This window comes from Manihot esculenta, chromosome 4 (genome assembly GCF_001659605.2).
Source record: "Manihot esculenta cultivar AM560-2 chromosome 4, M.esculenta_v8, whole genome shotgun sequence".
NCBI lineage: Eukaryota > Viridiplantae > Streptophyta > Magnoliopsida > Malpighiales > Euphorbiaceae > Manihot > Manihot esculenta.
The window spans coordinates 27,170,821-27,242,909 of NC_035164.2; the positions used below are offsets into that span (position 1 = coordinate 27,170,821).

General features: G+C 38.0%; 3 protein-coding genes across 6 annotated transcripts; 2 read left to right on the plus strand and 1 right to left on the minus strand.

Annotated features, from left to right (window-relative positions):
• Nucleotides 1–10,088: 10,088 nt before the first annotated feature.
• On the plus strand, nucleotides 10,089–23,276 carry LOC110613037 (probable ubiquitin-conjugating enzyme E2 23). Of its 2 annotated transcripts, XM_021753944.2 has the most exons (10): nucleotides 10,089–10,359; nucleotides 10,529–10,583; nucleotides 11,174–13,234; nucleotides 13,678–13,818; nucleotides 14,287–14,784; nucleotides 15,136–15,205; nucleotides 15,297–15,436; nucleotides 15,622–15,933; nucleotides 22,521–22,817; nucleotides 22,920–23,276. In XM_021753944.2, the coding sequence occupies exons 3-9, from the start codon at nucleotides 11,174–11,176 to the stop codon at nucleotides 22,767–22,769; spliced, it is 3,471 nt and encodes a 1,156-aa protein (XP_021609636.1). In that variant the 5' UTR covers nucleotides 10,089–10,359; nucleotides 10,529–10,583; the 3' UTR covers nucleotides 22,770–22,817; nucleotides 22,920–23,276. The 2 variants fall into 2 exon arrangements, with proteins under 2 accessions (XP_021609636.1, XP_021609635.1); XM_021753943.2 differs by lacking the exon at nucleotides 10,529–10,583 and having other exon boundaries at nucleotides 10,090–10,359.
• A 2,175-nt stretch (nucleotides 23,277–25,451) lies between these two features.
• LOC110614090 (transcription factor ABORTED MICROSPORES) lies at nucleotides 25,452–32,038 on the minus strand. The gene is made up of 9 exons (XM_021755565.2): nucleotides 31,577–32,038; nucleotides 28,169–28,278; nucleotides 27,910–28,095; nucleotides 27,735–27,813; nucleotides 27,583–27,651; nucleotides 26,811–27,476; nucleotides 26,342–26,608; nucleotides 26,077–26,253; nucleotides 25,452–25,896 (listed from the first exon to the last, which is right to left on the minus strand). Exons 1-9 carry the CDS (start codon nucleotides 31,682–31,684, stop codon nucleotides 25,678–25,680), a joined length of 1,881 nt encoding a protein of 626 aa, XP_021611257.1. The 5' UTR covers nucleotides 31,685–32,038; the 3' UTR covers nucleotides 25,452–25,677.
• Nucleotides 32,039–38,723: 6,685 nt separating this feature from the next.
• On the plus strand, nucleotides 38,724–43,262 carry LOC110613608. 3 transcript variants are annotated; one of them, XM_021754831.2, is made up of 5 exons: nucleotides 38,724–38,963; nucleotides 39,678–39,821; nucleotides 41,047–41,211; nucleotides 41,906–42,192; nucleotides 42,271–43,262. In XM_021754831.2, the coding sequence occupies exons 2-5, from the start codon at nucleotides 39,698–39,700 to the stop codon at nucleotides 43,069–43,071; spliced, it is 1,377 nt and encodes a 458-aa protein (XP_021610523.1). In that variant the 5' UTR covers nucleotides 38,724–38,963; nucleotides 39,678–39,697; the 3' UTR covers nucleotides 43,072–43,262. The 3 variants fall into 3 exon arrangements, with proteins under 3 accessions (XP_021610523.1, XP_021610525.1, XP_043812090.1); XM_043956155.1 differs by lacking the exon at nucleotides 38,724–38,963 and adding an exon at nucleotides 38,971–39,150; XM_021754833.2 differs by lacking the exon at nucleotides 41,047–41,211 and having other exon boundaries at nucleotides 38,790–38,963.
• Nucleotides 43,263–72,089: the final 28,827 nt, after the last annotated feature.

Sequence of the window (72,089 nt, forward strand, 5' to 3'; positions counted from 1 at the left end):
GCAGATGCATCTAACACCGTGGTGGCAGGTAACTTAATCATTGGTTGTTCAGATGTATATGCCTTGATGGACCCTGGTGCATCTCATTCTTTTATTGCTCCGAGAGCCGTGGGGAGGTTAGGTCTGATGACTTCTGAGTTAGAGTGTCCTCTCTGGGTCAGTGGACCCAAGTGTGATCCATCAGTGGCAGAGTCAGTCTGCCAGTGTAGTCCTGTGTTTGTTGAGGGAAGATGCTTGTCCGCCGACCTAGTGGTTCTAGATTTGACAGATTTTGACGTCATTCTAGGGATGGACTGGTTATCTACCCATGGTGCTACCTTGGACTGCAGGGACAAGGTAGTCAGGTTCAGAGGTCAGGATGGGTCTGAGGTTGTCTTCAGAGGAGACAGGAGGGGTACACCTAGAGGTCTGATATCAGCTCTTCAGGCTCGTAGGTTGCTTAGGAAGGGATGTCAGGGGTATTTGGCTCATGTGAGAGAGCTTAACAGTCAGGTTAGAGAACCCGCCTCGGTGCCAGTGGTTAGAGAGTTTCTAGACGTCTTCCCAGACGAGCTGCCAAGTTTACCGCCTGCTAGGGAGATAGAGTTCGAGATAGAATTGATGCCTGGAACCCGACCGATCTCTATCCCTCCCTACAGGATGGCGCCAGCAGAATTGAAAGAGTTGAAGGAACAGTTGCAAGAGTTGGTAGAAAAGGGCTTCATCCGACCGAGTACCTCACCTTGGGGTGCTCCAGTTTTGTTTGTGAGAAAGAAGGATGGATCCCTTAGACTTTGTATCGACTACAGGCAGTTGAACAAAGTCACTACCAAGAACAAGTACCCTTTGCCAAGGATCGACGATCTATTCGACCAGCTAGCAGGAGCGGGTTGTTTCTCCAAAATAGATCTGAGATCTGGGTACCATCAGCTGAGGATCAGAGATGAGGATGTGCCAAAGACGGCTTTCAGGACCAGATATGGGCATTTTGAGTTCCTTGTAATGCCGTTCGGGTTAACCAACGCCCCTGCAGCATTCATGGATCTCATGAACAGAGTGTTTAGCCAGTACCTGGATCACTTCGTTATTGTCTTCATAGACGATATCTTAGTGTATTCCAGGAATGCAGAGGAGCATGCCCATCATCTGAGGATGGTTCTACAGACCTTGAGGGAGCATGGCTTGTATGCCAAGTTCTCAAAGTGTGAGTTCTGGCTGAGGAGTATTTCGTTCTTGGGGCATGTAGTGTCAGAGAATGGGATAGAGGTGGACCCCAAGAAGACAGAAACTGTGGCTAACTGGCCTAGACCCACTTCAGTGACAGAGATCAGGAGTTTCTTGGGTTTGGCAGGTTACTACAGGAGGTTCGTTCAGGACTTCTCGAAAATAGCAACTCCTCTGACCAGACTAACCAGGAAGAATCAGAAGTTTCTGTGGATTGACCAATGCGAAGAGAGTTTTGAAGAGCTTAAGAAGAGGTTGACTTCAGCGCCAGTTTTAGCTCTGCCATCTAGTGATGAGGACTTTACAGTCTTTTGTGATGCGTCCCGTGTGGGACTGGGTTGTGTATTGATGCAAAATGAGAGGGTGATTGCTTATGCTTCAAGGCAGCTAAAGAAGCATGAGTTGAATTACCCCACACATGACCTTGAGATGGCAGCAGTAATCTTTGCACTCAAGATGTGGAGGCACTACCTCTATGGGGTAAAATGTGAGATCTTTACAGATCATAAGAGCCTGCAGTACATCCTGAGTCAAAGAGATTTGAACTTGAGACAGAGGAGATGGGTAGAGTTGCTGAGTGACTATGATTGCAAGATTCAGTATCATCCGGGTAAGGCGAATGTCGTGGCAGACGCCCTAAGCCGGAAGTCACTAGGCAGTCTATCCCACATCACGGCAGAGAGGAGACCAGTGGTGAAGGAGTTTTACAAGCTCATTGAGGAAGGTCTACAGTTGGAGTTATCTGGTACAGGTGCCTTGGTTGCTCAGATGAAAGTGACACCCGTGTTTCTGGAGCAGGTGGCTCAGAAACAGCATGAGGACCCAGAGTTAGTGAAGATTGCCAGGACTGTTCAGTCAGGCAAAGACAGCGAGTTCAGATTCGACAACAAGGGGATCCTCCGCTATGGGAGTCGTTTATGTGTACCAGATGACATAGGGCTAAAAGGAGACATTATGAGAGAGGCTCATAATGCAAGATACAGCATTCACCCCGGAGCCACCAAAATGTATCAGGATCTGAAGAAAGTTTATTGGTGGCCAGCTATGAAGAGAGAAGTGGCACAGTTTGTGTCAGCCTGCGAAGTTTGTCAGAGGGTGAAGCTGGAACATCAGAAGCCGGCTGGAATGCTTAACCCGCTACCTATTCCAGAGTGGAAATGGGAGAATATAGCTATGGACTTCGTAGTGGGGTTACCGGCGACGTCCAACAGATTGGACTCCATATGGGTGATTGTGGACAGACTCACCAAATCTGCTCACTTCATCCCTGTCAGGAGTGGCTATTCTGTGGACAAGTTGGCGCAGGTGTACGTTGATGAGATAATCAGACTGCATGGGGTTCCTGTTTCTATAGTGTCAGATAGAGGGCCCCAGTTCACCTCTAGGTTTTGGCGGAGTCTGCAGGATGCCATGGGTACTAGGTTGGATTTCAGTACTGCCTTCCATCCACAGACAGACGGACAGTCAGAAAGGACCATCCAGACCATAGAAGATATGCTAAGAATGTGTGTGCTGGACTTTGGCGGTTCTTGGAGGCAGCATCTACCTTTGGTGGAGTTTGCCTACAATAACAGCCATCATGCTAGCCTTGGGATGGCTCCATATGAAGCTTTATATGGAAGGAAGTGCAGGTCACCTGTTTGCTGGGAAGAAGTTGGAGAAAAGGCCTTGGCAGGGCCTGAGCTAGTAGAGATCACCAGCAGGGTGGTACCCTTAATCAGAGAAAGAATCAAGACTGCTGCAAGTAGACAGAAGAGTTATGCAGACATCCGCAGAAGACTAGTAGAGTTTCAGGAGGGGGATCTGGTATTGCTCAAGGTGTCTCCAATGAAAGGAGTGGTTCGGTTCGGGAAGAAAGGTAAGCTAGCTCCACGATACATCGGACCCTTCGAAATATTACAAAAGGTCTGGAATGTGTCGTACAAGCTGGATTTACCTGCTTCAATGCAAAGAATCCATCCGGTTTTCCATGTTTCCATGTTGAGGAAGTTTGTGTCAGATCCGGGCAAGGTTCTTAGCGAGCCTAATGTAGAGATCCAAGAGGATCTCACCTATGTAGAACAGCCAGTACGGATTCTTGACACTCAGATCAGAAAGCTAAGAAACAAGGAAATCCCGATGGTGAAAGTCCTTTGGAACCACCACAATATAGAAGAATGCACCTGGGAGACACGGGAGTCCATGCTCCAGCAATATCCCCATCTCTTTTAGAGGTTAGTATCCTTGTGTGCTATGTGTTATGTATGTATGTTATGTTGTTTTGCTATGCATGTACTAGTTGAGCAACATTCGGGGACGAATGTTCTTAAGGGGGGGAGAATGTAATACCCGGCTAGACTCCGGTATCGGAATTCCTACCGTCCGGTGGAATCCCGGATGTCGGAAACCTCTAGAAGGGTAAAAGTATGTTTTTATGATATGTTTTCATGTTTTTAATAATTTTAAGTATGTTTTTACATGAGTTTTGTATGAAAAGTCCTTGGAGGAAAACCCAGGTTCGGCCGCCGAAAGTCAAGTTCGGCCGCCGAACATGCATGCGTTTTGGAGGCACGTTAGGCCCCCGAAAGCATGAGTGAGGGAAGTCCAGGTTCGGCCGCCGAAACTCAAGTTCGGCCGCCGAACATGGCATGCATGCGGAGGCACATTCGGCCCCCGAACGTGGCCTGGCCAGCCACCTATAAAAGGGGCACTTAGCCGAAATGGGGGAACTTTCTCCCATTTTCGGCCACAGCTAGCTTCCGACCTCCCTCTCCCCAAATCTTGTGTTCTTTCTTCAAATCTCCTCCATTTTTCTTGAGTTTTAACCTCATATTGCAAGTTTTGAGCATTTTAAACAAGTTTGGAGCTTGGGAAACTCAGGAGCTCATTTGCTTGGACCTCCGAGTTTTGGTCGTCTCTTTCTCGATCTTCAAGAGGTAAGAGCCGATCTTAAGCTCAATGTATGTTTTAAACAAGTTTTATGAAGTTTTATGGGGTAGAAATGCATGTTTAAGTTAGTTGAGCTATGTTAGGTTTTATGTGATTTTTGAACAATGTATGTTGATATGGTGTGTTTGAAGTGTTGTAGTTGGGGTATATGTTTATTTGAGGCCCCTAGGAGCTTGTATGCATGTTTTGGATGAGTTATATGCATGTTGAAGGATTTGGGAGGCAAATGTGCATAAAGGAGCCAAGTTTCTGCCCTTTGGCAGAAACCAGGTTCGGCAGCCGAAGGAACTTTCGGCCGCCGAACATGGCTGGGGAGGCAGGCCTTTCGGCTGCCGAAGTTGCCCCCGAAATGAGACTTTCGTCTCTGTCTGGCACTTTCGGCCGCCGAAAGGTGCCGCCGAACCTGCCTGACTTTCGGCTCTGGAGGGACTTTCGGCCGCCGAACCTGCCGCCGAAAGTGCCCTGTCCAGGCCTTCTTTGCATGTTTTTGTATGGTTGTTTCATGATGTTTTAAGGGGTTTTTGGGGAGTAGTTTATAGTTATGTTCAGGAATGTTTGGTCCCTCATTTGAGTCCACCTGTGTAGGTTCGGACCCGAGGAACCGAGGACCCCAGCAGTGAGTTCAACTGCTTCGGTGTTGTCAGAGTCAGCCAGAGTTGAGTGGAACTAAACTTAATCTTTTAAATTAAATGTTTTATCATGTTTCATGCATCATGGTTGTGCAATAGGATGATTGCATTAGTTTCCACGAATATGCCGCATTGCATCGATTGTTGTTGATGTGGGTGAATATTGGATGACCCAATTAGTCCATGACAGGAAGACCAGGACCCCATGCTACGGCCTGGCACTATGACAGGAAGACCAGGACCCCATGCTAATGCCTGGCACTATGTAAGGAAAGACCAGGACCCCATTCTATGGCCTGGCACGGTTATGAGACTCGAAGACCAGGAGCCCAGAGGAGGCCCTGGGGAAATGGTAAGTAATGTATGTTATGATAGGAAGACCAGGACCCCATGCTACGGCCTGGCACTATGTTAACTTGGACTAATTGGTGACAAATTCACCCAACCCTTATGTGAATTGTCTGTGTTATGATGCATTTCATTGGAGCATAGTGTTAATATGTTTTATAGTTCTACTCATTGGGCTTTTAGCTCACCCCTCTCCCTTTACCCCCAGGCTTGCAGGTACGGTATAGTGCGGGAGTCCGGATAGAGTAAAGAAGTCATGCTTATGTAATAGCTAGTTATGGACATGATCAAATTGTAATGTAAAAGTACAGTATAGTTATGTAAGGATGTTTATGGATGTTAGAAGTGTGCTTGACCATAGATGGTTTTTATCCCTTTTATTACATGATCTTAGAGATTTTATGATGTTCATGTAAACCAACTCAACATATGTTATGTCATCCCATTTGGGGGCATTGATGAGATCCCACTGAGGGATCAATGTTATGTTTATGTATATGCACAGGTTGAGTTTGGTTGATGTGTATGGAAAGAAAAGTTTTAATTTTTATGTATGTTGTTGATCATGTATGGGATTAAACAGGTTCACAGGATGCATGTTAGGCTTGCTACGGGTCCCGGCGGCCTTAAGTCAACCCGGATCCTAGCGCCGGTAGCAATCCGATTTTCGGGTCGTTACATTCGCCTTGTGGCCTTATTTAATGGAACTGATACCCGAATGGTATGGCAGAACCTGCCTTGTGGCATTATTTAGTGGGACTAAAGCCTGGATAGTCTGGTGGAAATCGCCTTGTGACCTGGCCTAGTGGAACCTACCTTGTGGCTTTATTTAGTGGGACCAATGCTCAGATGGTCTGGCAAAAATTACCTTGTGACTTGGCGGAATCCACCTTGTGGCCTTGTTTAGTGAGACTAATGCCCGAATGGTCTGGCGAAAACCGCCTTGTGACCTAACCTAGCGGAACCCGCATTGTGGCTTTCTTCTTGTCTCCTTAAACTCTTTAAGAAAGGCAATCCTCTCGTTTCTTATCACTGAAGAACACAACATGTGAAAGAATACCTTGTTAACTTGTTATTAATAAAACTTTCTCAGATTATAGATATTCCATGAATGGGAAATGACTCGACCATTTAGCTTGGCCAGTTTATATGATCACGGGCGAATAACGTTCGAGACCCTAAATGGTCATTTCCAATTTTGCCCAACTTACTAGACCCGGCGCTGCCACTTGTTACATCTGTTCTTTTAAGGACTAGATCCCCTACATTAAAAGTATGCGGTCTGACCTTGCTGTTGAACATTTTGGACATTTTGTTTCTGTAAGCCGCCATTCTGATTGTGGCCTTTTCTCATAGGAATTCGACTTGGTCCAAATTGAATTGCATTTTTTTGGGATTTCCTAAAATATGAGGATGTTGTGTCCTGAAGCTGCTTACTTGGATTTCCACAAGGATGATTGCCTCGGCTCCAATATAAGAGGAAAGGGTGTTTCTGCTGTAGCTGTCCTGGGGGTGGTCCTGTATGCTTATAGTATGTGAGCTAATTCCTTAGGCCAATTGCCTTTGGTTGGTCGAGTCTTTTTTTAGCCTTTGTAGGATGGTCCTGTTTGTCACCTCGGTCATACCATTGGATTGGGGGTGATAGGTTGAGCTGAACCTCAAGTCAATTTTCCATTTATGACAGAAGTCTTTAAATCTAGAGCTTATAAACTGAGTTTCATTATCGGTGATCACTATCTTGGTATTCCAAATTGAGTGAATATGTTTTTGTTGACGAAGGAAATCGTTTGTTGGGTGGTGATGGACTGCACTGCCTCAGCCTCGGCCCATTTGCTGAAATGATCTACTGGCACGATTACAAACTTTCTTGACTCAGATGCCTTAGGGAATGGGCCAAGGATGTCTGTCCCCCACTGAAAGAAAGGTCAGGAGCTTCCAATGGATGCCTGCATTTCTCCTAGGGTTCTTGGAATGTTTGCATGTACTTGGCATCTTCGACACTTCTGGATAAGTTGCTTCACATCCTACATTATCATCGGCCAGTAGTACTCTTGTTTGAATGCTTTTCAAATGATTGTCCAAGCTCCTTTATGGCTCCCACAATCACTTTCATGGATATCCTTTAAGATTTCTTAGCCTTCCTCCTCTGTAACATACCGCAGCCATGGCTGTGTCGAGGACCTCCTGTACAACCAACCATCAAACTTTCTTTTCTTTTGTGGGACTGGTTTGCCGGTCTTGCCAATAGATAGCTTATGAGTGATGAGAGTAGGGTCCACATCTGTTATATCTTTTAGAGACCAAGCGAAATTGGTTACTCGGCTCTTTAGCAATTCTACTAGATGATTCTTTATTTTACCCGTTAACGTAGTTTCGAATCGTAACTTTTATTCCTTACCTATCTAGACTTCCTCTACCGGGTCTGTTGGCTTTGGCTTTACGTAAAATTTCGGTTTCTCTAGCAAATCGATGGGCATCGTTGCTTTCTCGAGGTTTTTTACTGGGTGTTCGTAACCTTCTTTGGCCAACATCGGATTGCCTCAGACCACTGCTAATCCTCCTAGAGTTAAAAACTTAAGACACATAATACTCATATTAATAACGATGCCGTGGCAATTTAGGACTGGAGGCCGAGTATCACATTGTATACAAATGGGATATCTACCACTGCAAACTTTGCATACAACTTTTGCCTATATTTTTCATCCCCCAGTACTAAGGGGAGGTTGATGGTACCCAGTATTGCCACGGTCTTATCTCTTAATCTTACTAAAGCATAGAAAACTCTAACAAAGCTATTTTTATCCAAGCTTAATTTGTTAAAAATGTTTAGGATGAGAAGGTTAACAGAACTACCTATATCCACCAATATTCGCCTTACCTCGTACAGATTTAGGAGGATCTTAATAACCATCAAGTCATTTTGAAAGAATCCAATCACTTTGTCAGCAGGACCGAACCTTACATTTTGCTTGGCCCATACTTCTTGATCAACTGACAGGACGTCTTCTGTTACACGCTTATTTTTTCTTTTACCCTTATCAAGTCCTCCTGTAATGACATGTACAATTTCGGCTATTGTAAGAGATAGAGAAGAGAGATTCCTTTTTTAGAGAAAAAAGGAAACAAGATACTAGTTTTAATCCAAATGAACAGAGATGATTCAATGGATTTTTCGGCAATAGAATCAAATGATTTTGCAGAGATTAGATTGATGATATAGCCAGAACAGAGCTATGCTGTGATTGACTATACCTGCAAGGAAGAGAATGTGAGATAGTGGTGGGTGTCCACGGCAGCCGCTCCGACGCTCAAGTTAGTATACTGAAGAATAGAGAGAATGCAATGAATTGCTTAGGACTTGAGTAGTGTAAGAGAATAGCGTACCTTTGCCTCTGTGATTTCCTCCTTTTATACTGTAAGAAGGTGGAGATAAATATAATATTTGCTGGTAATCTGATAATGATGTGACTAGCTGCTTGATAAGGGGATATCGCCTGTTAATAGGTTGGTGATCTCGCGATTATAGTCGTAATGGAGTTACGCTACGTTGTGCCTAATAACGGTAACTTCGTGCTGAACTTCACTCTATCCAAAATAGGGCGAGTCTTGATGATAAATCAGATGTTTTGAGGTATCTGTGTCTTCTTTCCAAGGTGGTAACGTATCTTCTACTTATCGAATTTTTGCTATATAATCATATTTTGTGATGACGACTCATGATCTATTTTGTGATGACGACTCATGATCTATTTTGGCGATTGTTATGTGGCATCACTATTTTTATTAACTTTTCAATTATACTCCTCATAAAGGTATTAAATTTTATTAAATATTAAGAGATGTTTTTATAATTAATGAGAAATTATTTTTAAATTAAAATAAAATTAATAGAGTTATAATAGTTGATTTATATATTAAATATATAAAATAATAATAATAATTTTTAAATAATTAAAAAAATAAATAAAATTTATGTAACGGAGAAGGTAAATAAATGAGCTAATAACCAAAACAAATAATTTTATGGATACTTAAATAACCTAGCCAGACCAATGGCCACCCTTTCCCCACATCAGAAGAAAACTTTACCGTATATCTCAACTCTATACAGCATATACCCACCGTTATTCTTTGTTTAGGGCAGTTTATCATCCTTGAGGGAAATACAAAATGAATATTTACCTTTCTTTTCTTTTAAACCACGTTTCTCATATTTTATTCCTCTATTTATCCTATTATAAAATATTATCATAAATATATATATTTCTTAAATTTCTATCAAAACTTTTTTTATTTTATTTACTTATTTTTTAATTAATATTAATGAAAATCAAATTCGAGAATTCATAATCTAAAATCCACATTAGTATATACACAACTCGTTGATTATTTGTTTAATAGTTAATAAACTACAAAACGTTTAATTATATTTGTTAATTCACAAAAGTATTTTTTTTTAATTTAAGGTCACCAATAATTTAATATCATTATAAAAAAATTATTTATTTTTTAAAAAATGATAGATTGCAAAGTTAAGATGATGAGGAAAAAATAAAGAATTAAAAATAAGAGATTAAAATATTAATATACTTTCTAAAATATGAAAATATAAATATAAATTAAATTACCAGTGAATAGCTATTCTTTGGAATTTGTTATAAACAGTTATTGGTAATTGGTGAAATTTTATTTTTCAAATAAGTAAATATATTAAATAATTTCAAAAATCCAATGAAACGTTATATACTTTAATTCTTAGATATTTATTCTGAATAATGTTAATTAAATTTTTTAAATATCTAAATATTAAAAAATATGAAAAATATTTATGGAGTCTAAATATTTATATATCATTACAATAAAAAAATAATAATTTTTTATATAAAATAAAACAACTAAATAATTTTTAAAAAAATAAATAAAATAAACTAAAGTTAAAAAACAACTAGACCTTAACAACTAGACCTTAACAAGAAGCAAGCAAATAAGCAGCTCAACAAAATCCACAGGGCAGCAAATTACAAATCTGCCCCTGAAACACTCCTTCCAGATTCCGTCTCCCTTGTCTCTCCTAACCTCGTTTGATTTTGCAATTATATAATCTTCTTCCTCTTTTCACTATTTTCTCGATTGGAAATTAGTGCAGCAACAACACACCCTTTCTATTCTTTCGTTCTTTTCTTCAAATTTCAAATAACCCATAGATTATTTCAACGAATAGCTTGGAATTCGATTTCCATAATCAAAGGTAATCTTCTCACGGATCTTATTATTCTTTCGTTATTTATATCATATTTAATTCATTTCTCTTCTTCTTTTTCTTCATAATTTTTCAATTGCTTCATGTTCAAGCTGAATGTTTCTTCTGTTTTTTCTGTTCATTTTTTGTTTTTAACTTGGAGGTTTAATGCGTTAAGGTGAACTTTCGTGGATTTGAGCTGATTTCTATTGTAATTTAGAGCTGCTTTCAGGGTAATTTTGTTTCTAATCTTTAATATATTTGATAAAGTTACGATATTCTTTTTTTTGTGTGTAATTTTTCCCCCTGATTGTCATCTTGTTAATCTTCTTCTTGGTTGACACTTTTAGTGGTTTCAAGTGATTTTGTGATATTTTATTGCTGGGTGAATTTGGGCATGGTTTAGATTATGAGTTTCTGTTCTGGGTTGATGATAATGTACACACATTATATGTCGATTGTGCTTCACTTGACATTTAGGCTAATAATGGAAAAATTTTTTATCTGGTTTTATAGAAATTGAGCTGGAGCTGAAGGAGTATTTTTCTTTCTTTTTTTTTTTTTTGTTTTTTCTAAAGTTAAGTTTGGGAAATTCATCTTCTATAGAACCAATTAACATGATTTAGACAACTCTCTTACTTTCTCCCTTTTATTATTTTTGTGACAGCATGTAGTCTGGTATTTTCTTTTTCTGGCCCAGCTTAAAGTATTGCTGTCTGATAAAACATTATTGGCAATTGTAGCATATATTTTAAGGAATTTGTGCTGTTGATAAACAATGTGAATAATTGTTTCCATATTTTTGCACCTTTTTTTTTTTCAGATGGGAAGTGAACAAAATGAGAAAATCCCCAATGCCAATGAGCCTACTGCTAGAATTGATGATTTAAATACCTTGAACCAAAGTGGTGCTCTGACACAAGGTTCTGGTCATGTCTTGATTGTAAATAGTCAAAACAATGGCAAACTGGATGCTTTTGTCACGAACCTGCACAATGTACCATACGTTTATAGACAAGATACTGTGATACATAAAAAGACCGGGACGATTGGAGTAGTGGATGAAGTAGCTGGTGATTCGGATTCTGATAGCAGCATTACTGATGATGAGGATGATGAAGATGAGGGAGACGAGGTTGACGATGAGGATGAAGAGGGTGATGCTGATGGCAATGCCAATGCTAACAGGAGTAGTGACAAGAACAAAGGTAGTAGTAATTATAAGAATGAAATCCTTCAGGCTGACCAGGTCCGAGTACTTTGGATGGATGACACTGAACCTATCCAACATGTTAATGATATACAAGTTGTTGATAGGGGATTCTTGCATGGGGATTATGTTGCTTCAGCTTCAGATCCAACTGGGCAAGTGGGTGTTGTGCTAGATGTCAATATATCTGTTGATTTGCAAGTTCCTGATGGATCTATTATCAAAGATGTATCGTCCAGAGAGTTGAAGCGAGTGAGAGAGTTTGCTATCGGTGATTATGTGGTCCTTGGTCCATGGTTGGGTAGAGTTGATGATGTTTTAGATAATGTGACTGTGTTAATTGATGATGGTTCCATGTGTAAAGTAGTGGGGGCTGAGCCACTACGTCTCAAACCAGTATCCAAGAGCATGTTTGATGTAGATGAACATATTCCTTACTACCCAGGGCAGCGTGTAAGGGCAAGCTCATCATCAGTTTTTAGGAATTCTTGGTTCCAATCAGGTTCATGGAAAGCTAATCGGTTGGAAGGTACTGTTACCAAAGTTAGAGCAGGATCAGTATTTATCTATTGGATAGCATCTGCCGGCCATGGGCCTGATTCTTCAACAGCTCCTGCTGAAGAGCAGAGTCCAAAGAACTTAAAACTGCTGTCTTGTTTTGCACATGCAAGTTGGCAAGTAGGTGATTGGTGTCATCTTCCACCTGCTATCAGGCAATCATCCTCAATCACCTTGGACCAAGGTCTGTCAAAGTTAGGGCTTTATGATTCAGTCAAAAGTGAATTAAGTTCTGATCAACTGGAAAATGGATGTGATTCAGATCAAGTTGCACCAGAAGAATCTGATGGGAATAATGAAACCATGGATACTGATCCAATGGTTGCTCCTGATGGAATTAATGGAAAGACTGTAAGTAATGGTTCATCTGAATCTAGCTCATGTGGTAGTTCAGCATCGGTTTCAAAGGATCCTGTCCATGAAACTTGGCCTCTTCATCGCAAGAAGATACGAAAAGTGGTAATTAGAAGAGAAAAGAAGGCTCGAAAGAAAGAGGAAAACTTTGAAAAAGCCCTTCTAGTTGTCAATACCAGAACAAGGGTTGATGTGGCATGGCAGGATGGATCTATAGAACGTGGACTGGAATCAACATTGTTGATCCCAATTGATAGTCCTGGTGATCATGAATTTGTTGCTGAACAGTATGTTGTGGAGAAGTCCTCTGATGATATCGATAATGCTTCTGAAGCTAGACGTGTTGGGGTTGTAAAAAGTGTTAATGCAAAAGAGCGAACAGCATGTGTAAGGTGGTTAAAGCCAGTTACCAGGGCAGAAGATCCTCGTGAGTTTGACAAAGAGGAAATTGTAAGTGTGTATGAGCTAGAGGGACATCCAGACTATGATTACTCCTATGGGGATGTAGTTGTTCGATTATCCCCAGTTTCAGTATCCGCACAAGCGACCTCTGATGGGGAATCTGTCAGAGAACTAAAGTGGAAAGCTACGCTGAATAATAGTACTGTAAATGTGAAAAAACGCTCAGGCAGTAAGAAAGAAGATGATGAATTCATTGGTGAAGCTTGTCTGGACTTCTCAGATCTCTCTTGGGTTGGAAATATAACTGGTCTAAGAAATGGTGATATTGAAGTCACGTGGGCTGATGGGATGGTTTCAACGGTATGCTTGGCACCATTCTCTTTCTCTCTCTCTCTCTCTCCTTTTTTCCTCTTTTTTCTTTCCTCTCTCACTTGACTTTCTTATGTCTAATATTTGCAATTAGTTTACTTTTTTCCACCTGATTCTCCATTAATTGTTTGGGATTAAAGATTGGCATAGAACCTTATTGGACGCCTAATTGGTTAGCTAGCAGTTATATATATATATATATATATATATATTGTGAGTTGGCGGGAAATGGAAAGAAACTTGGTGTCTACTACATTTCTCAGACAGAAATAATGATTATGACATTTTGAATGCATCATTTTTTCTTTGAGTTGCTTTCCTTGCATTGCTGCATAAAAAAGAATGATATTGCAATCTTAAGCCTGCGTGATTGATTTTGTGATATATATGCATAGTTGTTATTATGATTAGTGGAATTTTTGTTTTGTAATAAGGTTGGACCTCAAGCAATCTTTGTTGTTGGTCGAGATGATGATGATGACTCAATTGCAGCTGGGAGTGAAGTAAGTGATGATGCAGCTAGTTGGGAAACAGTTGATGATGATGAGATGGATGCCGTTGAGAATGGTCAAGAGGTTTGTTTCTATTTTACAAACTCTAGCATGGGTGTTCCTAAATTCAGTAAAATATCTGTTGCTAGAGGGGTAACTGTAGTATGCACTTGGCAGGACAAGATTTAATGGAAGTAGGCTTAAAATGAGACTATGTGGACATTCAATAAACTGATGTGCGTCCTTTTTGAATTTTAGTAATGCTGATGGGATCTCATGCATATAATAAAAATTAGTACTTGAAAGCATATTGGTTGGATAAATTCATTATGTGGTAATTAGAATTGATTTTCCCCTGCCTTGAGGATACAACCATCAAATGGTTCTTCCTTCTGTAGATGAATGCATAATATTATAGTTTGCCAAAGGTAAACAATTTCAAATGATTTAATAGAATTTACAGTTGACATTGTCTTCATAGATAACTTTGTGATTTGTGATACTGCTGCATTTTTTTTTCTTGGTAAATTGAAGCAAGTTTATGTTGTTCAGGAAGTTCGGCTGCAAAATGCTGCCCATGGGAACTCTGAGGCAGAAGTAACTCTGGAGAGTAATAATTCTGGAAGGAATCCAGCATTGTCTCTTCCTTTAGCTGCACTTGACTTTGTTACAAGACTGGCCACTGGGTTCTTCTCAAGGGGACGAAAAAATGTTGATCCAGATTTTTCTGGGTCCAGGGGTGAAAATGGACTTCAGACGCAGGGAGTAATGGATATTTCTGAGGAAAGGGATTCTGCTGATGATACAAGTTCTCTGAAATCTAATGTCATAGATAATGGGGGTGGGCAAATTATTCATGATAATGTAGAAGAACATTCTACTATAGACATGGAGGTGCCAATATCATCAGATGCACCAGACACTTTATGCAATTTGAGCACAGATAAATCAGATACTCCAACATGTTTTGAGGATGATACTCTCAGTTTCAAACGTTTTGATATAGCAAAAGATCCTGTGGACCATTATTTTCTTGGTTCAAATGCACAGGTATAAATTGTGTGTTATATTTGTAATAAAATGTATTAGTTCTACAACTTAATACTATTCATTTGTGTAAGCATATGAGACCCAGTTAGACAGACTTTTATTGACATCATAAATTCCTGACCTGAGTTTATTTTGCACCCACATGTATTCTTCAAGTGTACTGATAAATCTCATAGTGATATACCTAATGCATTTCTCTCTCTCTCTCTGCCTCTCTTGCACACAGTTATTTGTTTCATTTCTAACTATTCATTTTTCAACATTCTTAATCACCTTATAGCAAACAGGAAAGGTAAATGTGCAAAATATGCTAAATTTTATGAACCTTTCTTTATTACTTACACATGGCAGATTAACAACGGAAGGAAGTGGCTCAAGAAGGTTCAGCAAGATTGGAACATTCTTCAGAACAACTTGCCTGGTAAGATGCGATTTCAGCATATTATTTTTTGGTCAGTATATTGACAAAGAATATGAGCTCCCTTTTGCATTAACACTTGAAAGTTTAACAGATGGAATCTATGTACGGGTTTATGAAGATCGAATGGATCTCTTAAGGGCAGTAATTGTTGGGGCATATGGAACACCCTATCAAGATGGACTATTCTTTTTTGATTTTCACCTTCCACCAGAGTATCCTGATGTGCCACCGGTGAGATATAGTGATCCCGATAATTGTTGTCTAGTTTGGAAGCCATAACTTTGATCTAAATGTAACTGTTTTTGAATTTCAGGCAGATAGAGTTGTTATAACTTTGTTTGATATGAAACCCATTTGACATGAAAAGAGTGTTTAACGATTCTGTTTCTCTCTTGACTTCATCTACTATAATGCAGTCAGCATATTACCATTCTGGTGGTTGGAGAATAAATCCAAATTTGTATGAGGAGGGCAAGGTGTGCCTCAGCCTTTTAAATACGTGGACTGGCAGAGGCAATGAAGTTTGGGATCCAACGTCTTCTAGCATCCTTCAAGTTCTAGTTTCACTTCAGGGTTTAGTGCTAAATTCTAAGCCATATTTTAATGAAGCTGGGTATGATAAGCAGATTGGGACAGCTGAAGGAGAGAAGAATTCACTATCATATAATGAAAATACCTTTTTACTGAGTTGCAAAACGATGATGTATCTTATGCGAAAGCCCCCCAAGGTAATACATTAAATTTAGTGTATTTATTTCATTGTCGTCTTTATTTATATTCTTTATGCATAGCTTTTAACTGGAATTTATTTTTTTGGTGTTACCTTACTCCAATCTGTTAGGATCATGACATTGGTGCATGGTGTAATTAATTAGTGCTATAACCTAGTAGCTTTTGTCTGCTAAAACATTATTTCTGAACTATATCTATTTCTTCCGGTTGCATCAAATAGAAAGCTTATTAATTCTGCTTGAATGGCAGTGTTCACTGTTACGAAGGCTGCCAAAGAAGGAGGCCCAAAACCGTTTAGAGTATATTCTAGAAGGATAAAAGGAAGTAATAGAAATTGATGACTCAACAGGAATCTTTAGAATAGGCCAGCTGTAGGTTACAGAGAGAATGTTTATAAATAAGACAAAAGAGAATGTAAAAAGCATGTTTTGTGAGTATAGAGAAAAACCTCGGATTGAGAGGCTGGTATAATTCCAGAATACAGATCTTGTTTGCTGAGTATTTGCGGCAACCATCTTTGTCCTTTATTTTTTTCCTTCTTTTGTTGAATTTGTTTCTTACTCTACCAAATTGGTCCTGACCTGTCGGCATTAGTCGATACCCAAAATCAGAATGGAGTCTCGTGTTGATCAGGTGGAGAGGAACACCACTGTCTTAGAGGATGCCTTCGAAACTTTTCGCCTGCTTGGCGATCTGAATAAGATCAGTGATTCACTAAGCTCAAAGCGCTGCTCACATCTTTCATTCGCGGTAAGGTCATTGCAGTAGAGGATTCTACTGCTTCTCCATTATCCTCTGTTGCCATTTCTACCTCTCCCTTTAACCCACAACAAGCCACTTCTTCCTCCACTTCTTCCACTATTTTAACAAACAAAGTAGAGATGCCTCTATTTGACGGAACAGACCCAATCGATTGGATTGCTCGTACTGAGCAATATTTTGAAATTAAGCCATGACAGTCCTTGTTTCATTGATCACCACAGATGATAACCCCTTTCATTGGTTTAGGTGGTTGAGACAACGTAAGTCTGATCTTAAATGGCAGCAACTCCCTATTGAGTTACTTTTACAATATCAAACTAAAGCGTTGGATAATCTCTATATTGATAAATTTGTGAGGTGTTCTTCCTAGTTACCTTTGTTATCTGATGGTCATTTTTTGGGATTTTTTTGAACGGCTTACATGCGAAAATCCGAGTTCACTTGCGTTCTCATGAAACACAAGATTTGTATTTTGCTATGAGAATCTCCAGAGAGGTGGAATGTGAGATAGAATTTCACCTAGGCTTGCCACTTTCTCGGTAGGCCTCCTACTCATTTCAGTATTCAGCTGGCTATCAACCTAAGACCTTAGCCCAGTTTCTGAACCTTTAACCATTGTGGAGCCCAAACTAGGCCCACGGCAAAGTCCTCAACATTACAAGGATTCTCAACCCTCATGGCCACCCGACAAGAACTAGATCCACACACTTCTTGTCCATCCTCTTCCCCCACTATCAGCCAAATCTCCATCATCATCCCTCCGCCCTTTGCCATTATTCTCATCATGAGTACCAAGAGCTCCGAACTAAAGGTTTTTGTTTCAGGTGTAAACAACCATACTCACCCTTGCATGAATGCCCCAATAAATCCCTGTGAGCCCCTTATTGCTGTTGAAAGTGAGGGTTCGGTATCCGGAGGTGAAATTAATACTTTTGAGACTGATGTTCCTACGCTCTATCCTCTGATTATTGATAAAGGCCATTTTTTTCGTTGTTTTGAATTGCGGGAATTACTCACTCCAAAACCATGCAGCTTTGGGGATTGACGATTTCCCTTCCTATCATTGTTATGGTGGGTAGCGGCGCTTCTTATAATTTTATCTCGAACAAATTTGTGGCTTCTTCTCATCTATTGGTACATTTAACTTTTCCTTTTCGTCAAATTGGGGAATGATCAATGAATTATTTCCATCGGAATTTGTTGCAATCTCAAATTACAAGCTCATTCTTTGACTATGAAGAGCAGATTGTTATGTCTTTTCCTTGAGCGGCATCGATTCGATTTTATGGGTATCATGGTTGGAACAATTAAGGGATATTCAGGTCAATTGGAAGCATATGACAATGTCCTTTTTCTTTGGGGCACTTGCATTACCCTTCGAGGCGACTCCTCTCTTAGCCGCACTCCCCTTTCAATGCGAGCTATTCACAAGACCCAAGATGTCTCCTGTGCTGCCCTTCTTTGGCAGGTAGCGCCATCCACAGAAAGCCTAACATTAGGGTCTTCGATTGGGGGCAATCTTCATTCGGATATTTCGACCCTCTTCTTTGAGTTCGTCCAAGTCTTCTTTGAGGTAACTTCTCTTCCTCCTTGCAAATATGTTGACCACCGCATTCCTTTGAAACCGGGTACAAAATCCATCAGTATTAAATTTTACCGGTATGCTCACACTCAAAAGATGAGATGGAGAAACTAAAACTCAAAAAGGTAAGATGGAGAAATTGGTTTCTGACTGTAGTCCCTTTTCAAGCCCTGTTCTATTAGTTAAAAAAAAGACGGCAGTTGGCGATTTTGTGTGGATTATAGTCAACTCAATAAAGCCACCTTACCTGACAAATATCCCATCCCAATTACTTAGGAGATGCTGGATGAATTACATGGAGCTCGGTATTTCTCAAAATTGGATTTGAAATTTGGTTATCATTAGATTCGTTTAGCGGCCGATGATGTCCATAAGACGACTTTCTGCACTCATTCAGGTCATTACGAATTTTTTGTTATGCCATTCGACCTCACTAATGCACGGCAACATTTCAATCTGTTATGAACGATGTGTTCAGGCCCTATCTACGTCAATTTGTACTGGTGTTTTTCGATGATATTTTGGTTTACAACCTCACCTGGGAATCTCATGTGCAACACCTACGTATTACTTTAGTCCAATCAACTCTATGCAAATCCGAGGAAGTGTTCTGTGCGCAAAACTTCAGTGGCATATCTAGGTCACATTATCTCCGCCGGAGGTGTGGCTATGAATCCCTCAAAAGTTTCCGGTGTTTTGCATTGACCTCAGCCCAAAACGACTGCCGCCATAAGAGGATTTCTCAGATTAATAGGCTAGATTGCTAAACCTCTTATCGCTAGGGGTCAATTTTAATTGGGGAACAGAGGCACAACTTGCTTTCGATCAACTCAAACGGGCAATCAGTTCTTCTCCTGTCCTGCAATTGTTGGATTTCACTAAAGAATTCATTCTTGATTGTGATGCTTTAGGATTAGGGGTGGGCGCCTTCCTAATGCAAGAAGGACGATGTATTGCATTTTTTAAGTAAAGCTCTAGCCACCAAAATGCTGGCCACTTCAGCGTATGAGCGAGAACTAATGGCTTTGGTCTTGGCTATGAATCATTGGCGCCCCTATTTAATTGGCAAGTCTTTGTGGTCCGCACTAATCCATGCAGCCTTCGTCACTTATTTGAGCAACCAATTACTATTCCAGCACAGCAGTAATGGCTTCCAAAATTATTGGACTATCGTTTTACAGTGGAATACAAGTGGTATCTGTAATAAGGCCGCAGATGCTCTATCCCGTAAGGAAGATGATCACTTCACTTTGTCTGTTCTTTCTTTTCCAATTTGGTTGGATTGGGACTCCCAACAGATAATTTCAGTTCTAAAACAGAATCCTTAGAGTCATCCTCACTATGCTGTTATTAATCAGTGGCTCTATTTTAAAGGCCGCTTGGTGGTTCCTGCCGCTTTTCCGTGGACTCGCAAGCTTATTTCAGAATATCACTCGACCTTGATAGGGGACCATTTTGGGGCATATCGAACATACTGTAGGATCGCAACGTCTTTTTATTGAGCTGGAATGATGAAAATGGTAAATCAATTTGTGGCTTCCTGTTTGATTTGTCAACGTACCAAGTACGTACTAAGTGTGATACTCAGTCACCGGGTGGTCTTCTACAGCCCTTACCTATTCCATAAAATATCTGGGAAGACGTTGCTCTTAACTTTTTCACCGGTTTACCTCGTTCTAAAGGGGTTGATTGCATTCTGGTTATTGTGGATAGGTTGTCCAAGTATGGCCACTTTCTTCTCTTGAGACACCCATTCACAGCTAAGACTGTTGCAGAGCCCTTTACAAGGGAGATTATTCACTTGCATGGTATTCCTAAAACCATGGTAAGTGACCGGGATCCTATTTTCTTGAGTTTCTTTTGGACTGAAATCTTTAGGTTACAAGACACTCAGTTGCATTTAGTTCCGCCTATCATCCACAGACGGATGGACAATTCGAGGTCCTCAACAGGACCATTGAATTGTATCTGTGTTGTCTTTTTTGTGAACAACCAAAGACTTGGGCCAACTGACTGAGTTGGGCAGAATTTTGATATAATACATCCTTTCTGAGTGTTGCTGGTAAAACACCTTTTGAAATAGTTTATGGTCGTTATCCACCCTCAATTACTTAAATTTTACTAGGAGAGACTTGGTCAGATTCTGTTGCGACTTTACTGGCTGATCGCGATGGAATAATACGACAGTTAAAGTACAACTTGCATAAGGGCCAATAAAGAATGAAAAATACTGCTGATAAGAAAAGAAGAGAATTGGAGTTTCAAATTAGTGATCTTGTTTTTCTCAAACTTTGACCTCATTGACAATAATATGTGGCTTCTAGAATAAATCAGAAGTTGGCTGCCCTCGATGGTCCTTTTAAAATCCTTGCCAAAATAGGAGCTGATGCTTACAAGTTGGAATTGCCTGCATCTTCGAATTTACCCTGTTTTTCATATCTCTCAATTTAAGAAAGCCATTGGAGATCATATTCCTAATTCAACCTTACCAACAGAACTGGCTATTGAAGACCTGCCTATGGTGGTGCCCGAATCTGATCTAAATACTTGCACCATTCAAAAACATGGGGTTCCAATCCAAAAACTCTTGGTTTGATGGGAAGGACAATCTATTGAAAATGCCACTTGGGTTGATGAATCTGATTTCAAGGGTCAATTTCCCGAATCTGATCTAAATACTTGCACCATTCAAAAACATGGGGTTCCAATCCAAAAACTCTTGGTTTGATGGGAAGGACAATCTATTGAAAATGACACTTGGGTTGATGAATCTGATTTCAAGGGTCAATTGCCTACCTTCAGCCTTGAGGACAATGCTACTTCTCGTGGGGAATGTATTGTTACGAAGGCTGCCAAAGAAGGAGGCCCAAAACCATTTAGAGTATGTTCTAGAAGAATAAAAGGAAGTAACAGAAATTGATGACTCAGCAGGAATCTTTAGAATAGGCCAGCTGCAGGTTACAGAGAATGTTTATAAATAAGACAAAAGAGAATGTAAAAGGCATGTTTTGTGAGTATAGAGAAAAACCTCAGACTGAGAGGCTGGTATAATTCCAGAATACAGATCTTGTTTGCCGAGTATTTGCTACAACCATCTTCTTCCTTTATTTCTTTCCTCCTGTTGAATTTGTTCCTTACTCTACCACTCACAAGCCTTGATCAATCCCTCCCTACACATAATGAGTGATCCTCACCTAAGCTTATCCACTCCAGTGCCCTGCCTCTCTTTTTAATGGCCATATTTCATTGCTATGCACTCTCAATATCAACTGTGTTGTTTGATGGATGGTCAACTGATATGGGAATGCTAATCAGCAGCATAGTTGATAGTTCTGCTTGTGAAGCTCCTTCCAACAAAATCCCAGCTACACTAAGTTAATTCTGTATCATTTTCACAAGGGAGGTTAACAATAATGTGTATGAAAAAATAAATGTTGTTTATTTGTTTGATTTTTAAATGCTGTTTTCCAGACCAAGTTGTTGCTGTAATTTGATGCATATTTTCTCGAAGACATTGTTTAGTGCTCCCGGTGTTTATGCATCTTCCCTCGTGACCATGTGGATCCACTCTCCACATTTTCAGATGGATCTTACCTGTTGAGGGTATTCATGTGCAATGGGAGAATCCAGAGATTTCTCATTCTTTCTTCACCTTTTCTTCCATCCTTGTAGTGCGTACTCAGCTTTCTTGCTTCATATCCCTCCTTAATTGAGCTTCCTAGAAATTCCAATTTGCCTCTTTCTCTATGGAACAAATTGGGGAGATGCAATGGCCCTTGAATTACAAGATTTTTAATGCATACTTTAAATGAAAATGATGCTTTTTTGATAATTTAGATATTATATCAGGTTTGGATTTTATGCAAAATGGCACTTTGTTTAGTCAAATATGGTGGATGCCTTTTGTACTTCTCTTTGCCAAAAGATAAGGGCATCATATTGGTTGAAGAACTAGATTTGTCATTAACAATTACATGTAAAGAACTATTTTGTTGGATCATGTTTTGCTCATTACTGTTAATTTTGTAATATAAGATGTGAGTTGTTTGCTTTTATTGAGGAAGTAGTTCCTTATTATGGTTGTGAACATCTTACATGCTAACAAGATATTTATTCAACTTTATTTGGAATATTAGTCACCACAAACTTTCACAAATTTAATCTGCTGTTCTCCTTTTTCCTCTTACACGTACACTGTCTACTAATTAGTGGAATGTTTCCCATGCTGATGCATTTCAGGATTTTGAGGGCCTTGCCCAAGAACATTTCAGGAAACGCGGTTACTACATTCTTAAGGCCTGTGATGCATATATGAAAGGCAGTTTAATTGGGTCCCTTACTAAAGATGCCTCTATAAGCAATAATGAGAATTCCAATTTGACTTCAGTTGGTTTCAAGCTAATGTTAGCTAAGATTGTGCCAAAGCTATACTCGGCATTGAATGAAGTTGGAGCTGATTGTCATGATTTTAAGCATCTGCTACAATAATGAAAGTGTCCTGTTAAGCCAGTCTTCCAACATATAAATCAATCCAAGGTCAGTAGTTATGTATTGGATACGTTTACTTCCATCCCTAGATACTTGTAAATGTGAAGGTTTTTGTTTCTGATACTTTGATTGTCTCCTTTTTGTGAGTAGGGGCGAGGCATTCTTTCGTCCTGATTAAAGCCTCATTAATTTTAGAATCTGGGGTTTCTTGGCTAATTATTCCATTCTCCTCCTTTCACATAAAGATCATTTTGTCATCTAACACAACAGATTGGGATTCCTTTCTTCTTTCCCCCAGGAATTTGATAGTTTTTTGATACTTCCTCTGGGATTTGGAAGACAGATGGGAATCTGGATTGATTGTTCTGGTTGTCTTATTTGTTGGAAAAATTATACATGAAGAGTGTGATTCAAATTATTTTCATTTTGTTGTATTTTCACAAGGATTCAAATTAGAAGAGTGAAAACGAGTTTATATATTTATTAATTCAGCTTTATTGGCTTGCATATTTGTTTCAACTGGCAGTGACAGTTATTTATTGCTGGTGCAAACCCATGAAACAAAAAATTGTAAGAAAACCTATTAAATAATTTTCTCAGAAATCCTGAATTTCAAAGATGGAGTTCTCTTGGAGGGAGTGAGAGTCATAGGATTTGATTGCTTCTGAAATATGAAGCATGGAGACATGTTTTCTAGAGTTTAACCGCTTCTATATAGGCAAATAGTCTTGTCTGAAAGTATTGATTTCTTTTTTGGAGCATAAGAGGAGCATTATAAAATTTGAATCACTTATCACTTGCACTACAAAATCAAACGCTGGACTGTGGGAGTGTTTGGAGGTGAGATGATAGTTTCTAAAATAATTGGTGCATTTGAGTTAAGAGGGGAAGGTTTTGGAGGTTTTAAAATTGTCCTACATCCAAGTAACAGCAAGTCAATTACCGACTCCCATTATAAGCTTATTATTATTATTAACAAATCCCGTGATGAGCACGTTAAGTTCCTTTTTGGAAAAGTATTAAACTTTAGCTCCACTAATTACAACTACAGATACATGGAGTTTGGTGTTCTGGATTCAACAAACGCTGCAAAAACCCATCTCTATTTTTATATGCTTGATATCAAGTAAGAGCAAAGATCCAACAACTTCTCTTCCGATCATGCCCTGCTTGCTGGAGCAGGAACAACCTCAGTAATCAAGTTCTGCTACTATAACAACACAAATTGAGACCAGGCAAGGAAGAGGGAAAAATCCGAGTCAATGGGCTAAGTATTGATTTCTGCGATGTTGAGACATTCATTGGCAATTTTCTCTAATCACATTAGGAAATGTTTTATCTGCGCCAAGTATGCGTACATTCATCCAATAGAAATTTTATTAATTTAGATTTTGTTTATTTTATAATTTTTTTTAATACATTTAAAAGAATTAATTAATAATGAAAAGTAAATTGACTTCCTCTTGAAAGTAATTTTTTACACTAAAATTTTATTAATACTTATAAATATAAATTTATTAAAATATTTTATTTTTTAAATTATAATTAAATAATAAAAAATAAATTATTCAATTGAAAAATATCTTTTAAATATAAATTATTTTTTAAAACAAACAGAATGTTAAATAAAAAATCTACTATGATTTTACCTAATATATTATTTATTGATTGATGGGTGTATTGTATTTAATTATAGGTTACAAACTGTTTACTGTTATTGGGAAATCAATAAAATAATTCTCTTAATTAGATTATGCAAATTATTGTTTAACCCTTAATTTACAAAATATTTATAGTTTTTTTAAGGCTTTAACATATGCATGTCACCTGCGATTGGTTGAATTTTAATTTAAATAAAAAGAATTAAAATATTCTAAATTAATGATTTTACTCGATCAATGTTGTATAATATTCAGCTCAAATTAAAAAATTTATTTAATTTAAAATTTAATTTTAATTTTTCAATAATTCAATTTCATTTTCTTTTACTTATAATGCTTTGTTTATTCTATTCTATGTTTTTAGAAAAAAAAAATTATTTTTTAATTAATTATTATTAGATGTTAATAAATAAAAAAACTTAACTAAATTTAAAATCAGCGCAAAGTTTAAAAAATTGTCGGGATGAAACTCAAATCAAAAGGAATTAAATTAAATTAAACTAATTCGATTTAATTTATTAAAAGCTTTAATTATCTTCTTAATTCACTTCGATTTAATTTGTTTAATTTCGTAACCGAATCAATCAATGGATGAGCAGTTTTTGGTTACACCAAATCCAAAATGAAGTTAGATTTGATTCATTTGTTATGTTTTTAATTCAATATTCCAAGTGTAAATTCAATCCCAACCCCTAAAGCAAAAATAAATTCCAAATAAATTAATTTTAACAACCTAATTGATTTTATTTTTCCTCAATTTTTATACCGTATTAAATAATTTTTCTATCATATTAATAATTGATTGAACATTCTCAATCTCCTTATTAGGAATCATAACTTCGATTGAAACTGCTTGAGCATTTAATTGAACATTCATTGGAGTTGTTTTCAACAACATTATTAATTTCATTAAATACAATTTTTTTTTAAAAAAAAATCAATTTATTTAAATTTTCCCACAATTAGTTATTCTAAATAGGGATAATTGTATTCTAGAATCAGTTATTGGGATGGCTGGATATACTTTTGCCTTAAAGGATCTATATAACTTGATATTAATTGGGAACAATGGTAGCCAAATCAGAAGGGCTATGGCTACCTTATGGACTCTCAATAGCAACCCAACAATGGACTTGGGGTCCATAATGCCTTTTGGCTGGGCTTGGACAAAGACATTAGAGTTTATGACGAGAAAATAGAACTAAGATTTATCATATATAAAAAGTCAGATTCAGCAGAATCAATGCTCAACTATGAAGGTGGTGGTGATTTGAATTGACATGGCCATTGTGCAGCTGATGGTGGTGGTTGTGGTGGTGGTGGTGTTGGTGGTGGTGATAGTCCATGCCGCTGCCATTTTCTGAAGCTTTTGCCATTTCTGACCATATTCCGGTTGGTGGGTCTCTTGTTAGCTCTAATAAAGAGTCCCTCACGTAATCTGCTTGAACCATTTCGCTGTCCTTCTTCTGCCATGCAAATTCACGTATAAGAACAAATTTTTACCAATTGAGATCGACTCGACTGCTACATTTCTATGTAATTTCAGAACATTTGTCTATAACTTTATTTGTTTCAAAAAAATTATTTTTTAAAAATATTTTTTAATGTTTGAAATACTAAAAAAAAAATTACCCTTTTAATATTACCTCTACTTTGAGAACATTTGAGACAAGGCCTCTGAAGCTGGTTACATTAGCATTGGTAACTTCTAAGCCAAGAGAATCCAAAGCCTCCATCAACCTCACAAAACCTCCAGGCTTGTGCTCACAGAATACCTTTACAAAGAACTCATTTCCATCTATTTGAGCCACTTCAACTTGCACCTAATTTTCATAATTATCTTAATTACCAACCAAAATCCCAAAAAGAAATTAAATGGAAGAACATGAAATTCATACAAATGTAATGTACCTCCATCTGCTGTCCCTTGTCATGAGAAATTTCTGATGCCTTGTGATTTAGTTTGGAGCAGCTAACTTCTGATGCCCCCACATCAAATCCATTCACAAAACCTCCATTTTGATTCAGAATTTCTTGTGGGATGTTGTTGTTGTGGTTACCATTTTTAGCTCTTTCATCATCTGAATGTTCTTCAAGCTCATCTTGTAGTTCTTTGGCTTGCTTCTGCAACTCCTTCACAAATTCAATTGCATCTCCAAGTATGGCTGCCTTATTCAGCTGAATCATCACATATAAAATTAATCAAATATAAATCAACATATTTTTTTTCTTATATACCATCCAGCATTGGAAATCTACTGGCCGAACTAATTCGGATTCATGCTGAACAAACCCATTAAGGGACCTCTCATAGGGAGAGAAACTGTGCCATTCCATCTCAGGTAATATGAAAGAAGGGGAAAAAGAAGATGGACCTTACATTTGAAATTTTGGGAACCAAAGCCCTGAGATCATAGAGCCTCCCATTAAGCCTTTTCCTCCTCCTCCTCTCAGCAAAAAGATTTTTAGCTTGAGGCCCTCTTCCTGGCCTTCTCCTATACTTAGCATCATTCTCATCATCATTCTGATCACTGCAATCCGAGATTGAATCTGATCTCCCATTCTCCTGCTTCACTGAGTCCTTATCATTACCTTGCTGCTCCTTATTTGCAGAGGATTCCGTAAACTTCATGTGCATGTTTTCTGTATTGTTCATCACCATGGATTTCTGCAAAGCATCCATATCTTGCACACCTTCAAAGAACATATCATTTTTATTCTTGTTTTCCTGATCATTGTAATTGAATTGCTGCAGGAATTTCATGTCACATAGATGGATCCTATCAGCTGATATGTCATATGGCAGATTCAAATTCTCTAATGCTGTTGCTGGGGAAACTGGAGCCTGGAATTGATTCATTTGATGATCCTTGTGTTCAGTATCATGACCATCGGCTATAAATGGTCTTGATTGTTGTTCACTTATCATGTTCACATTAGCTGAGAAACCTGTTTCCATGTTGGTTGAGTTTATTATGGCTTCTTGTTCCATTAATATGCTGCATTGAGATGTTATAAAATTTATGACATTTTGATCTTCAGACACCTGTGACAAGATAGACAACTTTCTTCAATTTTCTATTTATCTTAATTTCCTTGAGGAAAGAAAATTCCAGGCTAATTTATTCATGCAACAAGAAGAAAAATCATACTTGCTTAGTAACAAACAGCTCAATTATTCCTCCAGCCACTGGTATCAAAGCTCTAGTTCCAACTGTTCCCTGACAAAGTATAATCATATGAGATCAAACAAATTCATTTTTTCTTAATTATATAAAAAGAATAGAAATAATTAATTACTTACTTCAAGAACACTTGAATCACAGCTATTAGAGAAATTTAGCCATCTGGGTTGGTTTGATAACAAGGTCTGTGCATGAACCCTGCATATAAATTCGTGTCATTAATAAGAATATACATTCTACGTGATGAAAGAAGAAAGAGTAATTAATTGGGCAGACGAATAAATGAAGAATTACCCAGAATCTAAGGGCATTGAAGAAGGCAGTTGGGCCAGAAGTTCACAAGATTTTGTTCTTGGGTGCTGGAAGATGACATCCCTGCAAGCCATGGCTGATGAAGAAGATACAGGAAATTGAAGTTCTTCTGCACCATTTTGCATGTTCTCATTTCCACCACAGCAACAATCAATCCATTCAAGAAACCTTCAGAAGAAAGAAACACATGAGGGAGACAAGAAGAAAGAGAGAAATAATGATATATGTTGTTTCCACTAACCTTTGATCATCACTCAATTTCCAAAGAACGCAATAATCCCAGCCTTTCAAACCCACAAGAGGCCTGAGTCTCTCCATGGAATCTTGAAACACGATCATGATGTAATTTACCTACAATGATTGATTAAAGACACAGCAGAAACTTGGAAGGAATTTCACATGCTAAAATACTCCACTGTTGTTCTCAGTGAAAAAGAACAAACAAACCAAAAATAAACAGACAAAACATACGCACTAAAATCCATCATAAAGCACAAAACTGTTAGCCAAAACATACTAAAGAGATCACATTCACATGCACACTTTATCTACGATACTCTCACAAGTACCTAAACAACAAAAAGAGAGACCCGCAAGAGTCTGATAAGGGTATATATATCTTCTCCCACCACCAAAATCTCCGTGGCTGGCTACCTCTTGTGAGCTAGTGAACAAATTAGGCAAGAAAAAACAAAAGCAACAGTGATTCATACGAACTTCAAATGACAGCAATGGTTAACTGCACTGTAATCTCCCAACAGAAGAAACCAAAGAAATCTCAAAACACCCATCATCTCATCTCATCAGCACACCTCGAAAATAAAAGCAAAGATTTATATCTTGTTTTGGGTTTTCTTTAACAAAGAATTTATTCATAGAAGGTTTATGTTTATATATCACTAAGTGTTTATATCTGGTAGGTGAGCTGCAGTGCTTGCGTGAGGAAGATTATACTTTTCTTTTTCTTTTAATTTTCTCTCATTGAGAAATGCTAATTGTACTTAAAGTGCATGCATGATCTTTGTATTACGAGCTAGAATTTTATCTTAGAACCACTAGATCATGTAATTGAGCAAACCCATCAATGGCTGAGACGTGACATTTAAGAATGATAACGTAAGTGGGTATGTGTAATTAGAATCTTTTGAGTATATTATTTTGGCTGATATGATGGAAGGAGCATATTGCATGAGCTAAGATGGCGTACAAAACCCTAACTACCTCATATAAGGTCTTTTATTCATTTTGGTTAAGTATTCTTTCATGTCTCAACTACTCTTACAACATTGAACCGAAAATGAACACGTACGCATGAGTAAAGTCTTATGTTATTGTAGTATGGGAATCTCATTACAACGAGGAATTAGGGCAAATATTGATTTGGTTGTCTCCCATCTTGATGATAGTATACCTTGTTGGAACAGATTCATTCTTGCTTTTTGTTTTTAACACCTACGTAATATGGATTCTATAACTCATCGTTTTGGATATATAATCAAAATAATTGAAGCATTCCACACTCAAGGCCATACTACATGCTTAATTTGAACACCTACTTAGCCTTTCTGAATATATATATAAGTTATCCATGATTTAATTACGAAGAAAATATGCGATAATTTTTAGTTAATTAATTTGGTTTTATTCAAAATAGAATTCATTATTTTAAAATTATTTACTTTAAATTTAATAATTAAAATTAAATTATTAATTAAATCAATTAATTGAATAAGTTCAAGTAAAATCAAATTACTCTAATACTTAATAAAAAAATTAATTAAAACATATGTGTTGAATATTTATAAGCTAGATTCGATTATATAAATAATTAATTAAATATATTTTTATATATTTTTAATAATATATTTATTTTTTATAAATAGCGTATATTAAATAACTAGAATTAGAGTAATTTACTATATATATTTGAGATAAATTCAAATAATTTAAATTAAATTTTAGTGAAATTTAAAATAAATTTTTATATTAAATATATTAATTAGATTATAATTCGAGTAGGCGATTTTCGCTCTCCTCTTCCGGTAACTACATTTGCTATTATTTTTTTAGAACTTTAGTCCTTATTGTATTTAGGACTAATATTATTGGGCCCTCTCTCTCTATCTGTTAAAGAGAGAAATTTCTCTCCCTCCCCTGTTCTTTGTTCATCTGAGGCGCTAGGCTTGTCACTTGCCGACCAACAGTCTTCCTTCTTGTAAGGGCTTTCTTGTTGAAAATAGATATAAATAATAAATAATTTATTTAAAAAATATTACTGTTATGCAGATATAATTTATTCTAATTAATTAAAATAATTTTATAATTTATTTTAATTAATTAAAAATTAATAAATATTAATAAATATTTTTTAATTAATAAAATAAAAATATTTTAATATTTTAATATAATTTTAAAATTAAAGAATATTTTAATTAGTTAGAATAGATTACAGCAATACAATATCAATTTTTTTTTTTGAAATGGACAATATCAAAACTTTTAATAGGTGAACAAAATTGAGCACACAGACAAAAAGGTGGTCTCGTGTATGGCGTACGTGTGGAAATTAACTAAATGAAAATGTTTGGCAGGATCTAGCTAGTTTTCGCTAAATGTTATATTAATTCCTAATTAAGTTGGGCCTTTATACATATACAGCCCATTTTGATTCTATCTGCAATTACTTAGAAGGGAATTCTATCAAAATGCTTGGTGGAAAATTGCCTGCTTCTCTTCTTTTCGGCATAACTAAACCATAATCATGATTTGATTGATTTCAAAATACTACATAATAAATAATTACACAAATAAAATAACAAATATAAAATCTCTGTATATAATAAATAGAAATATTAACTGATTTAAACCTTAATTTATATTTTAATTATCGAAATCTCAACTTTAATTATTTCTAATTTTAAAAAAGTTATTTTTTCTAAATAAATAAAAATTATAAATTTTTATAAAATAAACAAATAAATTGTTGTCTTATATTTATTGGTAGAAATATATATATTAATTATTAAACTATAACTTATAATTACATATAACATATATAAACAATATTTTATAATCGCACTTAAATTTAATTTAAAAATTCAGTTTATTTTTTATTTATTTTAATTTAATTTGATTTTTAATTTTAAAAATTTTAATTATTTCAGTTCAATTCGATTTTGATCAGAAAAAATAAAAAAAATAAACCGAATCGATTAATGATAATAATATGTTATTTTCAATAATATGGAGGTATTAGATCATATTAAAATTAAAATATTTTAATTAAATTTTAAAATATTAAAAATAAAGTATAAAGAATAATAAAAAAATTATTAAAAATTAAAATCGATCAAATCAAATTGAATTGAACCAAATCAAATTGATTCAGTTTGATTTAATTTCTGATCAAAATTAATTCAATTCAATATTCATAAATATTAAAATTTTAATTTTTAATTTATTCAATTTAATTTTTATAAACACTAAAATTTTAATCCTTGTCACTCCCCGTAAAAGCATTAAAATAATCAGGATTCCAAACTATGGATCAAATCTCGTGTGCAGAAAGCTCATTTCTAAGTGGTCAATCGATAGTAAAATCTTAGCCATTTTGCATTCCGAATACAACCTAGACTAGATGATATGGTACCTTGTTTGAGTATCTCCACTCCGGTGAGCGGAGAAGGAGCACTATTTGAGACAGTGGCGAAGCTAAGAGCTTCCCTTTGGTAGGGCACCGGCTGCACCGCTGCGACATTACCGACTGCGCCGCTGCGACACCTTCATTCCTCTTTAAAGCATTTTTCGGTCACCGGTATGATACGTACCTTTTGCCGTTCCTTTCCTCCGTCCCTGACTTGAGGTAAGTAGCCTGAATAGTGGTCAAAGGCGGTGAGCTCACGGCAGTCATAATGTGATAACCCTCTGCATGCCTCTAACAGGAACCTAACTTGCAAGGAAACTCAATGGTGATGCATTTAATGCACCTCTTGCACAAATCAACACTAGCCTGAGACCTGTCTACAACTCTAGATAACCACATATCATAATTCTCTGCTTTCAAAATGTAATAATAATACATGTCCTATTTAATCCGATATGTCATAAAGTCAATGATCAGTCAGATAAATAAGAAGATAAATATGTTCAGCAAACATTTTGCATGTAGGTAGACAGCCTTGTAATCAATCCGGACCTCCATTTAGGACACATGGCTGCATCTTGTTGCTTTTGGAATCCACAATTATCCATTATAATAAATGTTAAGAATGAAGATTTTATTAAAATAATTAGCTAAAAGTCCTCATTGTTAAAGTGAATTTCAATTGTAGAAAATTCTTTTAAGGAAAAATCTTAAATAATAGATCATCAGTTGAATAAGTATTTTCATAATAGAAAATTATGTTTTAAGGACCAAAATCGATTTATTACCGTAGGTCAATAATAAATTTTTAATAATTTTAATATTTTTACTATGACAATTGAATTCATGTCTTTTTAAAAAGTTTTAAATTAATTTAATAATAGTATAATTCATGTACTTACTCAAATTAATCATAATATTTAAGATTTGATTGAGATTTTTTTTTAATTTTCTGATTATATTTTCAAATTAATTATTTTTAAATTTTAATGAAATTTATATTTTTATTAAAAAAATAAAAATTATTATTTTTCAAAAAATTGTCACATAATAACATATCAGGCTAGTTAAAAAAAAATATAAAATCATCTAAATTTTATACCTCTTATTTAGAATAAAAATTTTTTATACAAATTTAATTCAATTCTATAAAATTTTTTTATATAGAATAAAAAAGCTTTATTTTTTTAATATATAAAATTTTTGTTTTATAAATAACTTATAAAATTTTTTTATTTAGAATAAAAGAATTATTTTTTTTTACTTTTTATTTTTTAAAAATAACGCAAATAATTTTGCTTCAAGTATTTGGTCAGCACTATAGTGTGCGTAGGGTGGCGTTTTCTTCAGCCTTAGACTCTGCTCTGGTCCATAATATTTATTTTTTTTAAATAGAAAACTAAAAATTAGAAATGCAGAATTTGAGTGGTTAAACCTATGAATGTCTGGTCCATAATATTATTCTACTAAATATAATTATTTTAGCATTCGACAATTGTTTCGAAATAAATTAATTAAATTTTAAAAAAATTAACTTTCTATAATTCACTGCCTATTAGTGTTTGACTAAATAAAATATTAAATATTACCTTGTTGAATGTAATACTATTAAAACGGGTTTGAGCTTGCAAATGGTTTAAGATTACTTTTATTTTTTTTATATTTAAATAAAAAATTAAGATCTGTTTTTTAAAATAAACTTTTTTTACTCAATTTATTTTGTGAGTAAGCGGATCCAACCGAATGAATACGTGAATTACATATTTTAAAACTATTGAAACGATATTATTTTATTTATTAATTTTATTTTTTATAAACTAAGTTTAAATAAAGAAAATGTATTATTTTTAAATAAAATTTAAATATTGTTGATTTAAACGTAAATGGTATTATTGATATTTTTTATTAAAAAGGAGTGTGTATAAAAATCAAGTCCACCAAATTGATTAATTAATTTATTAACCGATTATAATAGTTTTTTTTTTTTAAATATAGAGAAATATCATTGATTCAAAACGATAAAAAAATTATATGAATAGGAGGGATATAAATTCAAATTTTTTGACTTGATTTAGAATGAGCCGATATTATTAGAATATGAACGATATTATTCATATACCTATGAATTAAATTATATCTTATTTTTTTATAATTAAATAGAAATAATTTATAATTTTAAATTAAAAGATAAAAAGTGATAAATTATGACCAACCTTGGGTTAAAAGAACTGGGTTAAAAGAACTTTTGAAGAAAGAATTTAAGGCTTTGTTATTCCAAGAAAATGTATGCAAATGTCAGTGATTTGTCAAAGTTGGATGTCGCAATGGATGAATATTACTGGACGCGTAGTGTCAAAGAACTTTTTGCTTTTTGCTTGTTTTTTGTGCAAATTCGTCAAACTTCCCATTAAAACGGAACCATAAACTTCTATAGCATAAATGTGGATTAATTCTCTTATTACTTTTATAACTTTTATTTATTTTTTAATTATTTTAAAACAAATTTATTAGATAAAAAATCTAAATATTTAGATTTATATTTAAAATTTTAAAATTTGATAATAAAATCAATTTTTTCAATTTGTCAAAAGTATAAAAAAGTTAAATGTAAATTAAAATATTGTTTTTTAAAAAAAAAATTATTAATAAAACATATAGTTTTTAATTTAAATTTTATATTAAAATAAATATATTTGTTTTTATTATATATAATATTAAATATATTATATGAAATGAGTATTTATTACAAATGAGTTCTTATTAACTAAATATCAATATATAAATATTACATACAAAAATATTTCAATAAATATTTATACTAAATATCATTTCAAATTACGTTTATATTATTCATATAAGAAAAATTATATTTCATAATAAAAATATAAAATAAAATGAAATATTATATATTTTAATTTATAAAATATATTTTTTAATATTTTAAATTCTCATTTATAATATGTATATATAAATGAGAATGAGAGATAAAAAAAATAGATTAAAAAAATATATTGTTGAAATAAAAATTTTTATTTTAAAAATTAGTTTAATAATTAAATAAAATTTAGAAATTATAATTTATAATTAACTTTTTAAAATTCAATTTAATCATCTACATTGCAGTAAAAAAGTTTAATTTTATTATTAAAAAAATATAAATATAAATTAATACTATGTATTTTAATAATTAGTTTGGCCAGCACTAGTTCTCGAGCTTGAAACTCTGGAATATTAATTATTTTAGTAATTATTAATTATTTAAATAATTAATAATTATTTTAATAGTAATGAGTTAAAAATTTAAAAAAAATATTTAAAATTTCATTTATTTATAAAAAAATAATTTATATTTAAAAGTTATTTTTTAAAAATATTTTATATAGAAAATATTTTCCATAAAAAATATTTTTCAACAATATAACTTATTTTTTATTATTTAATTTTAACTTAAAAAATAAAATATATTAATATATATATATAATAGATGTTATATATGAAGAGTGGAAAATAATACTTTTTTAAAGAAAAAGTTATTTTTTAATTAAGAAAATATTTTATTTTTTAATTATTTAAATATTAAAAATTTAAAAAATAAAAATATTTTTCATGAAACAATTTAAACCTGTAAATATTAATATTTGACTAAATCACAAACACATCTTGCCCAATAGGGCTTCAGGCTCCTCCTTTGATCGTAAAAAAATAATTTGAATATAAATTCAATTAAATTTTTATATTTTTATTTAAAAATTAAATAAATCTAATTTTAAATTTTAAATTAATTAATTTCATATTTAAAAAATAAATAAGTTATTATCTAATATAATATTATTTTTTATAATAAAAATATTCATCAAAACCCTCCCCCATCAAAAAGGAATCATATATTTAACACCTTACCTACAAATGTGGGTTTTCATTTATTTCCTTTTGAATGTAATTATTATATTTTCTTTTTAATAAATGGCTCCTATTGAGATTATAATTTGAGAGATCGCAGCTTTAAAAATAAATCTAGTAATAGTAAATTAAAATTTGTTGGTAATTATTATAAATTTAATGCTATTTGTAAGAATAATTTTAATAATTATTAAATATAATATTTATATATTCATATTTATTATATACACTTTAATCAATTTCATATTTTCATTATCAGACAAAAATAATTAAAAATACTTTTTTTAAATGAGTTAACAATATATATAATTAAAAAGTAATAAATGTTATTTTTTAACATATTATTTATTCATATTATTCTATTAAAAAATTAAATAACTCGTTATTTTATTTTAAATGAAAATTAAAAATTGAAAAAATAGAATCTGAAACCTCTTAAATTTAGAGACTTATCACCAGACTAAATCTATGAGTCCAAATACTTAATTACTATTTTTTTTAAAGTAAATTTATTGGTTATATTAATAAAATTTCATCAAATAAAAAGAATATTATTTCAAACATGTAAACGATCATGCCTAATAAATTTTCTAACCAAAATATGAACAGTTAGAGTGGTATGATAATAAACCAATCTAACAGAAATATCAGTTCTAGAGTCTAACAAAAATTTATAATTATTCAAAATTAAATACAGTTCATAAATATCTAAATATGGAAACTGAAGCGCAAATACCTAATTACTCAGTTGCATTGTATTAATATATATGAAATAGAATACATTATTAATAAAAAAATAGTGAGTTTTAAAATATTAAAATATGCTGATATTTTAAAATTTTATTAATTAATTTTTTTATTAATTTTATTATTAAATATTTTATTATTTAATTTTTATAATTTTAAAAAATTATTAGTTAATTTTTTAAATTTCTAAAAAAATTTACTAATCAGTTCCTTCGTATTAGAATGATCAATATTCGATTCAAATTAAAAAAAATCAATCAAATCGAATTAATTTTAAAATTCGATTCGATTTTTTATTTTAATTTTAAAAATTTTAATGATTTTAATTATAAAAAATTTAAAAAATGAATTGAATTGATTAGTAAAATAGTATATTATTTTTTATAATATAAAGAGATTAGATCATAACTAAAATTAAAATATTTCAATTAAATTTTAAAATATTAAAATAATATATAAAAATAAAAAATTTATTAAAAAGTTCGATCGATTAAATCAAATTAAATTAGACTAATTTAATTTAATTTAATTTTTATATAAAATTGATTCAACTCAATTTTTATAAATATTAAAATAAATATTTTTATTTATTTAATTTGATTTGATCTGAATCAAATCGATCCAATGATTATTTCTATTCTATATTAAGAATATTTTATTTTATATTTTTAATAATTAAAATTAAGAAAAAATTAATAAATAATTTTTTTAAAATATTTTATTTTAAAAAAATTTTAAAAGTTAAGAATATTTTAATATATTTTTTAAATTAAATAGTTAATTAGTGATTTTTTTTATTTAATAATTTTTTTAAAATAAATCCTGATGTTTAAGTTAAAAAAAATGAATGAGAATCTTAAAGAATACAGGGAAAAATATAAAAGTGAAGTCATGTGATTTGAAGATTTGAATGTGATGATAGAATGTAATTATTAATATTATAATTATGGAGTAATTTAAGAATGAAGCCACGCCCATTTGCCCAACCAATTTCAATGGTCAATCGCTCGACAATGAAATTTAATAAAGGGCGCATCTAGAAGCCGTGTTTCAACGTCTGCTTAAGTTCGTAAGTCCATACGTAAACTCCGTTTGCACCAGAAACTTCTAACGCCGTTAGCTACTCCGCCAGTTAAGGAAATATTCCAGCAAATTATAACCACAAATTAATGCTATTACGGTTATCTCACAAATCACACCAACTATTACTTTTATTTTTGTATGATATAATTTAAATATTTGAGTTAATTGCATTTTAACTTTCATTTATTTTAAAAAAATATACTGAATTTTTTTAATTATAAAAATATTTTTTTAATACTCTAATAACTTGAAAATATGAAAAATATTTCTCATTAACCAAAAAAAAAAAAAAAAAAAAACTCCCCCATTCTTTATGATTCTTCTTACTTCTACTCAACCTACGACTTTTACATTCAGTAATCATTCATTTAATTTATTATTAAATTTTGACTTTATTATATGAAAAATATTTTTTAATTAAAGAATTTATTTTTTATTATTTAATTTCAATTTAAAAATAAAATTTATTAATAAATTTATATATAAAAATTTTAATAACAATATCAAAGTATATAAAATAATTTATTCTTTTCACCATTTCAATATGGAAATAAATTTTTTTACATTAAAATTAAAATTAAATTAAAAATTTTTATTCTCTTAAAAAAATAATAACAATGGAGAATTTATTTGGTGTTAGAAAAATAAAAAAGTATTCAGATTTCTTCATACGAAGCAAATTCATTTTTTTAATAGGCGTACAAATTAAATCTACGATGAAATAGAATAAAAAAATATGAAAATGAAATATATTATTTCTAAAGTTAATTTTTTTATTAATTATATGATGACCATATCATGAGTTTATTCCATAAATCACTTAAAATATTAATGAATGATTACGTTAAATTAAAAACAATAGCACAAGCAAAAACAACCCACATCCAGCAAGGAAGGACAAAAAAGGAAAGAAAAGAGTAGATCCCACGTGTGATTCTGCACCAGGCAGGTGGCATTATTCTGTTACAGACAAGAAATTTTACGTGTACACACACTTAACCAATAATTTTTGTTTTTTCAAAAGCCTTCGTTTCGATAGAGAAAATAACTAAAATTTATATTTAAAAAATATTATTTTATAAAAAATATTAATTTTATTTTAAAAAATAAAATATATTAATAAATTTCTATATATATATATATATATATTTTAATAAAATATTTAAAAAAGCAGAAAATAATTTTTTCTTTAATTGTTTTTAAAAATAATTTAATTTTTTATTTGATTAATTTTTTAAATACTTTAAATATTAAAAAATATAAATTTATTTTCTGAAAAATTATCGATAAAGTAAACAGAATCTAATTAAAATTATTATAAATATCATATTTAAATTTAAATTAGTAGATCGAGAAATTACGTGTAAAAAATTTCCAGCGCAGACCATAAATGCGGGCGGGGCAGAGCAGGCCACTGTGAGGTGGCGGAGGTTCGTTTAGTCTTTTTCTGCCATATTATGTTCATTAGTCAAACTCGAAGACAAACCGGCCAAAGCTCCAATTATCCGGTTTTTGAAATAAGGCGACGTTCTAGAACTGAAGATTTTTTGAAGTGAGAAACAGAAAAGAGGAGAGAGAGAGAGAGAGAGAGAGATTAGTCAAATAATGCCTACAAGCAGAATCCACCATCTTTGAAGCAGAGGAGTTCCCTCTGTTTTTCTGGGTATTGCTTAATTTATTGCCTTTTGCTTTCTTTTCTTCCTTTCTACTTTGCTGTTTTTCTTGTTAGATCTATTGGTTTCTTGGGATATTCTCTGTTTTTCTGTGAAAATTTGTGTTTCTTTTCTTATTTGGAAGGTGGTCCCTTAGCATTGTACCAGTTCTTGGTTTCTTTTTCTGTCTGGAAAACGGTAAGTGAGCTTGGAAAGGGAAAGGGGGAGATTGTTTTCTTGAATCACTTTTCCCTGCCTTTTTTTTTTCTTTTTTTAAACAATAAATTGCTTTGAAAACCCTTTTTTTTTTCTATGATAATAAGGTTTTTAAAACAAAACAATAATAATAAAAAACTAGGTCAACTCAATTGATAATATTTAGCTCCATTAGGCCAAATTATTTAGCTAGAAGTGGAGTTTTGGGTGTTTCTTTGGTGGTGTTTTTCATATAATTCTTCAGTTTTAATTGTACTGTACAGTTTATATTATTGGGAATTATCTGATGGAATCATTTTGGGAATTATATAATAATTCAAGTAATTTTCTGAGATTTAGTTAAATTTACCATAGTATTAAAACAGGTACAGAAGCAAAATTTTGTTACTTTTTTATTGTTTTGTTAATTGGTGCAGTTACCTATGTATTTTTAATTATATTTTTATAAATTGGGCGATTGATTTTGAAGGAAATTTGATTGTTTTTGCTAATATGTTTTTGGTTTACAGTGCTATAGGTCGATAAAAAGATGGCTGATAATGGAAGAGTACATCCAGAGTGTGTTAATGCTTCCAATCCCTATCATGAATGTGGGGTAGCTTGCCTTGAAAAAATCTCACAAGGCCAGGGAAAGAAAGAGAAGAAAAAATCAGGTAATTCATATTGATAAGATGGTATTTTGATTTGTTATTTCACCATCTTAGTCTCCTTCCTATGAGAAATCCTCATTCATTCATGGTATCCTTTTCTTCAGATTAAAAATTGAGAAAAAGTATTATCTGAATCTTAATCTGCTATGAAGCTATGTATATGTGGCCTTATTTTTGTGAGAAGCCTTTGATCTTTTCACTGAAGAAAATATCTGAAATTCTTATTCTCTCAGAATCTACAACCTGATGAAGTCCTGAAAAGAACTGTCCCTTGAAAATATTAGAGAATTCTTTTTAAAGGTTCAAGAATGTTTATCAGAAAACTTATCTGTTGTTTTCTTACATCATAAGTAAATTCAGCGGACAATTGTTATAGAATTAGGCTTTGGTTGGCCCCATGCGACATTTGCAGAACCAAATATAACCTTATTGAGTAAATATATGGCTCTCTCTTCAATTTCTAAGATGCCATAGATTAGGTAAGACAGATGAGAAGCCATGTTTCGATTGTTATTTATTAGCAGTTTTACCTAAACGGTTTTGTAATTTCTTACCAGACAGCATGCACAAACCTCTTGGTCAATTTTTGTTATCTTAGAATATGAATTCTGAATGTAAAAGAAATGGGATTCATTGCATACCATATTTTGTCTGTTTTATACCTTATTTTAGTTGAGTATTTGTGCAAAGAGTCGTCTAAACGAGTAACGTAAGTAAATGCAATTGCTTTTCCTGTCTTTAACAAAAAAAAAAGAATATATTAAACCTTCAGCTTGCCATTCAGGACACTGTTGTGCTCCATAGGGTTTTTTTCACCCCCTCCAAATATGCCCACTTTAAGGCTAGCCTAAATTGCCTTTTCCTTTTAATAAGGCCTTTATGAGAAAACAATAGTCTTTAGACTTAATAAGCAAAGTCCAATTGATTATGCTAACTAATGTGACATGATGGCAAAATTCAGTTATTAATTTTTTTTTTTCTCTTCAATGCTAATCAGGTACTTAGCAATAATGATTTAACAAAAAGGGGAAAAAAGGACCGGTGGATTCCATAACCTTATTTTAATGGTTATCTCATTGTCTTATTTTAATGGTTATTTAAGGAAGTACCATTAAGCAAATACTGGGACTGTGGCGTGGGGTTATGTAAATTTTGCTGGAGTATAGTGTGTTCATTTTATCTGCCTAAACTTTTTCTAAACACGGGTGTATTTTTCTGTCATTTTTAGATTATCGCAATGGAATAAAACAGGGTGGCTCTATCAAAAAGATGGACGGTGAAAGAAGAGTTGACCCAACTTGCCCTAAAGCCTCTAATCCTTTCCATCAATGTGACAAATATTGCTCTTATAGAACTGCTGATGCCAGTCCTCGGGGGTTTAGCAAAGAATCAGGTTTTTCCCCCTATTCAAAATCTAAGCTCATTTGATATCCTAGAAAGGCTTTAGAGACACAACACTATCCATTTGGGTTGATGGGTGTGGTAATGTGCACTTACAAGTGGAAAAATAACCACCAGTTTAGGACTTACGCCAAACCATGTTATAATGGAATTGACAATTTTACAATAAACATAAGCAAACAGGAGATGGAAGGAGCGTAAAAGAAGTCTTCACTATCTAAATGATTCAGTTCCTTGTTGCAATTCGATAAACTTTATAGAGTAGTATGAATAGATTTCCTACATGTAATTGTAGCTAAAGGCATGTTATTTATTTGATTTGCTTTCTTGGCGTCAATCATTGAACGAAGGTGATATTAGGACATTTAATTTTTGACAATCTCTGAAGTTTGAACAGACAAAAGCATCTGGAAGTGCTTGCACTTTGTGATGTTATTTGATATATGTTCAGTAATTTATTCTCTATGCCAGATTGCCAGAGAAATGCCAGTGAATTAGTCATTTTTCTGAAGGAAAAAGTAATTCTGAAAAAACAATTTGATTGAACAGTTATCTACATAAATGGGGACAGAAATTAGTGAATGCCTCCATGGCCCATAACATGGAAAATTCTCCACCCCCAAGTTAGATATTTCTTCAACAGAAATTTTATCTCTTGTTCGTCATTATCTTTATTGCTATTGCAGGCTCTTTCATTCTCGAAGCTTCTCGAAGCTTTGGCAGAAAAAAGAAGGGATCTGAATCCCAGCCAAAGTCCCCTCAAAACAATATTTCTGCTGTTAAAGCAGTGCACCCTGCTGACACTCAGCCCCCTCGATCACCTTTGCCCACTAATAAAGGGGTGGAATCAGTGAACAGTCATTCTTCATCATCATCCCTTCAACATTCTGAAGAAGCTTACTCTCAAGGTCATTCTTTTGACAAGGGACAAGCTCGATCCACTGAATCTGTGCCTACATCTGGAAATCTGACGGTGATTCTCTCTTCCTCCCCTCCCTCTTTTCCATTGGTATCCATTTAATGACTCAGTACTTTCTCTTCCTCTTAACAGCCTAATGGTACCAAAAGCCTTTCACTTGGTAACCTTACCTGTTTTGCCATTGCACCGCCAAGCAATCCAGAGGACAATGAAAAGCTTCATGTTTCACCTGAGGAAGCTTCATCTCCTATTGCTAAGAATATGGAAATCACTAATGGTCCCACTGCTGAGTCTCTGAACTTCACTTTTTCAGGCATTTCCCGAGCTTCAGAAGAGAGCGATGATGAAATTGAGTCTGTTATTTCTGATTCCTGCGTCTCAATAGGAAAATATCATGTGAGATCAAGTGCTGCCTCTACCTTACAGTTAATCATTGACAAGTATGGAGATATAGCAGCAAACTGTCGGTTAGAATCAGCGTCATTGCGTGCATATTATCTCGAATGCCTTTGCACTGTGGTTCAAGAGTTGCAATCCACATCTCTTAGTCAGCTAACAAAATCCAAAGTGAAGGAATTTTTGGCTGTTCTCAAGGATGTAGAGTCTGCACAAATTGATGTTAGCTGGCTGAGGAGTATACTGAATGGACTCACAGAAGCCATGGAGCTCAATAATCAGCAACAAGCAGCCGAAGAAGCGAAAACCAACTGTGATAATGCTATAGAATCAACAAGGAAAGATCTAGAAACCATGGTGGAGGACTTAGCTAAAAAAGAAAAAGCAGTTGCAGACACCAAGGCACAAATTGAGGAAACAAAGGCTCGCTTGAGTAAGCTTGAACTTGAATCTTCTCAATTGAGTGATACTATTTTATCTGTCCGGTCGAAGGTCGAAAAATTTCCAACCAAACCATTGGCAGATAAGATCTTGTAACTTGGTAAGGAGGTAAAAAAAATCAAATAATTTCATGTCTTAAATGTATCTTGCTATGTTCTTTATTCTATGTTGCATTTTAAGTAAGTGTATGATGCATATAACTTTATGGGTATGGTATTTGTAGTTCTTGAGATAAGATTGTGATATGGTCCAAAACCTAAGTAGTTGGTTTGAGGCCTTTTAGATCATTTGCTACACATGGATTGCTAGCATTTTCATGCTTTTATTCCTTCGTCATAAGTAATTTTCATGCAGAAATATTAATGGAGATTTTACCATTAGGTTAAGGCATTGGCTGGAATTCTCATGTCTAGTAATTGAAATCTTAAAGCTTAACTTTATCAAAGTGTGGTACTTGTAATCATGGCTATGGTGGAGTTTTCTTGGCATCTTCGTTTATTTAGTACGATAAACAGAAATTTTCAGGTTGCTTGTTGATTGGTTTGGACCGGTCAAGAAAGATTATATAGGAAATTAATTAACGACTGATTTGGCAGGCCCAAAAAAAAAAAGGAAAAGAAAAAACTAACGATGGATTTGTTCGATTCTGTATGTATTTCTTGGCTACTGCAGAAAAACAGTAAGTCAAGAAAAGTCTCCAGGTACGACCGTCGTTGCCGTTGAAAGAAAGTGCGTGGCTGCCTTTGGCTCTCAACCGTTGAAAAATTTTCCGTCTGTTTTTTTTTTATTTTTTTTGTCTAATTTGTCGTCTAAGTTTTTCTATACGAATTAAAGAAATCAATAAATATATTCAATTTTAATAAAAATAGTGATAAAAAGATTATATTATTTTTTGATAAAATATCTATACAATTAACATAAATTATTTATTGTATAATTTTAAATACCGTTTATTTTAGAAAAGATATGTCACGTTTTTTTAAAAAAAGTTTTTTTAAAGATGGCTTTCTTTTAAAATGTTTTTTTTTTTTTAAAAAAATAGAACTTTATTGCTATTGTTAAACTTCTTATTTATAAATTTATTAATATTATTGTTAGACAATAGAAAATAAATGGTTTTCTAGAAATAGATTATATTCAATAAAATAAACAGATAACTACCATATCATTAAGCTAAAACTCATAAATCACAGGAAAGATTGATGGGAGGTCCTCTTGTAAATGTGCTCAACTCCCAATTGTGAAGCTAAAGAGATCTCTATCTCACATTTAATACCCTGTAGTTTCAGCCATGTGTTGAATCACTTGCCTAAGATGATTCCTCACCATCATATCTAGTCTGAGGATTCTCATGCATTATCTCTTAGTGGCAATTTTTATTTAAATTCGATAAAATACTCAAAATATAAATATATGAATTTTTTTATGTGAAAATTATATAAAATTTATAAATTATATCTTAAATTTATGATTAATTAGATCTAGATATAAATTTGATAAAGACATGAATTAGTTGAACGAATTCTATGTTTATCAAGTACGATACTCTATAAATCGATACTGAACTTTACTGTTCAAAGATACAGATATTTGTAAGAAAGCAACGTAACAATTTGGTGGAATGAAAGAATGAGAATTTTAGAATTTTAAATACCATACCCCTTTAAATTACCTTTCTTGCAAATAATAAGTGACTTACTTTTTTTTTTTCTAAAAAAAAAACAAAACTGTTATCTTACCTCAGAAACTCATCTAATAGATATTGTGAAAAAAATTATACAAGTTAAGCTCAGTAGGAAAAGTATCATTTATTGCTCTCCTGAGGAAATGACACTGCTCAGAAAAAGATATTAACAATTGATAATGGTGGAACTTATATGAGCAGTGGGGAACTATACAGGAGCCAAGGAGGTCATATGCTCCCTAAAAATTTTTAAGTTACTTAAGGATATTTAAGTAATTTTTCATTAATTTTAGTTATTTAAGAATATTTAAGTAATGTTTTATTAAATTTTAAATAAATAAGAAAAAAATTACTATTAAATCTTAATTTTTATAAATTTATTAGTTCGTTCGTATTTAAATCCATTAGTTGATTCATATTTAAATTTTTATAAATTTTAACTATATATTTTTTTTGTCTTTGCGTCTCAATGTGCTTATCCGATAGTTTTAGTATTATATGTACTAACTCAACTTTCATGTCGGCCTATCTTAGGTGGAACACACTCACTAACCGACTCACGAACCCAATTACAGAACACTGCAACCCTTTTCTTAGGGCATTAGATTTTCTAATGTGATCTCATCACACCTCCTCACATTATTTATCGATTGCAACCTTGCTCTGATACCAAATGTTACGGGCTTAAATTTTAAACATTCATTTGAGTCCGTGTGATATTTGATTTAAACACTTTCAAGTTAAGTCAACCTAAAAAATCACCCGATAACTTGAATCATAAGCAATCATGCTAGTTGGAATTGTGTAATAGGTTGTATATATTCATAAGCCTCATAAGAGTCACAAGAAAAAGAATTGGTTATGAGAATTAATGAATGAGCTACTTTTTATATTAAAATGGTAAAATAGTAATTATAAAGCACATCGATACCGTCGTTACAATAATCCCCACATCGCAAGTAGACATGAGAAGGTATACAAGGAGTGGGACACAGCACAAAAACTCTATAGGTCTACGGTAGCCTACTAGACTGAGCCTTCACTGGTGGCCAACGAGTCACTCCCCTTAAAGAGTTTTAAGAACAAAATGGCTTGTGGCAGGAGGAGACATCAATATGTCTCATATGACACACCCCTAAAATAAAATACATGAAAAAGAATTATAACGAATTGTCTCGAATCTTAACTTCTTACTAATTTATACTAATTTCCCTTAAAATTATTTCTCAGAAATCTCAATTGTTGAAAAATTACAATTTTGACTTTTGAAAACTCTAGGCCCTTGATAAATGTTGCGGGTCCAGATTTTAGACACTTATTTGAGCCATGCGACACTTGATTTGAACACTTTCAAGCCAAGTCAACCTAAAGAATCACCCGATAACCTGAATCGTAAGTAATTGTGCTAATTAGAATTATGCAAGCCAACAACGAAGCCAACAGGCTGTATATATTCATAAGCCTCACAAGAGTCACAAGGAAAAGAATTGGGTATGAGAATTCATGAATGGGCTACTTCTTTTATTAAAAGGGAAAAATAGTAATTGTACAAGCACATCAATATCATCGTTATAATAATCCCCATATCGCAAGTAGACAGGGGGAAGGTCTACAAGAAATGAGCCACAACACATAAACTCTATAGGCTTACGGTAGCGTACTGAGCCTAGCCTTCACTGTTGGCTAACTAGCCACTCCCCCTAAAGAGCCTTAAGAACAAAATGACTTATGGCAGGAGGAGACATCAATATATTTCATATGACATCGTGATTAACCTGTAATAGTCTCATAAGAAAGGTTATTAATAACCAAGTTAGATCCAAATACTAGATTATAAAGAAAGTCATCCAGAATACAACACAATATGACTCAACAGGAACAGAACTTGACCATGAAGTGTTGTACAACATTTTACCCATCTCCTTGACACAACGCGATCCTATTCCACTTGTAACAAAGCTCAACGAATCCTCTTATGAAAGTGGTGTCCCCACTTTCAAAACAACTCACTCATCATTCTCTCTCTCTTTTGCACGTCTCACGGTTCCACCCCTTCGTAAGCTCTAGCATTCTCCACTCTTTAGTTTGGTTTCTCTACCTAAGAATGTAGTTAATCCAAATACCTACAACAAGGTGACTAACAGATGACATTTTCCTCAAAATCCTATGAGTAATAAAGATATACTCAAAAGAACTATTAAAACTAACTATACATGAAGCAATTAATAACATTATCATGATTCAACACTAAGAAATTACTAGAAGATACTTCCTTTATTATATCACTTTCACCACAATTCTCAATGTCAACTTGCCTCAAGCAATATGTACTTCTCAATATATCTCGGTCCTTCTCTACGTTGACCCACTTTTGAAAAAATTTTTTTGTAGTCATGAGGTCTCTTTCCTGCTCAACCACACAGGTAAGACTAAACTTGTCTTTCCATAATATACATTATTCTCCAATTCATTCTCGAGGAATCTATATATTATATGTTCATAATATCTGTTAGCACAAACTTGTCGAGTCCATCACATGAGGAATCTAAATCAACAATATACAAAATATCTTGAATTAATAAATAAATAAATAAGATATAAAGAAATATATGAAACTCACGAAATATTATACCCGTTTGATGCGAGAGAGTTTTCTCTCATTACCTTTCTTTGGTTTTGGATTATCACTGAGGATCTCAATCTCTCATTATGACCTTGAGCATTGCACTCTCGTTGACCGGTTCAATGGCTCTCTCTTTGATTAGTTTTTCATCATCTTCCTTCCTCCTTTTGTTACAGGATGAGTGAGTTATTTGCTTTTGCAAAGCTATTGCTTCCAACGACATTTGATGCAACTATCGTGCTAATGTTACACTAGATTCCTCTTTCTTGCACTGTTCAAATGTTTATTTACCTCAAAGAGAATGAATATATGCTCAAAAATTATTGTTTGTTGGCACTATCACACACTGTTTGATACCCCTGTAATTGTTGTTTACTTGTGATTCAAGTTATCGGGTGATTCTTTAGGCTAACTTGACTTGAAAGTGTTCAAATCAAGTACCGCACGGGCTCAAATGAGTGTCTACAATTTAGGCCCGTGGCATTTGGTATCAGAGCAAAGCTGCGATCAGTGAACAAAATGGCTTGTGGTAGGAGGAGAAATCAATATGTCTCATATGACACACACCCCCAATGATGTGGCTGAAACGAGGCTGTGCTGCCATTGGTCAATCTGTAAGAAAAAGAAAGCAAAGTGATTGGCACCTATGACAGTCACTCCGACGCTCAAGTCAGTAAACTAAAGAAAAGGACAAGTGTAATTGTAATACCCGGCTAGACTCCGGTATCGAAATTCCTACCGTCCGGTGGAATCTCGGATGTCGGAGACCTCTAGAGGGGTAAAACCATGTTTTCATGAGATATTTTAATGTTTTCGATGATTTTAAGTAAAGAGGAAATGAGTTTTTGAATAAAACAACCTTGGAGGAAAACTCAGGTTCAGCCGTCGAAACTGAAAGTTCGGCTGCCGAACATGCATGTGTTTCGGGTGTGCCTTAGGCCCCCGAAGGCATAAGTGAGGGAAGTCCAGGTTCGGCCGCCGAACCTCAAGTTCGGCCGCCGAACATGGCATGCATGCGGAGGCACATTCGGCCCCCGAACGTGGCCTGGCCAGCCACTATAAAAGGGTCCCTTAGCCGAAAATGGGCGAGTTTTTCCCCATTTTTGGCCAAGGTGAGCTCTCCGCCGCCCCTCACCGATCTTTGATGCTTTTCCTCTAGATCCTCCAAGTTTTTCACTTGTTTTAACTTTGTTTTGAAGATTTGAGCTTTTGAGCAAAGTTTTGGAGCTTTGAGGTTCAAGAACTCAAATCTCTCCCAACCCCAAGTTTGGTCGCCTCTACTCTCGATCTTCAAGAGGTAAGAGTCGATCTCTAGCTTATATTATGTTTTAAGTAAGTTTTATGAAGTTCATGGGGGTAGAATGCATGTTTAGGTTAAAGTTATGTTTATGGGTATAAATGTATGTTCATGAACAATGTGGCTTGCAAATGCTTGTGTATGTGTGTTGTAGTTGGGGTTTAAGGTAGTTGAGACCCCTAGGAGCTTGTATGCATGTTTTGGTTGAGTTAAATGCATGATGGTATGAGTTTGAGGCTTTTGTGCATGTTTGAACCAAGTTTCTGCCATTTGGAAGAAACCAGGTTCGGCAGCCGAGCCCTCTTGTGGAGGCAGCCTTCGGCTGCCGAAGCTTGCCCCCGAAAGGAGACTTTCGTCTCTGTCTGGGAGTTTCGGCCGCCGAAAGTGCCGCCGAACATGCATGAGTTTCGCCTCTGTCTGGGAGTTTCGGCCGCCGAAGGTGCCGCCGAACCTGCCTGACTTTCGGCTCTGGAGGGACTTTCGGCCGCCGAACCTGCCGCCGAAAGTGCCCTGTCCAGCCTTCCTTTGCATGTTCTTGCATGGATTTTTTGAGATGTTTTAGGGGGTTTTTGGGGGATGTTTTTAGAGTTATGTTATAGTATGTTGGTCCCTCATTTGAGTCCACCTGTGTAGGTTTGAACCTGAGGAATCGAGGACCCCAGCAGTGAGTTCAGCTGCTTCTGTGTCTATCAGAGCTAGCCAGAGGTGAGTGGAATGACTCTTATGGTTTTAAATAAATAAATCAGTTTTGAGCATGTTCATGCATCACGGATGCCATGTGATATTCTAGGATGCTTGCATTAGAAATCACGAATATGTTGCATTGCATAATATGTTGATGATGTGGATGAATGTTGAATGATCCATTAGCCCTCATATGTTATGACATGATGATATGATATGGAAGTCCAGGTGTGGCCTGCACTACGCCCCTGGCACTATGTAAGAGAAAGACCGGATGTGGCCTGCACTACGCCCCCGGCATCATGGATTATGTATGTTATGTTATGTTATGTATAAGAGAAAGACCAGGTGTGGCCTGCACTACGCCCCTGGCATGATTGGTGTAATACCCAGCTAGACTCCGGTATCGGAATTCCTACCGTCCGGTGGAATCTCGGATGTCGGAAGCCTCTAGTAGGGTAAAATCATGTTTTTGTAAAATGTTTTCATGTTTTTAATGGTTTTAAGTATGAAATTAAATGAGTTTTTGCATGAAAATAGCATTGGAGGAAAACCCAGGTTCGGCCGCCGAAAGTCAAGTTCGGCCGCCGAACATGCATGCGTTTTGGAGGCACGTTAGGCCCCCGAAAGCATGAGTGAGGGAAGTCCAGGTTCGGCCGCCGAACCTCATGTTCGGCCGCCGAACATGGCATGCATGCGGAGGCACATTCGGCCCCCGAACGTGGTCTGGCCAGCCACTATAAAAGGGTCCCTTAGCCGAAAACGGGCGAGCTTTTTCCCATTTTCGGCCAAGGTGAGCTTTTCGCCGTCTCTCACCCATTTTTGATGTTCTTCCTCTAAATCTTTCAAGATTTTCACTTGTTTTCACTTGGTTTTGAAGATTTAAGCTTTTGAAACAAGTTTTGGAGCTTTGGGAACTCCGGAGCTCATTTTCGTGGATCTCCAAGTTTAGGTCGTCTCCCTCTCGATCTTCAAGAGGTAAGAGCCGATCTTAAGCTCCTTATGTGTTTTAAATAAGTTTTATGCAAGATCTATAGATAGAAATGCATGTTAGGGTATATGTTAAGTTTATGGGTTAATATTGATGCTTTGAACAATGTGTGTGGATTTTGTGTGTTTGAAGTGTTGTAGTTGGGGTATATGACTGCTTGAGACCCCTAGGAACTTGTATGCATGTTTTAGTTGAGATTTATGCATGATTTGAGGTTTTGGGAGGCAAGAGGTTCATGTGAACCAAGTTTCTGCCCTTCTGGCAGAAACCAGGTTCGGCCGCCGAAGGGAGTTTCGGCCGCCGAACCCCCTTTGTGGAGGCAGCATTCGGCTGCCGAAGTTGCCCCCGAAAAGAGACTTTCGTCTCTGTCTGGGACTTTCGGCCGCAGAAGGTGCCGCCGAAAGTGCCTGACTTTCGGATCTGTCCAGGACTTTCGGCCGCCGAAGGTGCCGCCGAAAGTGCCCTGTTCAGCCATTTCATGCATATCTTTATGTGATATTTTCAGGATGTTTTAGGGGGTTTTTGGGGAGTAGTTTAGAGTTATGTTCTAGCATGTTTGGTCCCTCATTTGAGTCCACCTGTGTAGGTTCGGACCCGAGGAACCGAGGACCCCAGCAGTGAGTTCAACTGCTTCGGTGTTATCAGAGTCAGCCAGAGGTGAGTGGAACTAAACTTAATCTTTTAAATTAAATGTTTTATCATGTTTCATGCATCATGATTATGCAATAGGATGATTGCATTAGTATTCACGAATATGCCGCATTGCATCGATTGTTGTTGATGTGGGTGAATGTTGGATGACCCAATTAGTCCATGACAGGAAGACCAGGACCCCATTCTACGGCCTGGCACGGAAATGAAAGACCAGGACCCCATTCTACGGCCTGGCACGATTGTGGACTCGAAGACCAGGAGCCCAGAGGAGGCCCTGGGATAATGGTAAGTAATGTATGTATGACAGGAAGACCAGGACCCCATGCTACGGCCTGGCACTATGTTAGCTTGGACTAATTGGTGACATGTTCACCCAACCCTTATGTGAATTGTTTGTGTTATGATGCATTTCATAGAGCATAGTGTTAATGTGTTTTAATAGCTCTACTCACTGGGCTTTTAGCTCACCCCTCTCCCTTTACCCCCAGGCTTGCAGGTACAGTATAGTGCGGGAGTCCGGATAGAGTAAAGAAGTCATGTTTATGTAATAGCTAGCAATGGACATGATCAAATTGTAATGTAAAAGTACAGTATAGTTATGTAATGAGTTTTATGGATGTTAGTGTGTGCTTGACCATAGAACGTTGTATCCCTTTTTATACATGATCTTAGAGTTTTTGATGATGTTTATGTAAACCAGCTCAACACAGGTTATGTTACCCTTTGAGGGCACAGATGAGATCCCATAGAGGGATCAATGTTATGTTAATGTTTATGCACAGGTTGAGTTTGGTTGATGTTCATGGAAAGAAAAGTTTTAACTTTTATGCATGTTATTGATCATGTATGGGATTATACAGGTTTACAGGTTTTATGTCAGGCTTGCTACGGGTCCCGGCGGCCTTAAGTCGACCCGGATCCTAGCGCCGATAGCGGTCCGATTTTCGGGTCGTTACAATTGGATTATGTAGAGGGCTAAATGGTGACAAGTTCATCCTTGATATGATTAGTTGTGATGTGATGCATTCCATGTTATCATATGTTTTAAATGCTTTACTATTCTGCTCACTGGGCTCTAGTAGCTCACCCCTCTCCCAAATTCCCCAGGTCTGCAGGTACGGGTTAGACAGAGAAGTCAAGAAGAGTAATGAAGTCTTATGTATGTAATAGTTAGAAAGTGGACATGACAGATTGTATAATGATGTATAGATATGTAATGTAAGGATATTGAGTTTATAAGTGTGCTTGACCATAGTTTAATGTAATCCCTTTTGAAACATGATCTTAATGTTATTGATGTCCATGTTTAGCCAACTCAACTCTTGTTATGCCACCCATAGGGGGCATTGATGAGATCCCTCAGAGGGGTCAAGTTTATGACTATGTATATGTTCAGTGCATGCACAGGTTGAGTTTGGTGGATGATAGAATGTATGAAAGAAAAGTTTAAATTTTTTATGTATGATTGTTGATCATGTATGGGATTAAATAGGTTTACAGGTTACATGTCAGGCTTGCTACGGGTCCCGGCGGCCTTAAGCCGATCTGGATCCTAGCGCCGGTAGCGGTCCGATTTTCGGGTCGTTACAGAATGGTATCAGAGCCCTAGGTTCATATGGTCGGACCTAGAGTGTCGGGCTCATAGATGTTATAGAAGGTCAAGCACAGTAGGAAAGGTCATGTCCACTAGGATAGGATGTGGAGTCCTGTCTTACATGATGATGTGAAATGCTATGATATGAATGATATGCTATGATGTGTGATGCGGGTTCATGTGTGCCCACATGAACCATGTGATGCTAATGTTTATGTGATGTGTACTGTTTTTCAGAAATAGGATGAGAGGAACTCGTCAATCAGCAAGATTGACTGGAGTACCACCTGAGGATGAGGGCACGAGCGCCCATCCTCCAGCATTGCCTAGGGCAATGTCTAGTAGGTCTAATAGAGAAAGAGCAGTGAGAGACCCTAGAAGGTCTTTGGATCTGGGTAGAAGCAGATCAGTCAGAGGAACAGTTCAGGGAGGAGCGTCAGAGGACATGGGGGATGATATGGATGTAGAGCAGAGGAGGGATGGCAGTCTGGGAGTCAGTATGTCAGAAGAAGGAATGGGAGAATCCCGAGGAGGCACTCAGGCCTCGGGATTTGTTCAACCACCTTACTACCCACCCTTCTCACAAAACCCTGGGTATTCGATGGGAGGCACATCGGACTACCACAGCTTTAGCCCTTATCCCACACAGATGCCATACCCACCCTACTACCCACCATATTCACAGTACCCAATGTATCCACCTCCACCTTACTATCCAAATCCAGCAAACCCTACCCCAGGGGATGCTGCACCTCCTCCTCCTCCAGCAGAACCGGCAGCCCCAGTTACCCAACCTCCTAGACCTAGCTCAGCCAGTGGGAGCAAGGTCAAGATGACCGACTACATGAAGTTGGGTGCTCCCCAGTATGAAAAAGGGGATGACCCGTTTGTGTATCTGGAGAGGGTTAAGGTGATCACAGATGAGATTGGGGCTGATGATAGTAGAGCCATTCAGATGGCTGGGTTCACACTTAAGTGCAAGAAGGCACGAGAGTGGTTCAAGAATTATGTGAACCCGAAAGTGGATAGCATGTCTTGGGAAGAGTTTGCAAACGAGTTTGCAGGATGGGCTTTCCCAGATAGTTCAAGGGAACTGAAGATGATAGAGTTTGAGCAGCTGAGGCAGACTGATGAGATGGGTGTAGAGGAGTTCACAGACAGATTTTTGGAGCTGTTGCCTTTTGCAGGGCAAAGCTTTGACTCAGACCAGAAAAGGTCAAGGAGGTATATCATGAAACTCCACTCCAGATATTCCTCCTTGATCCAGTCAGCAGATAGGGAGAGCTTACATGCCATAGTGGATATGGCCCAGAAAATGGAGGCCAGTGCCATCGTTCAAGGGTCAGTTAAACAGTCAGTGGCACAACCTTCTGGTTCTAAAACCCCAGGCTCTTCTTCAATGAGTGCAGCAACTTCAGGTAGCAAGAAGTGGGACAGAGGTCCCAGGAAGTCTAAGAAGAACAAGTTTTAGAACAAGGTTAAGTCCAGTTTAGGACTAGGGAGTGGCTCAAGCTCTGGTGCGGATAATGCAGTTTGTGCAAGGTGTGGTAAGCCACACAGAGGAGTATGTCGGTTTGGGACGACAGCCTGTTACAGATGTGGTTAGGAGGGGCATATGTCTCGTGATTGTCCAAGAGCAGCCCCGATGGCACAGTCCCAGCAAACAGCTTCAGGTAGTGTAGCGCAGCCAGCAGCTCTAGCCATGACGCAGGCCAGTGGCAGAGGCAGAGGGAGAGGGGCAGCCTCTTCTTCAGCGGGTTTCAGAGGTGAAGGTCCATCAGCTCCAGCACGGATCTTCACGATGACACAGCAGGAGGCAGATGCATCTAACACCGTGGTGGCAGGTAATTTAGTCATTGGTTGTTCAGATGTATATGCCTTGATGGACCCTGGTGCATCTCATTCTTTTGTTACACCGAGAGCCGTCCAGAGGTTAGGGTTGATGATCTCTGAGTTAGAGTGTCCTCTCTGGGTCAGTGGACCCAAGTGTGATCCATCAGTGGCAGAGTCAGTCTGCCAGTGTAGTCCTGTGTTTGTTGAGGGAAGATGCTTGTCCGCCGACCTTGTGGTTCTAGACTTGACAGATTTTGACATCATTCTAGGGATGGACTGGTTATCTACCCATGGTGCTACCTTGGACTGCAGGGACAAGGTAGTCAGGTTCAGAGGTCAGGATGGGTCTGAGGTTGTCTTCAGAGGAGACAGGAGGGGTACACCTAGAGGTCTGATATCAGCTCTTCAGGCTCGTAGGTTGCTTAGGAGGGGATGTCAGGGGTATTTGGCTCATGTGAGAGAGCTTAGCAGTCAGGTTAGGGAGCCCACCTCGGTGCCAGTGGTTAGAGAGTTTCTAGACATCGTCCCAGACGAGTTGCCAGGTTTACCACCTGCTAGGGAGATAGAGTTCGAGATAGAATTGATGCCTGGAACTCGACCGATCTCTATCCCTCCCTACAGGATGGCTCCAGCCGAGTTGAAGGAATTGAAAGAACAGTTGCAAGAGCTGGTAGACAAGGGCTTCATCCGACCGAGTACCTCACCCTGGGGTGCTCCAGTCTTGTTTGTCAGAAAGAAGGATGGATCCCTTAGACTTTGTATCGACTACAGGCAGTTGAACAAAGTCACTACCAAGAACAAGTACCCTTTGCCAATGATCGACGATCTATTCGACCAGCTAGCAGGAGCGGGTTGTTTCTCCAAAATAGATATGAGATCTGGGTACCATCAGCTAAGGATCAGAGATGAGGACGTGCCAAAGACGGCTTTCAGGACCAGATATGGGCATTTTGAGTTCCTTGTAATGTCGTTCGGGTTAACAAATGCCCCTGCAGCATTCATGGATCTCATGAATAGAGTGTTTAGCCAGTACTTGGATCACTTCGTTATTGTCTTCATAGATGATATCTTAGTGTATTCCAGGAATGCAGAGGAGCATGCCCATCATCTGCGATTGGTCTTGCAGACTTTGAGGGAACATGGCTTGTATGCCAAGTTCTCTAAATGTGAATTCTGGCTGAGGAGCATTTCGTTCTTGGGGCATGTAGTGTCAGAGAATGGCATTGAGGTGGACCCCAAGAAGACAGAAACTGTGGCTAACTGGCCTAAACCCACTTCAGTGACAGAGATTAGAAGTTTCTTGGGTTTGGCAGGTTACTACAGGAGGTTCGTTCAGGACTTCTCAAGGATAGCAGCTCCTCTGACCAGACTAACCAGGAAGAATCAGAAGTTTCTGTGGACCGACCAGTGCGAAGAGAGTTTCGAAGAGCTTAAGAAGAGGTTGACTTCAGCACCAGTTTTAGCTCTGCCATCTAGTGATGAGGACTTTACAGTCTTTTGTGATGCGTCCCGTGTGGGACTGGGTTGTGTACTGATGCAGAATGAGAGGGTGATTGCTTATGCTTCTAGGCAGTTGAAGAAGCATGAGTTGAATTACCCCACGCATGACCTTGAGATGGCAGCAGTAATCTTTGCACTCAAGATGTGGAGGCACTACCTCTATGGGGTAAAATGTGAGATCTTCACAGATCATAAAAGCCTGCAGTACATCCTGAGTCAAAGAGACTTGAATTTGAGACAGAGGAGATGGGTAGAGCTGCTGAGTGACTATGATTGCAAGATTCAGTATCATCCGGGTAAGGCGAATGTCGTGGCACACGCCCTAAGCCGGAAGTCACTAGGCAGTCTATCCCACATCACGGCAGAGAGGAGACCAGTGGTGAAGGAGTTTTACAAGCTCATGGATGAAGGTCTACAGTTAGAGTTGTCTGGTACCGGTGCTTTAGTGGCCCAAATGAGAGTGACACCTGTGTTTCTGGAGCAAGTGGCTCAGAAACAGCATGAGGACCCAGAGTTAGTGAAAATTGCCAGGACTGTTCAGTCAGGCAAGGACAGTGAGTTCAGATTTGACAGTAAGGGGATCCTCCGCTATGGGAGTCGATTGTGTGTACCAGATGACATAGGGCTAAAAGGAGACATTATGAGAGAGGCTCATAATGCAAGATACAACGTTCACCCCGGAGCCACCAAGATGTATCAAAATTTGAAGAAAGTTTATTGGTGGCCAGCGATGAAGAAAGAAGTGGCACAGTTTGTGTCAGCCTGCGAAGTGTGTCAGAGGGTGAAGCTGGAACATCAGAAGCCGGCTGGAATGCTTAACCCGCTACCTATTCCATAGTGGAAATGGGAGAACATAGCTATGGACTTCGTAGTGGGGTTACCGGCGGCGTCCAATAGATTGGACTCCATATGGGTGATTGTGGACAGACTCACCAAATCTGCTCACTTCATCCCTGTCAAGAGTGGCTACTCTGTGGACAAGTTGGCGCAGGTATATGTGGATGAGATCGTCAGGCTGCATGGGGTTCCGGTTTCGATAGTGTCGGATAGAGGGCCCCAGTTCACCTCCAGGTTTTGGCGGCGTCTGCAGAATGCCATGGGTACTAGATTGGATTTCAGTACTGCCTTCCACCCTCAGACGGATGGACAGTCCGAAAGGACCATCCAGACTATCAAGGATATGCTTAGAATGTGTGTGCTGGACTTTGGCGGTTCTTGGAGGCAGCATCTACCTTTGGTGGAGTTTGCCTACAATAACAGCCATCATGCTAGCATCGGGATGGCTCCATATGAAGCTTTATATGGGAGGAAGTGCAGGTCACCTGTTTGCTGGGAGGAAGTTGGAGAAAAGGCCTTGGCAGGGCCTGAACTTGTAGAGATCACCAGCAGGGTGGTACCCATAATCAGAGAGAGAATCAAGACTGCTGCAAGCAGACAGAAGAGTTATGCAGACATCCGCAGAAGACAGGTAGAGTTTCAGGAGGGGGATCTGGTATTGCTCAAGGTGTCTCTAATGAAAGGAGTGGTTCGCTTTGGGAAGAAAGGTAAACTAGCCCCACGATACATCGGACCCTTCGAAATCTTGCAAAAGATTGGGAATGTGTCGTACAAGCTAGATTTGCCTGCTTCAATGGCAAGAATCCATCCAGTTTTCCATGTTTCAATGTTGAGGAAATTTGTGTCAGATCCGGGCAAGGTTCTTAGTGAGCCTGATGTGGAGATCCAAGAGGATCTCACCTATGTTGAGCAGCCAGTGCGGATCATAGACACCCAGATCAGAAAGCTAAGAAACAAGGAAATCCCGATGGTGAAAGTCCTATGGAACCACCACAATATGGAAGAGTGCACCTGGGAGACACGGGAGTCCATGCTCCAGCAATACCCTTATCTTTTCTAAGGTTAGTTTCTTGTTTGTTTCATGTGTTTCATGTGTTATATGTGTATGCCATGCTATGTGTTAGTTGAGGAACATTCGGGGACGAATGTTCTTAAGGGGGGGAGAATGTAATACCCGGCTAGACTCCGGTATCGGAATTCCTACCGTCCGGTGGAATCTCGGATGTCGGAGACCTCTAGAGGGGTAAAACCATGTTTTCATGAGATGTTTTAATGTTTTCGATGATTTTAAGTAAAGAGGAAATGAGTTTTTGAATAAAACAACCTTGGAGGAAAACTCAGGTTCGGCCGCCGAACATGCATGTGTTTCGGGTGTGCCTTAAGCCCCCGAAGGCATAAGTGAGGGAAGTCCAGGTTCGGCCGCCGAACATGGCATGCATGCGGAGGCACATTCGGCCCCCGAACGTGGCCTGGCCAGCCACTATAAAAGGGTCCCTTAGCCGAAAACGGGCGAGTTTTTCCCCATTTTTGGCCAAGGTGAGCTCTCCGCCGCCCCTCACCGATCTTTGATGCTTTTCCTCTAGATCCTCCAAGTTTTTCACTTGTTTTAACTTTGTTTTGAAGATTTGAGCTTTTGAGCAAAGTTTTGGAGCTTTGAGGTTCAAGAACTCAAATCTCTCCCAACCCCAAGTTTGGTCGCCTCTACTCTCGATCTTCAAGAGGTAAGAGTCGATCTCTAGCTTATATTATGTTTTAAGTAAGTTTTATGAAGTTCATGGGGGTAGAATGCATGTTTAGGTTAAAGTTATGTTTATGGGTATAAATGTATGTTCATGAACAATGTGGCTTGCAAATGCTTGTGTATGTGTGTTGTAGTTGGAGTTTAAGGTAGTTGAGACCCCTAGGAGCTTGTATGCATGTTTTGGTTGAGCTAAATGCATGATGGTATGAGTTTGAGGCTTTTGTGCATGTTTGAACCAAGTTTCTGCCATTTGAAAGAAACCAGGTTCGGCAGCCGAAGGGACTTTCGGCCGCCGAGCCCTCTTGTGGAGGCAGCCTTCGGCTACCGAAGCTTGCCCCCGAAAGGAGACTTTCATCTCTGTCTGGGAGTTTCGGCTGCCGAAAGTGCCGCCGAACATGCATGAGTTTCGCCTCTGTCTGGGAGTTTCGGCCGCCGAAGGTGCCGCCGAACCTGCCTGACTTTCGGCTCTGGAGGGACTTTCGGCCGCCGAACCTGCCGCCGAAAGTGCCCTGTCCAGCCTTCCTTTGCATGTTCTTGCATGGATGTTTTGAGATGTTTTAGGGGGTTTTTGGGGGATGTTTTTAGAGTTATGTTATAGTATGTTGGTCCCTCATTTGAGTCCACCTGTGTAGGTTTGGACCCGAGGAACCGAGGACCCCAGCAGTGAGTTCAGCTGCTTCTGTGTCTGTCAGAGCTAGCCAGAGGTGAGTGGAATGACTCTTATGGTTTTAAATAAATAAATCAGTTTTGAGCATGTTCATGCATCACGGATGCCATGTGATATTCTAGGATGCTTGCATTAGAAATCACGAATATGTTGCATTGCATAATATGTTGATGATGTGGATGAATGTTGAATGATCCATTAGCCCTCATATGTTATGACATGATGATATGATATGGAAGTCCAGGTGTGGCCTGCACTACGCCCCTGGCACTATGTAAGAGAAAGACCGGATGTGGCCTGCACTACGCCCCCGGCATCATGGATTATGTATGTTATGTTATGTTATGTATAAGAGAAAGACCAGGTGTGGCCTGCACTACGCCCCTGGCATGATTGGATTATGTAGAGGGCTAAATGGTGACAAGTTCATCCTTGATATGATTAGTTGTGATGTGATGCATTCCATGTTATCATATGTTTTAAATGCTTTACTATTCTGCTCACTGGGCTCTAGTAGCTCACCCCTCTCCCAAATTCCCCATGTCTGCAGGTACGGGTTAGACAGAGAAGTCAAGAAGAGTAATGAAGTCTTATGTATGTAATAGTTAGAAAGTGGACATGACAGATTGTATAATGATGTATAGATATGTAATGTAAGGATATTGAGTTTATAAGTGTGCTTGACCATAGTTTAATGTAATCCCTTTTGAAACATGATCTTAATGTTATTGATGTCCATGTTTAGCCAACTCAACTCTTGTCATGCCACCCATAGGGGGCATTGATGAGATCCCTCAGAGGGGTCAAGTTTATGACTATGTATATGTTCAGTGCATGCACAGGTTGAGTTTGGTGGATGATAGAATGTATGAAAGAAAAGTTTAAATTTTTTATGTATGATTATTGATCATGTATGGGATTAAACAGGTTTACAGGTTACATGTCAGGCTTGCTACGGGTCCCGGCGGCCTTAAGCCGATCTTGATCCTAGCGCCAGTAGCGGTCCGATTTTCGGGTCGTTACAGTAATGAGATGCTTTGAATTTAAAAGTAGTTATATGAAAAGAGCGTATCTTAATTTCTGTGATCATTAGCTTTTATACTGCAAGAAGATAGAGTTAGTTGTCACATCTCATGAAAATCTGACCGGTACTAGCCAGTGGATATAAGATCCTGCGATTATAGGTATAATGGGGATCTGCTGGATTGTATTCTCTAACGGTAACTTCCTATGGAGCTTTGTCCATAGTTGAGAGGGTGAGTCTTGATGAAGAGCTTAGATATACGATGTCCGAGTCTTCTTTTTCGCCCGTGGAACCGAGTATCATCTTATCAGACTCTTGCTACATGGCCCTGTCTTTGAGTGCCAGCTCATGGCCTACTTTGGACTATTGTTGTGCTATATCAAAATTCCTTTCATCAATCTTCAAATCTTCATATTTGAAGCTTATAACTGTTTTTTCACAACTTTGGGACTAACACCCGGTCATGTGCCTGGCGGTTCTCTACCTCGTGGCTCTTTTTGATAAAAACTTGTTTTTATCTTTTAGGACTAATACCCAAAGACTCGCCTGACAGTTACTTGTCTTGTGCCACTTTTTGGCAGAAACTTTCCTTTGTCTTTTAGGACTAACACCTCAAGACTCGCTCAATGATTACTTGCCTTGTGGCGCTTTTCAATAGAAAATTTCCTTTGTCTTTTGGGACTAACACCCCAAAGACTCGCCTGGTGGTTGCCTGCTGTAATACCCGGCTAGACTTCGGTATCGGAATTCCTACCGTCCGGTGGAATCTCGGATGTCGGAAGCCTCTAGTAGGGTAAAACCATATTTTTTATAAAATGTTTTAATGTGTTTTATGTTTTAAGTATGAAAGAAAATGAGTTTTTGCATGAAAATAGCATTGGAGGAAAACTCAGGTTCGGCCGCCGAACCTCAAGTTCGGCCGCCGAACATGCATGCGTTGCGGGTGTGCTTTAGGCCCCCGAAAGCATAAGTGAGGGAAGTCCAGGTTCGGCCGCCGAACCTCAAGTTCGGCCGCCGAACATGGCATGCATGCGGAGGCACATTCGGCCCCCGAACGTGGTCTGGCCAGCCACTATAAAAGGGTCCCTTAGCCGAAAACGGGCGAGCTTTTTCCCCATTTTCGGCCAAGGTGAGTTCTCCGCCGTCCCTCACCAATCTTTGATGTTTTTCCTCTAGATCTTTCAAGATTTTCATTTGTTTTAACTTTATTTTGAAGATTAAAGCTTTTGAGCAAAGTTTTGGAGCTTGGAGGTTCAAGAACCCAATCTCTCCCAACTTCGAGTTTAGGTCGTCTCTCTCTCTCGATCTTCAAGAGGTAAGAGCCGATCTTAAGCTCATTGCATGTTTAAAGTAAGTTTTAAGTAGATCTATGGGGTAGAATGCATGTTTAGGTTATGGTTATGTTTATGGGTATAAATGTATGTTCATGAACAATGTGGATGCTTGATATGTTGTAGATGGGGTTTATGATGGTTTGAGGCCCCTAGGAACATGTATGCTTGTGTTTGTGTGTTGTAGAATAGGTTTGATGCATGTTGGTAAGGTTTGGAGGCGAAATGTGCATAGGGAGCCAATTTTTTGCCCTTTGGCAGAAACCAGGTTCGGCAGCCGAAGGACTTTCGGCCGCCGAACATGGCTGGGGAGGCAGCCTTTCGGCTGCCGAAGCTTGCCCCCGAAAGGAGACTTTCGTCTCTGTCTGGCAGTTTCGGCCGCCGAAGGTGCCGCCGAACATGCATGAGTTTCGTCTCTGTCTGGGAGTTTCGGCCGCCGAAGGTGCCGCCGAACCTGCCTGACTTTCGGCCCTGGAGGGACTTTCGGCCGCCGAACCTGCCGCCGAAAGTACCCTGTCCAGGCCTCCTTTGCATGTTTTTCCATGGTTGTTTCATGATGTTTTAGGGGGTTTTTGGGGAGTAGTTTAGAGATATGTTCTAGTATGTTTGGTCCCTCATTTGAGTCCACCTGTGTAGGTTCGGACCCGAGGAACCGAGGACCCCAGCAGTGAGTTCAGCTGCTTCGGTATTGTCAGAGTCAGCCAGAGGTGAGTGGAACTAAACTTAACCTTTTAAATTGAGAAATTAAATGTTTTATCATGTTTCATGCATCATGATTATGCAATAGGGTGTTTGCATTAGTTTTCACGAATATGCCACATTGCATCGATTGTTGTTGATGTGGGTGAATGTTGGATGACCCAATTAGTCCATGACAGGAAGACCAGGACCCCATTCTACGGGCTGGCACAGAGTAAGGAAAGACCAGGACCCCATTCTACGGCCTGGCACGGTTATGGGACTCGAAGACCAGGAGCCCAGAGGAGGCCCTGGGACAATGGTAAGTAATGTATGTTATGACAGGAAGACCAGGACCCCATGCTACGGCCTGGCACAGAGTTAGCTTGGACTTATTGGTGACAAGTTCACCCAACCCTTATGTGAATTGTCTGTGTTATGATGCATTTCATTGGAGCATAGTGTTAATATGTTTTATAGTTCTACTCACTGGGCTTTTAGCTCACCCCTCTCCCTTTACCCCCATGCTTATGTAATAGCTAGCAATGGACATGATCAAAATCGTAATGTAATGTCTTAATCAGTATAGATATGTAATGAGATGATGTTTATGGATGTTAGAGTGTGCTTGACCATAGATTGTTGTTATCCCTTTCTAATACATGATCTTAGAGATTTTTATGATGTTTATGTAAACCAACTCAACATATGTTATGTCACCCATTTGGGGGCATTGATGAGATCTCACAGAGGGATCAATGTTATGTTAATGTTTATGCACAGGCTGAGTTTGGTTGATGTATATGGAAAGAAAAGTTTTAATTTTTATGTATGTTGTTGATCATGTATGGGATTATACAGGTTTGCAGGCTATATGTCAGGCTTGCTACGGGTCCCGGGGGCCTTAAGCCGATCTGGATCCTAGCGCCGGTAGCGGTCCGATTTTCGAGTCGTTACACCTGCCATATGACGCTTTTCGACAGAAATTTGCCTTTGTCTTTTGGGACTAATACTCAAAGAATCGCCATTTGGTTATCCTCCTTGTAGAGCTTTTTAGTAGAAACTTGCCTTTGTTTTTTGGGATTAACACCCAAGACTCCCCTGGCGATTATCTGCATTGTAGTGCTTTTCAGCAGAAACTTGCCTTTGTCTTTTAGGACTAACACCTAAAGACTCGCCTGGCAGTTACCCGCCTTGTGGCTATTTTAGGTAGAAACTTGCATTTATCTTTTGAGACTAACACCCAAAGACTCACCCGGTGGTTATCCACCTCGTGGCACTTTTTGGCAAAAACTTGCCTGTATCTTTTGGGATTAACACCCAAAGACTCGTCTGGCAGTTATTTGTCTTGTGACGCTTTTCAGCAGAAATTTGCTTTTGTCTTTTAGGACTAACACCTAAAGACTCGCCCGGAGGTTATCCGCCTTGTGGCCTGGACATAGAATGCCTTGGTAATTTTTATTAATCGAGATTAACACCTGGTCACGGGCCCGACAGTTATCTGCCTTGTAGCCTAGGCATAAAATGCCTTAGCAATTTTTATTAATCGGAACTAACACTCGGTTATAGGCCTAGCGGATATCCGCCTTATGGCCTTAGGCATATAATGCCTTAGTTAATCAGGACTAACACCCGAACATTAGCGTTGCAGATACCTGCCTTATGGCCTGGCATTAAATGTCTTAGTTAGCGGGACAAACACCATGTTATGAGCTTGGCAGATACCGGCCTTGTGGCCTTCGCATAAAATGCCTTAGTTAGCGAGACTAACACTCAGATTATAAGCTTGGCGAATATCTGCCTTGTGGTCTTAGCATAAAATGGCTTAGTTAGCAGGAGTAACACTCTGATTATGAGCCTGACGGATACTCGCCTTGTGGCCTTAGTATAAAATACTTTAGTTAGATGGAATAACACTTGGATCATGGACCTAGTGAATGTAACGACCCGAAAATCGGACTGCTACCGACGCTAGGATTCAGGTCGACTTAAGGTCGCCGGAACCCGTAGCAAGCCTACTATACATCCTGTATACCTGATAAAATCCCATACATGATCATACATTTACATAAAATTTTGAACATTTCACGAACCAAAACCTGACCTGTGCATGCATCATAACTGTAAACATAAAACCCACACTAGAGTCCTCATCAAATACTCTAGCATGGTAAACATCACATGCCTCAAGTTTGGTTCCAACATAACTCATGTAACGACCCGAAAATCGGACCGCTACCGACGCTAGGATCCGGGTCGACTTAAGGCCGCCGGGACCCGTAGCAAGCCTAACATACATCCTGTGAACCTGATTAATCCCATACATGATCAACAACATACATAAAAATTTAAAACTTTTCTTTCATACATTCTATCATACACCAAACTCAACCTGTGCATGCACTGAACATATACATAATCATAAACTTGACCCCTCTGAGGGATCTCATCAATGCCCCCAATGGGTGGCAATACATGTGTTGAGTTGGCTAAACATAGTCATCAATAATCATTAAGATCATGTATTAAAAGGGATTACAATATACTATGGTCAAGCACACTTCTAACCTTAATATCGTTACATTACATATCTATACATCATTATTCAATTTGTCATGTCCACATTCTAACTATTACATACAAAAGACTTCATTACTCTTCTTGACTTCTCTGTCTAACCCGTACCTGCAAACCTGGGGAATTTGGGAAAGGGGTGAGCTACTAGAGCCCAGTGAGCAGAATCATAAAGCATTTAAAACACATGCTATCATGGAATGCATCACATCACAACTAATCATATCAAGGATGAACTTGTCACCATTTAGCCCTCTACATAATCCAATCATGCCAGGGGCGTAGTGCAGGCCACACCTGGTCTTTCTCTTATATATAACATAACATAACATACATAATCTATGGTGCCGGGGGCGTAGTACAGGCCACGTCCGGTCTTTCTCTTACATAGTGCCAGGGGCGTAGTGCATGCCACACCTGGACTTCCATAACATAACGTCACGTCATAACATATGAGGGCTAATGGATCATTCAACATTCATCCACATCAACAACATATTATGCAATGCAACATATTCGTGATTTCTAATGCAAGCATCCTAAAATATCACATGGCATCCGTGATGCATGAACATGCTCAAAACTGATTTATTGACTTAAAAGCATAAGAATTATCCCACTCACCTCTGGCTGAAGCTCTACTGACTCAGAAGCAGCTGAACTCACTGTTGGGGTCCTCGGTTCCTCGGGTCCGAACCTACACAGGTGAACTCAAATGAGGGACCAAACAACTAGAACATAACTCTAAAAACATCCCCTAAAAATCCCCTAAAACATCTCAAAACATCCATGCAAGAACATGTAAAGGAAGGCTGGACAGGGCACTTTTGGCGGCAGGTTCGGCGGCCGAAAGTCCCTCCAGAACCGAAAGTCAGGCAAGTTCGGCGGCCGAAACTCCCAGACAGAGACGAAACTCATGCATGTTCGGCGGCACTTTCGGTGGCCGAAACTCCCAGACAGAGACGAAAGTCTCCTTTCGGGGGCAAGTTTCGGCAGCCGAAAGGCTACCTCCCCAGCCATGTTCGGCGGCCGAAAGTCCTTCGGCTGCCGAACCTGGTTTCTGCCAAAGGGCAGAAACTTGGCTCCCTTTGCACATTTCACCTCCAAACCTTTCCAACATGCATCAAACCTATTCTACAACACACAAACACAAGCATACATGTTCCTAGGGGCCTCAAACCATCATAAACCCCATCTACAACACATCAAGCATCCACATTGTTCATGAACATACATTTATACCCAAAAACATAACCATAACCTAAACATGCATTCTAACCCATAGATCGACTTAAAACTTACTTAAAACATACAATGAGCTTAAGATCGGCTCTTACCTCTTGAAGATCGAGAGAGAGACGTCCTAAACTCGGAGGTGGGAGATTTTTGAGTTCTTGAACCTCAAATCTCCAAAACTTGTTTTAAACTCGAAAATCTTCAAAACAAAGTAAAAACTTGTAAAAATCTTGAAAGATTTGAAGGAAAAACTCAAGGATTGGTGAGAAACGGCGGAAAGCTCATCTTGGCCGACAATGGGGAGAAAAGCTCGCCCGTTTTCGGCTAAGGGACCCTTTTATAGTGGCTGGCCAGACCACGTTCGGGGGCCGAAAGTGCCTCCGCATGCATGCCATGTTCGGCGGCCGAACTTGAGGTTCGGCGGCCGAACCTGGACTTTCCTCAACCTATGCCTTCGGGGGCCTAAGGCACACCCGAAAAGCCTGCATGTTCGGCGGCCGAACTTGAGGTTCGACGGCCGAACCTGGGTTTTCCTCCAAGGTTGTTTTTGTTCAAAAACTCATTTCCATCTTGCTTAAAACCATAAAACACATTAAAACATTTATGAAAACATGGTTTTTACCCTTCTAGAGGTTTCCGACATCCGAAATTCCACCGGACGGTAGGAATTCCGATACCGGAGTCTAGCCGGGTATTACATTCTCCCCTCCTTAAGAACATTCGTCCCCGAATGTTCCTCAACTAACATATAGCATGGCATACACATATCATACACATAAAACACATGAAACATATAAGAAACTAACCTTAGAAAAGATAAGGGTATTGCTGGAGCATGGACTCCCGTGTCTCCCAGGTGCACTCTTCTATATTGTGGTGGTTCCATAGGACTTTCACCATCGGGATTTCCTTATTTCTCAGCCTTCTGATCTGGGTGTCTATGATCCGCACTGGCTGCTCAACATAGGTGAGATCCTCTTGGATCTCCACATCAGGCTCACTAAGAACCTTGCCCGGATCTGACACGAACTTTCTCAACATGGAAACATGGAAAACCAGATGGATTCTTTCCATTGAAACAGGTAAATCCAGGTTGTACGACACATTCCCAATCCTTTGCAAGACTTCAAAGGGTCCGATGTACCGTGGGGCTAGTTTACCTTTCTTCCCAAAGCGAACCACTCCTTTCATTGGAGACACTTTGAGCAATACCAGATCCCCCTCCTGAAACTCTACCTGTCTTCTGTGGATGTCTGCATAACTCTTCTGTCTGCTTGCAGCAGTCTTGATTCTCTCTCTGATTATGGGTACCACCCTGCTGGTGATCTCTACTAGTTCAGGCCCTGCCAAGGCCTTTTCTCCAACTTCCTCCCAGCAAACAGGTGATCTGCACTTCCTCCCATATAAAGCTTCATATGGAGCCATCCCAATGCTAGCATGATGGCTGTTCTTGTAGGCAAACTCCACCAAAGGTAGATACTGCCTCCAAGAACCGCCAAAGTCCAGCACACACATTCTAAGCATATCCTCTATAGTCTGGATGGTCCTTTCGGACTGTCCGTCCGTCTGGGGGTGGAAGGCAGTACTGAAATCCAACCTGGTACCCATGGCGTTCTGCAGACTCGGCCAAAACCTGGAGGTGAACTGGGGCCCTCTATCCGACACTATCGAAACCGGAACCCCATGCAGCCTGACGATCTCCTCCACATATACCTGCGCCAACTTGTCCACAGAGTAGCCACTCCTGACAGGGATGAAGTGAGCAGATTTGGTGAGTCTGTCCACAATCACCCATATGGAGTCCAATCTGTTGGACGCCGCCGGTAACCCCACTACGAAGTCCATAGCTATATTCTCCCATTTCCACTCTGGAATAGGTAGCGGGTTAAGCATTCCAGCCGGCTTCTGATGTTCCAGCTTCACCCTCTGACACACTTCGCAGGCTGACACAAACTGTGCCACTTCTTTCTTCATCGCTGGCCACCAATAAACTTTCTTCAAATCTTGATACATCTTGGTGGCTCCGGGGTGAACGCTGTATCTTGCATTATGAGCCTCCCTCATAATGTCTCCTTTTAGCCCTATGTCATCTGGTACACACAGTCGACTCCCATAGCGGAGGATCCCCTTACTGTCAAATCTGAACTCACTGTCCTTGCCTGACTGAACAGTCCTGGCAATCTTCACTAACTCTGGGTCCTCATGTTGTTTCTGAGCCACTTGCTCCAGAAACATAGGTGTCACTCTCATCTGGGCCACTAAAGCACCGGTACCAAACAACTCTAACTGTAGACCTTCATCAATGAACTTGTAAAACTCCTTCACCACTGGTCTCCTCTCTGCCGTGATGTGGGATAGACTGCCTAGTGACTTCCGGCTTAGGGCGTCTGCCACGACATTCGCCTTACCCGGATGATACTGAATCTTGCAATCATAGTCACTCAGCAGCTCTACCCATCTCCTCTGTCTCAAATTCAAATCTCTTTGACTCAGGATGTGCTGCAGGCTTTTATGATCTGTGAAGATCTCACATTTTACCCCATAGAGGTAGTGCCTCCACATCTTGAGTGCAAAGATTACTGCTGCCATCTCAAGGTCATGTGTGGGGTAATTCAACTCATGCTTCTTCAACTGTCTAGAAGCATAAGCAATCACCCTCTCATTCTGCATCAGTACACAACCCAGTCCCACACGGGACGCATCACAAAAGACTGTAAAGTCCTCATCACTAGATGGCAGAGCTAAAACTGGTGCTGAAGTCAACCTCTTCTTAAGCTCTTCAAAACTCTCTTCGCACTGGTCGGTCCACAGAAACTTCTGATTCTTCCTGGTTAGTCTGGTCAGAGGGGCTGCTATTTTCGAGAAGTCCTGAACGAATCTCCTGTAGTAACCTGCTAAACCCAAGAAACTCCTGATCTCCGTGACTGAAGTGGGTCTAGGCCAGTTAGCCACAGTTTCTGTCTTCTTGGGGTCCACCTCTATCCCATTCTCTGACACTACATGCCCCAAGAACGAAATGCTCCTCAGCCAGAACTCACACTTAGAGAACTTGGCATACAAGCCATGTTCCCTCAAGGTCTGCAAAACCAACCGCAGATGATGGGCATGCTCCTCTGCATTCCTGGAATACACCAAGATATCATCTATGAAGACAATAACAAAGTGATCTAGGTACTGACTAAACACTCTGTTCATGAGGTCCATGAATGCTGCAAGGGCGTTAGTTAACCCAAACGGCATTACAAGGAACTCAAAATGCCCATATCTGGTCCTGAAAGCCGTCTTTGGCACGTCCTCATCTCTGATTCTCAGCTGATGGTACCCAGATCTCAAATCTATTTTGGAGAAACAACCCGCTCCTGCTAGCTGGTCGAATAGATCGTCGATCCTTGGTAATGGGTACTTGTTCTTGGTAGTGACTTTGTTCAACTGCCTGTAGTCGATACAAAGTCTAAGGGATCCATCCTTCTTTCTGACAAACAAGACTGGAGCACCCCATGGTGAGGTACTCGGTCGGATGAAGCCCTTGTCTACCAGCTCTTACAACTGTTCTTTCAATTCTTTCAACTCCGCTGGAGCCATCCTGTAGGGAGGGATAGAGATCGGTCGGGTTCCAGGCATCAGTTCTATCTCGAACTCTATCTCCCTAGCAGGTGGTAAACCTGGCAGCTCGTCTGGGAAGACGTCTAGAAACTCTCTAACCACTGGCACCGAGGCGGGCTCTCTAACCTGACTGTTAAGCTCTCTCACATGAGCCAAATACCCCTGACATCCCCTCCTAAGCAACCTACGAGCCTGAAGAGCTGATATCAGACCTCTAGGTGTACCCCTCCCGTCTCCTCTAAAGACTACCTCTGACCCATCCTGACCTCTGAACCTGACTACCTTGTCCCTACAGTCCAAGGTAGCACCATGGGTAGATAACCAGTCCATCCCTAGAATGACGTCAAAATCTGTCAAGTCTAGAACCACAAGGTCGGCGGACAAGCATCTTCCCTCAACAAACACAGGACTACACTGGCAGACTGACTCTGCCACTGATGGATCACACTTGGGTCCACTGACCCAGAGAGGACACTCTAACCCAGAGATCATCAACCCTAACCTCTGGACAGCTCTCGGTGCAATAAAAGAGTGAGATGCGCCCGGGTCCATCAAGGCATACACATCTGAACAACCAATGACTAAGTTACCTGCCACCACGGTGTTAGATGCATCTGCCTCCTGCTGTGTCATTGTGAAGATCCGTGCTGGAGCTGATGGACCTTCACCTCTGAAACCTGCTGAAGAAGAGGCTGCCCCTCTCCCTCTACCTCTGCCACTGGCCTGAGTCGTGGCTGGAGCTGCTGGCTGCGCTACACTACCTGAAGCTGTCTGCTGGGACTGTGCCATCGGGGCTGCTCTTGGACATTCTCGAGACATATGCCCCTCCTGACCACATCTGTAACAGGCTGTCATCCCAAACCGACATACTCCTCTGTGTGGCTTGCCACACCTTGCACAAACTGCATTATCTGCACCAGAGCTTGAGCCACTCCCTAGTCCCAGACTGGACTTAACCTTGTTCCAGAACTTGTTCTTCTTTGACTTCCTGGGACCTCTGTCCCACTTCTTGCTACCTGAAGCTGCTGCACTCATTGTAGAAGAGCCTGGGGTCTTAGAACCAGAAGGCTGTGCCACTGACTGTTTAACTGACCCCTGAACGATGGCACTGGCCTCCATTTTCTGGGCCATATCCACTATGGCATGGAAGCTCTCCCTATCTGTTGACTGGATCAAGGAGGAATATCTGGAGTGGAGTTTCATGATATACCTCCTTGACCTTTTCTGGTCTGAGTCAAGGTTTTGCCATGCAAATGGCAACAGCTCCAAGAATCTGTCTGTGAACTCCTCTACACCCATCTCATCAGTCTGCCTCAACTGCTCAAACTCTATCATCTTCAGCTCCCTTGAACTATCTGGGAAAGCCCATCCTGCAAACTCGTTTGCAAACTCCTCCCAAGACATGCTATCCACTTTCGGGTTCACATAATTCTTGAACCACTCTTGTGCCTTCTTGCACTTAAGTGTGAACCCAGCCATCTGAATGGCTCTACTATCATCAGCCCCAATCTCATCTGTGATCACCTTGACCCTCTCAAGATACACAAACGGGTCATCCCCTTTTTCATACTGGGGAGCACCCAACTTGTAACAGCCCGGAAACCGAACTGCTACCGGCACTAGGATCCAGATCGACTTAAGATCGCCGGGACCCGTAGTAAGCCTGCTATACTGTCTGTGTACCTGTGACATCCCATACATGATCATACATTTTTTGTCAAACCATTAAAAACTTTTCTTTTCTCCAGGACTTAACCTGTGCATGCACTATTTCTGATCTATCAACTCATAATGTTAAGCCTGGTTTTCTCATAGTCATAACAATAAAAGAAAACATACATAAACTGATCATGTGTCTACAACAAGGGATTACAACTCTTATAAGTCAAGCACAAAGCTACACACTATACATTATCTCTTTACATATACATGTCCACACTAGCTATTACATAACTCTGCTTCTTGCAAACCCTGCTGGACTCCCTCTAGACTCTGAACCTGCAAACCTGGGGGATAGGGGAGAGGGATGAGCTATACAAGCCCAATGAGCAGAACTAGAAACCATAATTTGAAAACATGATCTCATGGAATGCACTACATCACATCATCTCAGGGATAGACATGACCACCAAAAATCCCACTGGAAGGATGCCTGGCCTAGCCAGGTCTTACAACCTCAATCTGCCTGGCCCGGCCAGGTCTTACAAACTCTGCTCGCCTGGCCCAGCCAGGTCTTACGATAATCTGCTGCCTGGCCTAGCCAGGTCTTACCTACAGAAGGCTGCCTAGCCCGGCCAGGTCTTACACAGAGCTAGGGCTATTGGGGTCGCCTTGGTCTATCCACAGCCTCATACGCATCATATTATGCAATGCATCATATTTGTGAAACTAATGCAAGCATCCTATTAGACTCATTATGATGCATGAAACATGCTCAAAACAATTTAGTGCTGAAAAGAGAAGTTCCACTCACCTCTGGCTGACTCGGCAGGTTCGGAAACAGTACTCACTGCTGCTCTCTGGGGTTCCTCTGGTCCGTACCTACACAGGTGGACTCAAATGA

Bases quoted from the DNA above. Each gene is read 5' to 3' on its own strand.
- LOC110613037 (XM_021753944.2), top strand. From the start codon at position 11,174: ATGGGAAGTGAACAAAATGAGAAAATCCCCAATGCCAATGAGCCTACT. The intron at 13,819-14,286 runs GTTTGTTTCTAT...TATGTTGTTCAG, and splicing joins CCGTTGAGAATGGTCAAGAG to GAAGTTCGGCTGCAAAATGC. The intron at 14,785-15,135 runs GTATAAATTGTG...TACACATGGCAG, and splicing joins TTCTTGGTTCAAATGCACAG to ATTAACAACGGAAGGAAGTG.
- LOC110613608 (XM_021754831.2), top strand. From the start codon at position 39,698: ATGGCTGATAATGGAAGAGTACATCCAGAGTGTGTTAATGCTTCCAAT. The intron at 41,212-41,905 runs GTTTTTCCCCCT...TTGCTATTGCAG, and splicing joins GGGGTTTAGCAAAGAATCAG to GCTCTTTCATTCTCGAAGCT. The intron at 42,193-42,270 runs GTGATTCTCTCT...TCCTCTTAACAG, and splicing joins CTACATCTGGAAATCTGACG to CCTAATGGTACCAAAAGCCT.
- LOC110614090 (XM_021755565.2), bottom strand. From the start codon at position 31,684: ATGTCGCAGCGGTGCAGCCGGTGCCCTACCAAAGGGAAGCTCTTAGCT. The intron at 28,096-28,168 runs GTTAGTGGAAAC...TTTCTTCTGAAG, and splicing joins AAATTGAGTGATGATCAAAG to GTTTCTTGAATGGATTGATT. The intron at 27,477-27,582 runs GTATGATTTTTC...ATCTTGTCACAG, and splicing joins AGCTGTTTGTTACTAAGCAA to GTGTCTGAAGATCAAAATGT.